General features: G+C 45.6%; 4 protein-coding genes, 1 long non-coding RNA gene and 1 pseudogene across 6 annotated transcripts; 3 read left to right on the top strand and 3 right to left on the bottom strand.

Moving 5' to 3' along the window:
- Positions 1 to 25,621: 25,621 nt before the first annotated feature.
- On the top strand, positions 25,622 to 27,180 carry LOC139829769 (uncharacterized). The gene is made up of 2 exons (XM_051367155.2): positions 25,622 to 26,444; positions 26,557 to 27,180. Exons 1-2 carry the CDS (start codon positions 25,719 to 25,721, stop codon positions 26,641 to 26,643), a joined length of 813 nt encoding a protein of 270 aa, XP_051223115.1. The 5' UTR covers positions 25,622 to 25,718; the 3' UTR covers positions 26,644 to 27,180.
- A 3,743-nt stretch (positions 27,181 to 30,923) lies between these two features.
- On the top strand, positions 30,924 to 32,153 carry LOC127341345 (uncharacterized). Its single transcript, XM_051367157.2, has 2 exons — positions 30,924 to 31,733; positions 31,838 to 32,153. The coding sequence occupies exons 1-2, from the start codon at positions 31,023 to 31,025 to the stop codon at positions 31,922 to 31,924; spliced, it is 798 nt and encodes a 265-aa protein (XP_051223117.2). The 5' UTR covers positions 30,924 to 31,022; the 3' UTR covers positions 31,925 to 32,153.
- Positions 32,154 to 43,041: 10,888 nt separating this feature from the next.
- On the top strand, positions 43,042 to 46,010 carry LOC127341348 (uncharacterized). 2 transcript variants are annotated; one of them, XR_011754872.1, is made up of 3 exons: positions 43,042 to 44,824; positions 45,213 to 45,313; positions 45,475 to 45,599. It is a non-coding gene; the product is annotated as an uncharacterized lncRNA (long non-coding RNA). The 2 variants fall into 2 exon arrangements; XR_007875442.2 differs by lacking the exon at positions 43,042 to 44,824 and adding an exon at positions 45,880 to 46,010 and having other exon boundaries at positions 45,475 to 45,632.
- LOC127341347 (uncharacterized) lies at positions 45,295 to 48,518 on the bottom strand. The gene is made up of 2 exons (XM_051367158.2): positions 45,779 to 48,518; positions 45,295 to 45,659 (listed from the first exon to the last, which is right to left on the bottom strand). Exons 1-2 carry the CDS (start codon positions 48,516 to 48,518, stop codon positions 45,295 to 45,297), a joined length of 3,105 nt encoding a protein of 1,034 aa, XP_051223118.1.
- A 1,805-nt stretch (positions 48,519 to 50,323) lies between these two features.
- LOC127341346 (uncharacterized) lies at positions 50,324 to 53,557 on the bottom strand (annotated as a pseudogene).
- An 857-nt stretch (positions 53,558 to 54,414) lies between these two features.
- On the bottom strand, positions 54,415 to 55,321 carry LOC127339280 (uncharacterized). Its single transcript, XM_051365151.2, has 2 exons — positions 54,680 to 55,321; positions 54,415 to 54,579 (listed from the first exon to the last, which is right to left on the bottom strand). Exons 1-2 carry the CDS (start codon positions 55,319 to 55,321, stop codon positions 54,496 to 54,498), a joined length of 726 nt encoding a protein of 241 aa, XP_051221111.1. The 3' UTR covers positions 54,415 to 54,495.
- Positions 55,322 to 71,489: the final 16,168 nt, after the last annotated feature.

Genomic DNA, 71,489 nt, shown 5'->3' with positions numbered 1-71,489 from the left:
CCTTGGCGGGAACCCTCTTCCTGGGTTTCTGGCCCTCAACATCGTCACCAGGGTCATCGCCTCTGATCTTATAACGCAATGCGGTGCATACCGGGCATTCATTCAAATTCTCGTATTCACCGCGGTAGAGGATGCAGTCGTTGATGCATGCATGTATCTTCAGAACCTCTAAACCTAGAGGGCAGACAACCTTCTTTGCTTCGTACGTACTGGCGGGCAAATCGTTATTCTTTGGAAACATATTCTTCAACATTTTCAGCAAGTTTTCAAATGCCGAGTCAGCTACACCTGCCTGTGCCTTCCATTTCAGCAAATCCAGTGTGTAGCCCAGCTTTTTCAGACCATCATCGCATCCGGGGTACAGCGCCTTTCTGTGATCCTCTAACATGCGATCCAAATTCTCCCTCTCCTTTTCAGTTTCGCAGCGTCTCCGTGCATCAGTAATGGTCCGACCAAGATCATCAACGGGATCATCACGTGCCTCTTCTTCACCTTCCCCTTCACCTTCCCCTTCACCTTCAGCATCCTCCATGAAAGTATCACCGAAATGAGCAAGATAGCTTTCATCGATGAAATCATCCCCTTCTTCATCTTCTTCCATTATAACCCCTCTTTCTCCATGCTTGGTCCAACAATTATAGCTTGGCATGAAACCGTGCCGAAGCAGGTGCATGTGAACATCTCTTGAGGAAGAGTAACCCTTCTGATTCTTACAGTTAACACATGGACAGATAACAAAACCCCCCTGCTTGTTCGCATTAGCCACTACGAGGAAATCTTTCAAACCCGTAGTGAACTCGCCGGAGAGTCGGTTACCGTACATCCATTGCCGATTCATCTGCATTATTATAATATAAAATATATAATTAACCATCATGCATTTGTTAAACTAACTAGCTACAAACAATATACATTAAACAATGAACTACACACATGCATATTTTATCAATGACACATGAAAGGTTCAAGTTGCTAACCGCGATCGAGGAGGAAAAAATAAATAAGGAAGCTCAAGTGTGGCTCCAACAATTCATATCATGTTTGTTTCATGCTCTTGGGGCATTTCATCAAACACCTTGTGTGCATAAGAGGAACCAAAAGCAAACCTACACCCCCTTGTGAAGCTTGTGAAGAGAAGTGGCACCAAATGGCTAAGTGATGTGAGCTGAGGCCCTTTTATAGGGATGGGCCTTTAGTCCCGGTTGGCCTGGCCAACAGCGACTAAAGGCCTTCGGGCACTTTTAGTCGCGGTTGGCCAGGCCAACCGCGACTAAAGACCCCCACGTGCACCAGCTGGCCACCGAGCGCCCTGGGCCCAGGCCTTTGGTCGCGGTTCGCCTCCCGAACCGCGACTAAAGGTCCCATTAGTCGCGGTTCCTATAGCTTCGCGACTTATGGGGCTGGACGGAAGCCTGTTTTTCTACCAGTGATCTGTCAAAATATCCACATGCGTTGTTTGTAAGTAATATTATCTCGATAGTAGAAATGTGTGTCTGGTAAGATCAGTACGCAAAGCTAATTTACATTCATATTCTTGATGAAACTATAGGGATGTAATTGATCATCGTTAATAATTAGGCCATCCTAACGGTTAAAATCGCTACCTTGGTTTGTATTGCTTTCTCACAATTACTTATGGTGTTTCAAAATGACAAACATTATAGACTTTAACATGTCTGCACTATGAAACTTTGACCATTATTTTTGATACCATTATGATACAATAAATTAAGATAAATAAAATCAACACTATTTTAATAATATTATTTCGATTTTCAGTGGATCTATTAACATGTTTATATGTCGGTAGCCATGTTAGAGTGGTACGAATGTAAGCTTTTTACTAAAACTAGAAGGATACCCCGCGTGTTGCAGCGGGAATTTCTCTGATAACTCTATTTTGTAAAAAAACAAAAGGATATAAGTTGATTGGAATAGGATGTTATTTGTAGGAACATGCATGATTCAATTGGCGTAAATAGTCAAGAGGCTAACTTTAAAAAACTGACTTGAAATGGTTATGTAGTTGGCGGCTAAAAGTTGATGTGGATAATTGGATGGCTTAAAAATAGATGATGTGGCTTGCATGTAGAGTATTAATGAATGCTAGTGGGGAATGACATGGACAATTGGATGGCTAATAAAATGGATGATGTGGATAGCTTGCATGTTGAGATAGACAAGTTAAATAACTCTCTAGTTGGGTTTTGCTTTATAAGAGATATAGTATCGTATATTTTCATATAATCCATCCGTCTCTAAAAAGACTTGCTAAATTTTTCTAGATACAAATGTATCTATAACTATAATATGTCTATATATACCTTCGTATCTAGACAAATTTGTGGAATATTTTTAGGGACGGATGGAGTAGCATTTTTCTATCCATGTTTTAATATCGTTGTATGTTATCTTGATTGGTTCTCCCCTACGGTTCTTATGGTAAGAAAACAATTCTTATTTTGATTTCAATTCATGGTTTATACACAACTTTTAATTTTTTGAGTGGCTGGAATGATTTGTGCTCTTATGTTGCCTTCACTACACGTAGAAAATTAAGGCACGGAACATATTCCCAGGATGTATATTCATTCTAGCATGTTTGTAATATTTTAGATATAATTTTGATTTCATCTTTCTTATGATACTTCGCGATATATATTAATTATGATAAGAAGAAGATCCATCATATTGGCAACCGGGTGATTGGAAGTTTCATAGAAATTTCTATTATAGCACTTGTTTTCGGTCTTATGTTGATTGTATTGTACTATAGATCATGTCGATAATTTATAGCCTTTGTATATTAATGTGGTAATATGTAAGCTATTGTTAACGAATGATCAATGTGCTTACTGAGATCTAACTATATGTATGAGATGCTTGAACTAAACAAAATAAACGATAAGGGTATGATATTTGAGCTCGCCATATGATTTGGAAACCGGATTTCGGAATATATGTATCTCCTTTTTACTCAAATAAAAACTATATACGTGTTGTGCTTATTTATGTTCACTTTACCATGCACATGCATCGATCTGTAGGTATTTGCATTGTTCCAAATTAATGGACTCGACATTGTGTAGATACGCATGTATAACAACTAGGGTTCCAGATTCGCTGGAAAGAGAAGGGAGAATAGTATCCTCTCACACTAGGTGACGTTTTGGGAGAGATCAAAAGTCTCCTAATTAATTCCCCACGACAGGAAAACAGAGAGAGCACGAGACTTTTAAGCACCTTAGGGGTTTATGTATAAATCTTGTCGCGATTCAACAAGGACCAATGATGTGGAGGCAACTTGCCGCAAGTCAGATCAGACTTTAAGACCAACTTGATATAGAGACGACTATGATGGTCGGCCTCCATAGACTGAACGCGGGAGATTTTCGCCATGCTTTTAGTAGTGCGAGGAGGATAGAGCTCCCAGCAACGAGTGATTGTTCGTACGAGCAAAGGAGCGATCATGCTTTACCTTTAGAGTGAACTTTACATTCATAGGTCTTGTGGAAACTCCTTCAGTTCAAGTAGCCATAGTCGCTCAAGGCTATAATGGTAGTAGCAAGATCGAAATTGTGAGATTGGGTCGATCACAAACTATCAAAAAGAGAGATCAAGATTCACTTTTGTTGGGGACAAAACTCTCTTTAGGAAATGACCTCGCTCACTGAAGACCAAGAAGCAACCATTCTAGATGAAAGTACATAAGACTAAAACAAGTACATGCGTATCAAAAGGAGTAAGCCTGGTTCACTTGGTTAGGGAAGTGGATGTACAACCCAACCATCTAGGTTGAAGTTCCTAGGGACGCGTATTTGAATTCTTATTATTTTCAAAAAAAAAATCTCCGTTGGGGCTTCCCCTATTGTATTCAAAAAATATAAAAGTTAAGTCAATTAATTTAAAAAGGAGAGATATTGATCATTTATACTTCATTATATTATAAATTGGAATCGTACCAAATCCATAGTGACTATCAAAGAGACAGCATCAGGACAGGTATATCTGAGATCTTAACTTTGCACAGTTACATCACAATAAGTTGTGAAACACATTTAGGGCTCCTTTGATTCATATGATAGGAAAATCATAGAAATAGAAAAGAAATATGATTGCAATGTCATGGCTACTTGAATCCTACGAGAAGTTGAAGTATGTTTGATTGTAGCAAAGGAAATTTTTCATGAGGTATGACCTCATGTTTTTTTCCTATAGGCTTTACACTACAACATTCATATAGGATTTATTCCTATAGGATATGTTCCTATGAATTAAATAACATGTGTAGGAAATTTTCCTATAGAATTCAAATCCTACACAATTCCTATGAATAAAGGAGCCCTTAGAATGTTAGATATTAGATGCTAGCTAGACAATTTCTCCTATAAATGATGCTAGAGTACCCGGCCAACCAGCCCATCCAAAGGGGGCAAATCCATCTGGTCCGTTCGTTTCACCCAACACAGTAATTTTGGTTCCCACTTTTACCTACAGCCGTCCGATTCAGTGAATCTTTTCTCACCCGCCGCTGCTCGTTGAGGGTGTATGACGTCTGGGCCTGGATTCGTGCGGGGCCGGCTGCGAGAGGCATTAGTTACTGCTCACTCACGTCGCCTTCGTTTTCCTGTAGGGTGAAAACCTAGATCGGTGAATCCACATCCTCTCCCATCCTCCAATCATTCGTCTCCTTCCTCCTTCCAAATATCTCCCGTTCTTGCTGCTCCGAGTCGAGTGCATCCCGGTGAATGGTGGCGGTGCAGAGGGTGAGCGGCGGGCGAGAGGAGGCGCTGAGGAGGAATAGGCCGGCGGCGCGGGCGGCGAAGGGAACGACGTGACGGTGGAGTTGGCGGCGCCGATGGGGCATGCCGCGTCAAGGACCCCGAGCAACTGCGGCAGCGGTGGAAGGCAGCGCGCCGAGCGACGAGCGACTGGACGAGGACGCAGGGAGTGTCCACCAGAGCGAGGGCAGGAGCCCATCACGGAGGATCAGGTCTTGGGGCAGCAGCGTCGGGTAAAGAAGAGGAAGAAACTGGGTGGCTCCACGGCCATGGAGGCGAGGATGTGGTTGAGTGGGATCCTTGGGTTGCGGAGATGGAGGAGGTGAGGCCGAGCTGGTCATATGCTGTTTCAGGTACGGGCTGAATTGGTTCAGGTTTGGTTCTCCCTCCTCTCTCTGTATTTTCCTCTCCGTCTCTCTACTCTCACTCTCCTCCCCCCCCCCCTCTTTCTCATGGACGAGGGCGGGGGTGGCAGGGAATGGAGGAGCATAGGGTGCGAGCCGAGGGGAGTGCCCGTAGTAGCTATCACCGTCCTCAGCTCCACACTACCCAGCTCGATGCCGCCTTGATGCCGCTGAACAGAGAAGGGGGTGTGAACCGAGGAGGCTGTCAGTATATTTTTTGACAACGTGACTGTCAGTATATAGTTGTTGTATCTGCTTGATTCTTGGCATACCCCTACATTCACCTAACTAAACGATTCCTACTACATATGCATTCTGTGTTGGTGAATAATATTTAATTCAATAAACAGTAGTTGTGGAAATAGTATCAAGTGCCATTATTAGTCACAAAGTGGTGGGAGCTTATCCTCTAATTTTGTTTTTCCAAGTGAGAATAATCTAAAAAGGAACCATAGCTGATTGATGTCTTTTTGATGGCGTTCTCTACAGGTTGCTTGAGTTACTACTTCATAAATTGTTGCCAGGTAGTCTTGTTTTCACAATTTATCCTTTGAATTCCACTTCCATATGTATTTTCTTTGCAAATAATCATATTTGAGATTACTATACATTACACCCTTGATTTTGAAGCCTGAATGAGTTTTTTCAGCAAATCTGACAATTCTTTACTAATATATGAGGTTTTAAGCTTTTTACTCGGGTTGCTTTTCCTGTGAGCTAAATGGCCAATGCGGCATAGATATGTATGGGCAAATTCTAAAGATAAAATGTTCTTGTGCAGCGCCTATATATCAGTCAGGGTTATCTACGCAGTTATCTTTCCATTGACATAATTAAGCTATATGTGCACTAGATTAAATAACCTATGTACCAATATTCTTCTGTGGAGAAGCTAGGCTCCAGAATTTTAGCATTGTTCAGTTTCATGCATGATCAGCTTTGGTTCTTGTATACAATGATTTAGGATTTAGGCTTTCAACATTGTTCAGTTCCATGCATAAATTCAGGTTTGGGGATTTTTTATATAGCAAGCCCGTGTATTCATTTGTCATTTCAGCCTCAACTTTTAGAGTATCAGATATGTACTAAATACCAAGTAAATCACATGATCTTGCCTGCCAATTTAGATGTTAAAATTAATTGCTGGTCGTGCTTCTCTGCTCGAGACATTATATGATTCAGTTATAGGGTTTTCTTGACAAGGTTTACACCCTTCTCGTGCTCCAGATTAATCATCTGGCATTCCTGCTATATATAATGTTCTTCATATTGCGTAAGGGTTTACTTTCTTTAATAGTGTTTTTCTTACAGATCCGTAATTAACCTATATGTTGTGTCATCTTGTGTTTTGATTGCAGCTTCCTTTCTGATTTCCCCTTGGGGTGCAGAGAGAGCTTCCAGGCCGAGCCCCGCGGTCTGGTAGGTAGAAGGTGAGCCATTTCAATCCTATTTCTTTGCCTCTTGCATCCTCCATCACACACTATGTAGCCAAGTACAACAACTTGGGTGCTGGTAAACATTTACTAACTGTCACTAAGAGCTTTGTCCTTATAATTTTGTCTTGCATTACCAAATTGCATGAAGTGATCTCTAACTTGTTATCTACTTCACCTACCTATCTTTCGTTTGCTGAAGCTTTGCTATTCTCCTATTCTCTTGCAGGCAAAGCAATATCTCGTCTATCTTTGTTTACCTTGGCACTGGGTTGACATATGGTAAGGTTTGCTCTCCAAATGGCTTCTGTTTCTATACACATGGAAACAAATAAGTGGTATGAATCATGTCTGACCAAGAATAGTAGATGATATGAAATGACGAGCTAGGCCTTGCTTGGTTCTCTTTGGCCAGGGTTTGTTGGCGAAAGTAGACAAATAGCAATCTTGATGAAACACTACATTTTTCAGTACCGATCATTATACATACAAAGTATAAATGAACTACTGAGGTTCATCACTTGTATAGTTTAAGCGTGCAATCCTCAGCTTTTTTTAGGTAACTATGTAGATGTATCCAAATGAGTGCTCAGATGATAGAAACCACACCGAAGTGAATCCTGAAAACTTCGTGTTTTGTTAGGTTTGATGGTCTTTAAGTATACATGTTTATGTGAAAATCATGAAGGTACAGAGAGTTATTGTTTTTGAACTAATTTAACACCAAGGATGAAATTTGAAAGATCAAAATCAAATTCTCCTTTGTAATATGAGAAATATGGCGCCATCATAATTTTCGTTCCCTATGGGCAAAATATTTGGATGTATGTAACTCATAGCAAATTACAGTTGTTATTTTATCTGCAGGTGGTTATTGTTTTCCTTGCACTTGAGTTCAGACCAGCTGGAATTATTCTTACTTGCAAAGTTTAGGACATGGCTCTCCATTTACTCCATTTCAATGTAGCAGTCTCTTTATCATATCTATTTTCGTTTGATGCAGTGTGGTTTCAGCTTAAAGCCAATACAATACAAGTGAGATAGCTAACCGTACCAATCAGTTGTGCGGACACGTGAAATGTCTTATGTTATTGGTGGATCTCCCATGGGTTGGATTTTTTGTGTGGCCTGAAGGAAAAGAAGAATAGCTGTCACTTCAAGCTGCAAAGTCAAATATCACTCACTCAGCCACTCAGGTGACTCCCCGAGATTCTTAGCTCTATAAGCATTATTGCTCCTCATGATTGTTTGCAGTATATATTATACCAATGTTATTTTCTCCCTTTTTAGCTGAATGATCACTGACTGTTTGGACAGAATAATGGTCCATGTGAGAGAAATAACATGTTGATATCATCCTGAAATAATATAAGCGGGAGGGGACGAGGTTGGTAGCCATAAGTCATTGGCTCGTAATTTGCCTATATTTATTATACTAGCTCTAAAGTGTGAGATGTCTCCTACTCTATACAGTTAATTTGTGGGCATATCATTGCTACTGTCTCCTAATTGGGTGATGAGCATATGGTGTAGATTTTTGTGAGCACATGTTTGTGATCAGACTACCATGGTATCTAGCTTCATTTCTATCATGATACTGAATTTCTTGGTGCTTCAATGTTATCTGGTGATTTGTCTGGCCAGGGATAAATATGTAATGGAGGGTATATTATTGTTTTAGTAACCACTTTTTCTTGTGCTACTAGGCACAAATTTCTCACATTAGCAGATCTGTTTGTGTGCATCTTTTCTTTTTATACACACACCGTTCTTTTTTTATTGATATAATTTATAAACAAGTTCTAAATATGTCCTCACTTTCTTAGCTTTGTGGGGTGTGTTTCCTTTTGCTGTGAGGTGTGCTTGCTGTCCTGCTTTGCACATCTTGGTTCATATCACAGAGAGTAATTTGTATGTTTGCTCCGCTCTTGTAATTCTGCAGGTGTTTAACGGTCTTCTCAGCAGAAGTGGTAAAACATAAGCTTTATCATTTCCAGAATTATCCCTAAATCTGACAACCCACTTATTTAGACGTTTGGGTGTTAAATAACATGTTTCAGCATCATTATTAATTGTTAAGGTAAGCTAAATTTATGACAATATTTTCTTACATGTTTACAAGAGTCTCGGCAGTATTACTATTATATTCTCACATTTGCCTTACCCCAAATTAGGCTATCACTTTTAAACTTTTCTCACCAGAACTATCCCTTGGTAATAGGATGGCTTTACAGCACTAGACGTATTGGCTGTTGAGTGGCTCCAATCAGGGCTAATACACTCTGGCCAGTAGGAAGTTTACATGTCGGTGTGATGTACCTCAGCCAGTTCATTGAGCAAAGTGGTTGGAAGCTCCCAAAATGTATGAGCCTAAATCTTGTTCTTGAATTATTGCTTCTCTTATGTTTAACTAATGAATATTCTCTTGCACATTAATTACTTTGTGAAGTGGAATATTCTAAACTAGACCTTTTGCTGCATAATAATCCTAGAGATAATCAACATGTACTAATTGATCAGATTCCTATGGCGCGTTCTTTGCGGTCCATTGCTAAATTTACATTGAAAATATATATGATATTAAGAGTTCTTAACATATTGTCATATTAGGATGCGAGGCACGCTTCGGGAGAGCACACGGAGAAGGCGACGGCGCGTCTCCTCGGGAAGGTTGTTCACAACCGGCTCCGGCGGCAGCGGGCGAGCCGGGCATCCGGTCGAGAAGGGGAGGAGTACCGCTGCGCCGGCGTGTGGCAAGATCGAGGAGGAGCTTGAGGAGGACGTCCATAGAGGGTCCGTCGCGGCGGGGCGAGCACGAGTTCGAGGAGGCGCGGTTGGCGGAATCCCTTGCGCATCTGGCGGAACCGGCCGGAGAAGGAGTGGCCAGCCCGAGCGATGGAGGTGCCTGCAGCAGTCACCACGTCTTGGGCGGCCGATTCGAGTGGTGGCGGCGGGTGGAGGTGAGGCGGGCGCGACCGGAGACGGGCTGGCGCGGGGCGAATCCGCGGCGGCGGCGACTGGAGGCGCTGGGCGCGGCCGGAGATTAGCCGGCGCGGGGCGGATCCACGGCGGCAATGACGGGCGCGGCCAGAGACGGGCCGGCCGCCTCAAGTGACGGACAGGTGTGGTCGACCTCTTCCTCCTCCTACCTGCTCGACAGGTGAAGCATGAACAGCTGGTACAGGATGTCCACCCAGGTGCACGCACTCTTCTCCCCTTCCTGATTTTTGCCTCCTTCCGTTGCCCTGCTCCTACATCTTCTCATTTTTGTTTATGCAGATCTTGTTTCTCTAGGCCTACAAGGTGTTCGATAAAATTCCAAGGATGTTTGGGGAGGATTGATCTCTGTAAGCTATGTGATTTAGTCTTGAAAAATATTAGTTCTAGTCAATCATGTTAAGAATCCAATATATTTTAGATTTATTTGTGCAATTTCATTTGTGCTACTTTTAACACAATCTGTAATGGTATCAACCTCGCTGCCTGTTGTACGAATCCCTTCTGGCCGGATCCTCTCCTATCACCCAGTTCTTACATAGCATTATTTGTAGAGTAGTTTGATTCACTATTGGTTCTCACTTTTCAGCTGCATTGGAGGGAATGGTGGTGGAGTTGGTGTGAGTCAAGGAAGGGCTAGGAGGGGTGAGAGTGTCCCAGTGACCGCCACACAGCGCGCCGGTGTCCAGCACCTCGAGCCAGGTACGGTTCCTGTTCGTTCTTGACTTCTACATTTACTTCGCCTCCACCAGATGGCTATCAAACGGATTGGAGTCAGCTCTCGCTCATCTGTTCTAGACCCTGTATGTTATTCAGCTCATTAAAATTGTTGGTGTTGATGATAATTTCGTGCTCTTTTTGCAGCTTTGACATGCATTGGAGCAAAGAGAAGAGTCACAGGAAGGTGATTTGGAGGAAAGAGGTGACCACCATCTCAACAAAATAATTTCTTACTCCAGGGAGCATTTCTTACTAAATCTCAAAATCCTCTCAATTCTTGTTTTTCCCAGTTCATAGCCCGTCAGACAAATATGCATGCCCAGACATGCACTATATTCAGTTTAGTACCTTCACGAGTAGAGGACAGATTAGGGTAGCGACTTTTAGGTTGCAGTTTGGTGGCCTGATAGGGTAGATGGCTTGATGTTCTTTTAAGTTCTTGCAGTTAATCATTAACAGTGTGATTCTACAGTTTGACCCGAGATGGATGCCTTTGTTCTGCAGTTTGGTGGCCTGATAGGGTACATGGCCACAAGGACAACTGAATCAATTTCTTACTTAAAGTCTGTGAGATTAACTCGTGCATGTGTTTATGAACAGGGGATGTAATTAAGCTCCTATTCCTGATAGCCTACAACTGATTTGATCGGCTTGTGTATGTTGCTTACAGGCTTGACTGAATATAATTTACAGTAAAAAGCTTATTTGGTTGAACCATATTTTACTTTGGGAGAAGAGAGAAGGCTGTATTTTCTTGCCAGCAGTAGCTAACTGTACTATAGTAGATCATATGCAGAGCTGGAAGGTGTAGTTGTTCCAAATCTGGTATTGTGCTGATGCTACCATGAGAAAATGATCCTCATTAGTTCGAGATGATTTTGAGATTTAGTATTGCTTGTACGAGTGATTCCTTTCTCAGTGTCACTTTCAATATGTTTCCTTTTTTTCATCCCTGTAGCGTAGAATGGCAAGTGACATACTCGCTGTAGTTGTAATTGCATTTTTGTAAGGGATGTCGGCATGTTAACATACTTCGCTGGAGTGCGTTAATTTGACCTTTTGGGACATCTCTATAATTTTGTTACTTTGACCGTTTTCGTTGCTTAGGCTGCAGGACATCATGGTGGTGGTGGACCTCGTGGTGATCAGAGGAGTGCAGGAGGAGATGTGTGTATGTGCTCATACGATATGAACCCTTATTTCTAAATCTTGTGCTTCTCGCATATTTGTTGTGGTTTTTTGGTGTTGCATGAATTGTAGGCCTGCACAGGAACGTGATCTTTATTTTAGCTGTATTTATTATACCATTGGCCCTTTTAATTGGATTACATACTACTTTCTCCGTTTCAAAAATAGGGATCACTGCTGAGGAAGAAATTAGATGGAGGAGCTCACTCTGAGAGGTATGACCTGAAGGGAGGATGAAGGATATGTTGATGTGCTTCGATGGTGGAGGCAGGTGTCACGGCCATGGTTCTTCCTTTCTGCTGCTGGTGGCACCGGATGGCATCGACGGCATGCAGGCAAACCTTGACCAGCAGCAACGAGGTAACCTGCATGTCATTTCTCATGTTCTTTGCCCATTTGTGTCAGATTTGAGTTCCTTTTATTTTCCAAATAATTCTGAGTTGTAGTGTAATATGATGATGGTTGTTTGTGTCTATAGCAAGGATGACAGATTAAGCTTGAAATTAATCCATTAGACTATTGTTTGTGTTTCCTGTTTCTTTCTTTAGGTAGCATCCTGGAACTGTAATGTGGTATGCAATGTGTCAAACATTTGTTATGTAAAAGAAATGTTGGCATTTTGAGCTTGAAGAATGCACTGTTATTTTGCCTCCACATTCTCTTGGATTTGTGTCAAAATTGTACTACTATTTTCCAGTTGCTCCTTATTTTGGTAGGACCTGGAGTTTTCGTATGCCAAGTGCATGCATGTGTTGAGTTCTTAATTGTTGAATTTATTGGTCCTTTTTCACTGCTTTAGCTCTTTGTTCCATTGCAGGAGATATCAACTCACTTTTCATGTATTTTGGTTACAGGAAAATTTATTGAGACTCAAGAATCAAGACAAAGGCAACAAAATTCCGAAGGTGGTATTTTTTTGTTCCCATATGTGAATGAGTGAATACTAATTGCTGCAAATCTGCACTAGGCATCAGATACTTTGCAGATTTCCTATATTAAAGCATGGTTAGTGTGTAGTTCTGAGTTTCTGGTCCATTCTTGAGTGCTTTAGCCATCATTGTTTGAAACATCTTAAATCCTAATGTTACAATGATATGATGGCCCAGAGGGAGTACTTAGCGGGAGCAAGCTAGGTGGAGGTGTGAATTGAGGGAAGGCTGGTGTCGCGGAAGCGAGCGTGGGTCACGACGCAGTTGAGCGGTCACCAGCATCTCTTTGCCGGCCATAGGGGAGGTGAAGATGTTTGGACAAGCAGGCAAGGGCGGACCAGGGAAGGCGCTGCAGCAATGAGGCCATGGGGAAAGGGAAAAAGGCCAGTGGGAGGCTTTCTGAGCCATGCCGCCCCCTCTGGGACGCAAACCATGTCCATCTCCTCCTGACGGCTCTGCAACCGACATGGCAGGTCCGCTGCGGCTCCGACAATTGTCCTCTGAGATGACCCTGCTTCCTCGTCACGCTGATGGCGACAACGATGGCCATCTTCGATCGACCCAGTTGCCTAGCGGCCGCCGGCATAGGTACGAGCCTAGGGAACATCTCCTCCCCGGAGACTAAACCTTCCTCTGCCTCAGATCCATCTGTCACGATGGGCTTTCTGAATCTAGGGAACCAAAGAGACCCTGTGACAATCTACAAATCTTGGCGCATAACTTTTCTCCTAGCTAATAAATACATATGCATCTTTTTCAGCATTGGGTTGCACACGCAATTCATCCATAATAGATGCTCCAAGCAGCACAATGCATTACATTATTTCAAGTCAGGGACTTCTAAAAGTCAGAAACGCTTCCGATATTACGAAGATGATAAAAAGTTCAATAATAATCGGTTGAGGCCATCAAGGTATAATATATTTCCCCATTATATCTTTGTTTGTTTTATCCGAAAAACGTTATATATGCGCATACTGAAGTTATCTTCTTGAATGTAGAGCTGTAAACCATGCACCAAATGATTGAAGCCTGGCTTGGTCTTCTGGAGAAGGGTTCGCTAGAAGTTCATTGGAGCATGGGTTTCCCTGCAATAGACATACCTGTAATAGCATCCAAGATCCCAAAGCCACATCTTTATGAGAAACCTGCAAAAGATGTCGACAATTTGCTTTTCTTTGTGTACGCTACCATATTTTGAAGTCATTCAGTTATCCTAGGCTTGTCTCCTTCATATGGGCTCATGATTCACATCATAACATGCCACATGTAAGTTTTTTTGTTTTTAATTATATTGGTTGATTTTAAGGGTTAGGTAATCTTTGACCTTCATTTTCATTCAACTAGAGCCCATGTCGTTGCTCAGATTTGCATTGTGCAATAGCAGTCACTATTTCCTAAATGTGAGTTGGGTTATCACGTCTGTAGTGCTCAACATGTGTTTTGAATGCAAAAGAGCACTTATGATGTAGAATTGAAAGTATGGGTTCTACTGTTTAGTTCTTATTTTTGCACTAGGCACTCAGCAATATCTAACTTATTTCCCCCGTAATTGTTGTATTGAGTTATTCTACTGTTGTTCTATGCTTGGTAAGCACGGTAAATCTAATTCCAAATTTTACATGTCGGCTTCTCATAGAGATGTAGAACTCTTTTAGCTACGATATATGTTACTTTTAAATGGTAATATGACCGCACATTTTTTTATTTTGGCTCAGGTATAGTGCTCCAGATCTCATTTCCGTTCTTTTTCTGCTGCCCACCTTGAAAATTATGTAGATAGACTTGCTGACAATATGTATTATGTGATATTGATCTTGAGAAGTAGTTGTGGTAGATGAAAGGCTAAATTATAAGCTTTTAGGGTTATCTTCCTTCCTATTATGAACTGACAAGATTGACGTGTACTGAAGCACAAAATAGCCAGGGGACAACACTTAGGATAAGGTTATCAAGGTTGAGGAAGCTGCAAGATTTAGACTCGAATCTGTAACAAGTAACTCCAATCTTTATGTTTCTGCTATTGCATGGTTTCCGTTCATATTTGGTTGTTTCTCTAGAAGACTTTTTTTTGGTAATTTTGGTAGTCTCATATACTCATTGTATAAACATAAAGTTATTTGTCATTAGCACTTTAGCAGTCATATGACCGATATCTTACGACAACAACCTGCACTGCCTCTTACGTCTCAAGAAAAGGAGACAAATGCAAGGAATTTCCATAGTTAGTTATTTACTTGTCACAAGTTGAATAAATGCATGATGGAGTATTCAAGTGGATATTTAATTTAGGTTTACGAGAAGTGAAATTACATTTTTCTGATGCTAACATCCTGAAGTTACCTACCTTAATCTGCAAAGTGTAAATTTTGTTTTCTAACGGTATTGATGGCTTTCTAGCAGGTTGTATTATTGTTAATCTGTTTTGTCCTATCAAGTGCTAGGTAAATCTTGAGGCTGGCAGCGGATGGCTGATGGCATGGATCGGTTATGGGACACAAAATCTCGAACCAAACTATTTTTTGTCTTGCTACTCACAATAAGTAGAAGCATTATTCTTGGAATTTGTAATTATGCTATTATGCTTCTTTCATGATGCTACTTATTTTGGTACAATAGCCATAATTTGGTGGAGAGCTTATACAAAAGCATAAAAAGTGAAGAAAAATAGTGTGAAATCATACTAAATTGTTATATCTTATGCAACACCTCGATGAAATAGAGTATCTGCAAGATACTAAAGCAGTTAAATTCCGGGTTAATTTCTAATACTAAATTAAGCCAACACTTATGATTCAAATTCTAACATAATTTTGCCATTTGCGCGATAGCGCAACGGGTCATCTAGTAGATAAAAAAGAAGCCAATTTTGCAATGACAGGGTGCTTCATAGTTGCATTATTGTGGAAATTAGTCCTTAATATTACCTTACAACTTCATCGACACGTCCTCAGACGAAGAGTCCGAGGACGATTTTCTCACGGAGGCTATGTTGCTCATCCACGAGCACAATGTCGCGCAGATCCCCGTGTACCGGGGTCCTTGCCTGGGCGCGTGGAGTCCCTGGACAGCAAAAGAGAACGCGGCCACGACATGCTCTTCCACGACTACTTCCACCACAGTAAGGCATTGTTCACGCCGGTGACGTGGGCATAACTCTTCGGGTACTCGACATTGCCATACCCGGTGCAAACTATATGAAGCCGGACTAGCACAAGGACTCGACGAGCTAGACATGCACGCGCCTCAACTTGGACTACAAGGAAAGAAGACTCCAAAACGAATCCTACTAGGACTCTTGTAAACCCTAGCTTGGCTGATATATAAAGCCAGGCAGGGGCACCCCATAGGGACACACGCATATTCAGAAACATAATTATAGAGGCGACACGCCTAGAAACCGCAATCCGCGGATTAGAACTAGACTAGATCCAACAACTCCGCCTATGGCGTCCCCCTGTACACATGTATTCATATACTGGATTGCTAGCAGGACATAGCGATCCTCCACCGCGGGGACGTGAACCTGGGTACGTCGTGTACCGCCTCGCTCCCCGAACTTCCATCGTCGCCTTCTTCTAAAACCCAAGCCCCTCATGGTGGGCATTGCCGAGGAACCACCTCGTCAATTGGCGCCGTATGTGGAAATTGTGACGCTGGATTTCGTCATCCGGGCCGGATCCCAAAAGTTCGCCTCATCAACATCTTCTAGAAAAGCTATTTCCGTCGGGTACTTTGCCGATGAACAAGACCAAATCAATCAAGTCAAAGCAAGATGATGGATAGCTTCCAGTATTACCACGTACACGCTCGTGTATCCGGGAAACAATATTGAGCAGCGGTTAGAGCAAGACTGGATGCATACGACGGCTGCAGCGCACGAATCGCCGGTACAGCTAATCAGAATTCGAGATCAGATCAGTTACAAGCCAAGGCGATGGCGTGCACTTGCAGGCGACAGGGATCTGTACAGAGAGAGAAGAGTAGGTCGTTCATGGATTGAATCAGGTTCCGGCCAATCACGCATCAAGTAAAGGAACTAGGAACTGATCCACGCCATCGCCAACTAATCTTTGGAGAAAATCAGTTTCGCGGAAAAAGCCAAGGCTGGGAAGAAGAAACAATTCCACGTTTGGAAAATTAAAAGGAATAATCGGAAATAGCAACAACGGATTCAATTACCCAAACGATGTGTATATGGTTGGCACGTTATGTGCATATGATGAATCCATCGCGTCATATCGGCTTCCTCACCAAGAAGACCCTCGGCACGGATTCGCCAACACGAACGTCTGCCGAGAATTCAACAGCCGAGCATCTGACACGTTGAAGGACCCGCGTATTTGCGCCGCTTATCAGATACAAGGACCACCGGATTGAAACAAAGCTTCGACTGCTCTGCTCGGTCGACCGCGCCCGTCATGGCGCACTCATCTTACTCGAGAGTTCGCCGGCCATGGACCCGACATCGCGGACTCGATATATTCGGGTGCTCGTCCCGTCAACTGCTCTGCTCGGCTGACCGCGCCCACCGTCACGCACTCGTTATACTGAGGCTCGCCTGCCGCGGACCCGACATTACGGACCCAATATATTCGGATGCTCACCCGTCGCGGATTGGCCACATCAACTGCGTCCTTTTCATCGGCCACGTCAGCCAAGGCGCCTCACCGACTATTTTGGATGGCGCAATTACTTCAGATGTGCCCGCCGCACCGACTATTTTGGATGGCGTAATTACTTCAGATGCACCCGCCGCACCGACTATCTTGGATGGTGCAATTACGTCGGCTGCGCCGCAGCGCCGGTTCGCCGGAATTGCTTGGGGACTCCTGGAATATCTTCATACTATTGTGGTTACTCTCATCGGGGGCGCAGGTTTGTTGAATTCAAGAAGATATGAAGACTATTACTCCCATCGGGAGCGCCGGTTCGCTGGAACCCAAGAAGATATGAAGACTATTACTTCCATCGGGAGCGCCGGTTCGCTGGAACCCGAGAAGATATAAAGACTATTACTCCCATCGGGAGCGCCGGTTCGCTGGAATTCAAGAAGATATGAAGACTCAAGTTTTGAAGAATTGCAGTAATTCGGGACACCCAAACTACATCGCCAGGAACCTTGTTCATATATTACAACGAACCTCGGGGCTCACAGTCCCTTGAAGATTCGACTGTGCTCACGGTCCCTTGAAGATTCGACTGTGCTCACGGTCCCTTGAAGATTCGACTGTGCTCACGGTCCCTTGAAAATTCGACTGGGCTCACAGTCCCTTGAAGATTCGACTGTGCTCACGGTCCCTTGAAGATTCGACTGTGCTCACGGTCCCTTGAAGATTCGACTGTGCTCACGGTCCCTTGAAGATTCGACTGTGCTCACGGTCCCTTGAAGATTCGACTGGGCTCACGGTCCCTTGAAGATTCGACTGGGCTCACGGTCTCTTGAAGATTCAACTGTGCTCACAGTCCCTTGAAGATTTGACTGTGCTCACGGTCCCTTGAAGATTTGACTATGCTCACGGTCTCCTGAAGATTATTTCGGGGACCTTGCTCTTTTCCTTTGCTATAGATGCCTCAAAGAGTGCCGGAGATAGCAAGGATCATGAAACAACGGGGACCTTGCTCTTTTCCTTCGCTATAGATGCCTCAAAGAGTGCCGCAAATAGCAAGGATCATGAAGCAACGGGGACCTTGCTCTTTTCCTTTGCTATAGATGCCTCAAAGAGTGCCGCAAATAGCAAGGATCATGAAGCAACGGGGACCTTGCTCTTTTCCTTTGCTATAGATGCCTCAAAGAGTGCCGCAAATAGCAAGGATCATGAAGCAGCGGGACCTTGCTCTTTTCCTTTGCTATAGATGCCTCAAAGAGTGCCGCAGATAGCAAGGATCATGAAACACGTACGAAAACGACCCACGGTCAAGACATGCATCGGTTGAAAGCAAAGTTGCACATACAACGGGTTTAGCAAGACCTGCAACACGAGCTGATCACTCAAATAATTTGCTGCCGATAAACTTACAAACAATGGCATCAACGATGCTCAAGGTGCATTAAGAATTACCCCTTGAAATAAACAAACAATGTGTCAACGGCACCTGAAGAAAACTATAAACATCGGGTTGCTCGACTTGACTCTACTCACGGTTGCAAGCATCAGTGCCCAGACTCGGGGGCTACTTCCATCGGGAGCGCTGGACGCGCACCCGATAAAAATCATCGGCTCCTCCTGGATATCATCCGAATCATCTGCTCCTCCAGGGTATCATCTGAATTATCGGCTCCTCCTGGATATCGCCCAAATCATCGGCTCCTCCTGGGTATCATCCAAATCATCGTCTCCTCTGGGCCATCATCCAAATCATCTCCTCCTCTGGGCCATCATCCAAATCATCGGCTCCTCTGGGCCATCATCCCAATCATCGACTCATCTGGGCCATCATCCAAATCATCGGCTCCTATGGGCCATCATCCAAATCATCGACTCATCTGAGACATCTACGGTATTTGACTTAGCATTTTTAACACCCTATACATAAGTATTTCATATTTATCTACAGGCTCGGGGGCTACTCCCATCGGGAGCGCTAGTCGCGCACCCGATAAAAAAATGGAAGCCTCGTCGGCATCAACATCAAGACCTTCGAGTAGTACAACTTGAGTCTATGCGTGGCTGCAAGCACCCGCCCATAGACTCGGGGGCTACTCCCATTGGGAGCGCTTCGCGCACCCGACAGAAAGCAACTTCAACTCTACATCAAGCACAAGATTCAACAGATGATCAAGACATTCGGCGAAGACAACTTTAGTCCCTGCCCGAAGCTTCACTTCGGCCAGACACTCGGGGGCTACTGACGTGGGCATAACCCTTCGGGTACTCGACATTGCTATACCCGGTGCAAACTATGAAGCCGGACTAGCACAAGGACTCGACGAGCTGGACATGCACGCGCCTCAACTTGGACTACAAGGAAAGAAGACTCCAAAACGAATCCTACTAGGACTCTTGTAAACCCTAGCTTGGCTGATATATAAAGCCAGGTAGGGGCACCCCATAGGGACACACGCATATTCAGAAACATAATTATAGAGGCGACACGCCTAGAAACCGCAACCCGCGGATTAGAACTAGACTAGATCCAACAACTCCGCCTATGGCGGCCCCCTGTACACATGTATTCATATACTGGATTGCTAGCAGGACGTAGCGATCCTCCACCGCGGGGACGTGAACCTAGGTACGTCGTGTACCGCCTCGCTCCCGGAACTTCCGTCGTCGCCTTTCTCTAAAACCCAAGCCCCTCATGGTTGGCATTGCCGAGGAACCGCCTCGTCAGCCGGCGTTGTTTCGCCGCCGGTTTTGGATGCCTAGACCGTTGTTCAGCCGGATAATGGATGGCGTCAAGGTCTACGATGACTACTTCATCACCAAAGAGGATGCAATTGACAAGGTAGGGATGTCTTCGTATCAGAAATGCTGATTAGGATGCTCACATATGGTGTTGTGATGATTACCTAGATGAGTACATCCCAATGAGTGAGTCCAGCTGCTTGGAACGATGTACAAGTTTTGCAGAGCAGTGATTGTTGTGTTCGGTGAACAATATATGCACCAACCTACTGCAGAGGACACAACCCGTCTGTTGTCAATCAACGCTTCCAGGGGGTTTCCTGGGATGCTTGGCAGCATAGGCTGCATGCACTGGGAGTGGAAGAACTTCCCTTTTGGTTGGCGGGGGGGGGGGGGGGGGGCGGCGTACAAGGGCCATTCTGAGGGATTCACACTGATTCTTGAATCTATTGCTTCACATGAAGCATCGATTAGGAACTCATTCTTTGGAATGGCCGGCTCGCACAATGACATCAATATGCTATAGCGCTCTTTGGTGTTTGATAGGCTAGCGAACGGTCAGTCCCCTGATGTGGATTTTGAGATCAATGGCTGATACGTCTCTAACGTATCTATAATTTCTGATGTTCCATGCTTGTTTTATGACAATACCTACATGTTTTGTTCACACTTTATATCGTTTTGATGCATTTTCCGTAACTAACCTATTAACAAGATGCCGAAGTGTCAGTTCCTGTTTTCTGCTGTTTTTGGTTTCAGAAATCCTAGTAAGGAAATATTCTCGGAATTGGACGAAATCAATGCCCAGTATCTTATATTTCAAGGAAGCTTCCAGAGCACCGAAGAGGGGCCAGAGGAGAGGCCCAGGGCCACCACACAAGGTGGCGGCGCGGCCCAGGGGAGGCGTGCCCCCCTGTTGTGTGGCTGCCCCGTAGCCCCTCCGACTCCGACTCTCCGCCTATAAAAGCCTTCCTGACCTAAAAACTTCGGGGGAATAAGCCACGGTACAAGAAACCTTCCAGAGCCGCCGCCATCGCGAAGCCAAGATCTGGGGGACAGAAGTCTCTGTTCCGGCACGCCGGGAAGGGGAATTTCCCCCGGAAGGCATCTCCATCGACACCACCGCCATCTTCATCACCGTTGTTGTCTCCCATGAGGAGGGAGTAGTTTTCCATCGAGGCTAAGGGCTGTACCGGTAGCTATGTGGTTAATCTCTCTCCCATGTACTTCAATACAATGATCTCATGAGCTGCTTTACATGATTGAGATTCATATGATGATCTTTGTAATCTAGATGTCGTTATGCTATTCAAGTGGATTTTACTTATGTGATCTCCGGAGACTCCTTGTCCCACGTGTGTAAAGGTGACAGTGTGTGCACCGTGTGGGTCTCTTAGGCTATATTTCACAGAATACTTGTTCACAGAGTTATGATTTGGGTTGGATGTCTCTATGAAATTGTGGTGTGTTAGTACCTCCTATGAATGCTCACAGTGACAGCGTGGGGTGTTTATTAGTACTTGGGAATACATCTTTAAGGTTTGCATACATGATGAATTAGAGTTCGTTATCTTGCCAGAGAGTAATTCAGAATAGCATAGTGAAGTGCTTATTTATATTCCTTTATGATTGCAATGTTGAGAGTGTCCACTAGTGAAAGTATGATCCCTAGGCCTTATTTCTAAGCATCGAAACACCGTTTCCAACAAGTTCTGCTACATGTTTACTTGCTGCCATCTTTATTTCAGATTGCTATTACCACTCATATACATCCATATTACTTGTATTTCACTATCTCTTCGCCGAACTAGTGCACCTATACATCTGACAAGTGTATTGGGTGTGTTGGGGACACAAGAGACTTCTTGTATCGTAATTGCAGGGTTGCTTGAGAGGGATATCTTTGACCTCTTCCTCCCTGAGTTCGATAAACCTTGGGTGATCCACTTAAGGGAAAACTTGTTGCTGTTCTACAAACCTCTGCTCTTGGAGGCCCAACACTGTCTACAGGAAAAGAAGCGTGAGTAGACATCAAGCTATTTTCTGGCGGCGTTGCCGGGGAACGAAGAAAAGCTACACCACAGAGATTTCTACCTCCCACATCAACCACGCGCCAGTTGTGGACAGCAAGCAATGGCCAACACTATAACAAGTGGTACTACCGTTACGATGGTATCTATCCACCTTGGGCTACACTCGTGAAGACAATCCATCGTCCCAATTCAGAGAAGGAGGCAAGGTTTGACAAAGAGCAAGAGGCAGCCTGGAAAGATGTCGATCGGGAGTTTGGAATCCTCCAAGCTCGTTGGGCTATCGCCAGACACCCTGCTAGAGCATGGAGTGTGCAAACTCTGTGGAAGGTGGTGACCGCTTGTGTAATCATGCATAAGGTGATTGTTGACTTAGAGCGGGATGATTCACTGTTTGATAATGATTGGGATGGGCATGAAGAGTTGGTTTCTCCTCAAGGTGGTCCGGCTTCATTCCAGGACATCCTCCATGTGCATCATGAAATTCGGGATCAAACAGTTCACAACCAGCTCCGGGCTGATTTGGTTGAGCACATGTGGACGTATGTTGGCAACAATATTGCAAACAATAACAATGAGGAAAATCCCGAAGAAAACAATGCCTAGACCATTTGTATCATTTTATATTTTTTTAATAAGTACTTTGTCATTTCATAAGTGGACAATAATTTTATGTAATAAATCTTGAGCATTTACACTTATTTATATTTGTTTTACAATTTTATATAACTTATACTCCCTCCGTTTCTTTCTGTAGTGCCTATAGATTTCTGGTATTTGTTTCACAATATAAGGCTGTAGTTTGGTTTTTTTTAATTACCCCCTCCACCGGTCAACTCCCACACGACATGCATAAAAAAAATCCATACAAAATAGCAAACAGTTAATTGAGATTCCTAATGCATGTCCCCAAGGATTGCTTAGATTTAGGAAGTAATGTTTTTCTTTCCTTAATTAAACCTGACTGCATATATATGGAGAGTCAACCAGACAGATTTGTGGGATTTGTTACGGTAAGTTAGGAAGTTATCGATTTCCCTAATTTTAGTCTGATCTCAAATCATTTTGCCAGGGGGTCTTCTATAAAAAATAATCTTGCGCTAATTTCCGTGCCAAAAATCTATAGGCACTATAAAAAGGAACGGAGGGAGTATTGAATATAAAAGACAAATGCTAAATTCTATGGCCGCATCACATATCTGGCTCCATTCGGCTCAAATGCTGGATGGACGCTGACCGCACGCCTACCCAAACGAACACAAATAGACGGCGCCGACGTGCCCATTTAAGTCGCAGCATTTTTTTTGAACATGGGAAGGACCTCGAAGGGTCCAGCTGCTTTCATTTACTCGGTGGGATAACCTTTTACATGGATGACCTCAAGAGAAAAGGAAAATACAATCAGGCCATCTAGTTTTACATAAAGGACCTCAAAAAGAAACTGGAAAAAGCAATCAAGTCCCACTCCACCGCAGATGAAGATGCACTCAACGCCATGGCCGCCGGCACCGTCGTCGGGGACAGAACCACTTGACTTCGGAGCGACGATGAACGCCTTGACTGAGTCGCAGAAGGGCCTCCAGATAGGCTCGCCGGCCAGGAGGTTGAGAAGACTGCGGCGTTCGCAGCACCGCAGTACGGAGTGGCCCCGATGACCATAAGTAACAGCGACGCAAATTTGCCGCCAATGATGAACTCCGTCAGTTGCAGCTAGAGCTTCACGTGGAGCAGCGAAACCCATCAACCCATCCACCCTTCCGCCACCACGGCGATGAGGATGAACAGAGCAAGAGCAGCACCCCACCAAACAAGAAAGCTGAGTCCCTCCAATCTCCACCTTCCCCGCCGCCATGGCCAAGAATTGACAGGAACAAAGAGAGCAGCAGCCAACCAGCTTCAATTTATTCCAGCAAGAAAAAGATAGAGACATGGGAGCAAGGAGTGTCGAAACGAATCCTCGCCATGGAACCAGCAGAGAGGTGCCAGCATAAGAAACACAAGCCCCCTTTCTTCTACCTTCCACCTTGTTGCTGCGTTGTTGAGGAAGAAAGGCTTGAGAGAGAGAAGCAGTGAATCTGGATCTGGCCGCCTGTTTATTCGCTGGGAGAGAGCTACCAAAGGAAACACCTACAACTAGAAGAAGCCAGGCCCCTCTCCCACCCGTCGCCGGCCACCATGGCCGCTGGCGGCGAGGGAGAGAGAGGCCGGCAGAGGGATCTGGAAGAGGAAGCAAGGAAGGGGCAGCACGGGGCTGAAGGCTCCACTCGGGTATTCTCTAGTAAGGGCTATTTGATAAAATGCCCCGTTTTACTTTGTCATTTGCTCCAAAGGGCACATTTACTTTGGCGTTGATGAAATGCCCTACTTTACCTTGCCCATTTGCTAAAATGCCTCATAAAGATGATTTACTCCAAGTTGAAATAATCTCCTCGTAATCTAATCTTAACCTTCAAGTGGATTGATCCAAAGCTGGCTAAGCCGATCTCTCTTTCACAGTCGCTCGTGTCTCTCCAGTACGAGCAGAGGCAGGCTACGCCGGCCATGGCAAGTAAGCGACTGCGACGAAGAGTGCCACGACCAAGCCTAGCGCCGCCCTCTCTCTCTTCGCCGACACGTCCCTCTCCGCCGACGCGCCCCTCTCTCTGCAGTTGCTGCAGGCAACGAGCGAACGACCAGCATGTCCATTGTCGTCCATGAGCGGCAGGCTCAAGGCAGGCAAGGCCGACTCGGTGTCGTCCCCTTCGCCACTACAGTCAGCTGTTATTACACGGACCGCGAGTCGCCGGGATGCGCCGCCATCCATCGTCCCCGGCGAGCTCGCCCGAGCACAAGGTCGCAGAGGGAGGGGGGAGAGGGACGCGGCAAGGAAAAGAGACCGCGGTGCTGGGGCTTGGACGCGGCGGGCGGGCGGTGTCGTCGCCGGCGTCACCTGCGTATCGTACGGGAGAGAGATGCAGTTGTACGGGTGCCAAGCTTTGGATTAATCCACTCAAGGGCAAAGGGGTAACTGCATGTTAGCGATAAGAGTGAGATTAAGAGAAGATTATTCGAACCAGTACCAAAAATTCATCCAAACGGGGCATTTTAGCAAATGGGCAAGGTAAACTAGGGCATTTCATCAATGCCAAAGTAAATGTGCCCTTTGGAGCAAATGGCAAAGTAAAGTGGGGCATTTTATCAAATAGCCCCTCTAGTAATCACCATAAGTCGCAGCATTGAAGATGGCCTTAGAAGCCTCTGCACTAGTCGAGACATCCCAGCCTACCTGACTAGCTAGCCTACCTGACTAAATTCGAACGGACATCCCAGCCAACAAAGCAGTTATTTTTGGTCACCCAAATGGATCGAACGGCTCGAGATGACCTAAAACCCTGCTAATACAAAAATGTTAAGGTACAACATCTCCTGGTTGGTACACGCGGACGTCACAAACAGGTGCACTCGGCGCGGCGCGAGCACCGACACCCGCAAAGGCGCGCGCGTGCCGGTCGACGCCTCGTCTCCGTGTCCATCGGCTGAGGTGCGCACTCCTGTCAAATCCTGCGCGCCATTTGGATCCATGTGATGTCATGGACGGTGCCCGGGTGCCAGTTATTACGGCTCGAATCCGCGCCATGCCGCTGACGTTCGCGCCGAAGCTCTGTCCCCTTGATCTCGGCACACGTCTGCCCATGCCCCGTTCACTCTCTCCCTCTGAGCTCGTTCCGTCCGGTCACCTCAATCCCATCTGGTAGTCACTCAATTCGTCCGGCCAGCTCTTCTTCTCCTTTTAAATACACGGCGGACCGCTCGCGGGGTCAAGCTCGCAAGCCCTTCTCTCTTGTTGCCACAGCCCACAGGCCACAGAACTCAAGCAATAGCCAGACACCGCGCCACCGAGCTCCAAAATGGCAACCACCACCACCGCAAATAACACCGCACTGAGCATGAAGCTGCTGGTGGACACCAAGGCGCAGCGCGTGCTGTTCGCGGAGGCCAGCAAGGACGTGGTCGACTTCCTCTTCTCCCTCCTCTCCCTGCCGGTTGGCACGGCCGTCAAGCTGCTAGGGACAGACTCCATGGTGGGCTGCGTCGGCCGCCTCTACGCCAGCGTGGAGAAGCTCGACGGCACCTACGTCCAGCTTGGCGCAACCAAGGACGCGCTTCTCCACCCCACCGTCTTCTCGGCGGCGGTCAGCAACAAAAGCTCCCTGTTGGGCTTGCCGCCGCCGCCGTTACCTCAGCCCAAGAACTTCTACATATGCTTCAAGCAGTGTAGCTGTTACGACAGCGGATACAACTGCTGCCAAGGTTATTCCCGTTGCCGGAACAGTGAGAGCAATTGCCGTGCCTACATCACAAACGCTTACGGCACCAGCTGTCCGGCATGCAAGAACCATATGACAACGAAGTTGACGCTCGAGCCGCCGGCCGAGTCCGAAGGCCAGGTAGCGCAGGCGGCGTCTGGCGTGGCTGGCAAAGGGTTCGTGCAGGGCATCGTGACGTACACGGTGATGGACGACCTCGCCGTGACGCCCATGTCGTCCATCTCCAGCATCACGCTGCTCAACACTTTCGCCGTCAAGGACCTCGGCGCGCTCCAGGAGAAGACCGTGCGGATCGGCTACAAAGAGGTACATTGCATACGCTTCACTTCCTCTGTCACACTATACGCTTCTCTGTTCCTTCGCTTTGAATCACTGTAAACTGTGAGCATCCGTATAACATTGCACACATATTTTGCAGGGTTTGGAGATTCTGAAGGCGTCCCTGCAGTCCAAGACCGTTCTCACCGACGTCTTCCTTGGGAAGAAGCCCACCAGCAAAGCTTGAACGCCCGGTTCTGCATCTGACATATGATCTTGGGAAAGTAGGAGCTCGATCCATGTAGGGTTAATTAGATTGGTTCTTTTGGATGAATGTGTTTGCAACGGGTCGTAGCTCGATCCATGTAGGTTCAAAGTATTGGTTTGGTCCTTCCGTGTGGACAAGTGTAAGGGTTAGTAGCTCCATCCATCTAGCTCAAAGCCCAGCTTGCGGCAGCATCTTTTGATAATATCTAGTATCTGGTATCGTTTACTAGAAAGCACTGGCCTTATTGTTATGTCTAGTATCAGCTGCCGTTCATTAGAGGTTGTTGTAGTTGTACTTTCTGCTGATGCTTGTTGTATGGATTACAATCGCCGCTAGTATTATCTTCAGTTCTTGTGGAGATGTCGCGAGTAGTCTTGTAGAGTGTGTGTGCTGCTGCCTTTCGAGGGTAGTGTGGTGTTGCACTCTCTGGCGGTTGTGCCAGAAGTGTGTTGTACAATGGCATTCTGGCCGTTCTTCTATGAAACTCCATGATGTATCCTTGAAAAAAGTTCTTCACCGGTTCGCTTAGAGCATCTCCAGTCGCGTCCCCCAAACCGTCCCCCAAACCGCGCCGGATCGAGCGTTTGGGGGACGTGTTTCGTTCGTGCCGCGTTTGGGGGACGTCGCTCCCCAGCCGCGTCCCCCAAACGCCGCCCCCAAACATTTAAAATAATTTTTCTGGCATTTTTATTTCAATTTCCACAAACTAATACATAATTGGGAACGTGGTTTACACGAAGACATAGTTTGGAACATGGTTTTCCACAAACTAATACATAGTTTGAACCATGGTGGACACAAATATAAAATATTGCAAAGAAACTAAACCTAACTAGGCCGTGCATCGAAGGTTTCGTGTGTTCGCTCCTAAGAAAGAACACTCGAGGGCACACCCAGTCACCTAAACTGGAAAATCCAGCGGGAGGATGGTGCCCTTGTTGGTTCTACCGATGAGGCGAACAGGCAGAAACCTCCGTGCACGTATTCGCTGCGAAGAAACAACACTCATTCAGTCGTCCTCCTCGTCGGTGCTGTCGTCGTGGGAGTCCCTGTCGACGTGGTAGTCCCGGAGGCAGCGCCTCTCGTCGAAGACCTTGACGCTCATGTCCCTGTTGCCGAAGTAGGAGAACACGAGGATGAAGCCGGCTTCGAGTCTGTGGTGGCGCGCGAACTTCTCCCAGCCGATGTTGAGGTACATCTTGCCGCGCGCGTCGTAGATCGCCTTGACGATCCACCGGCAGTAGCCGCATGAATGCTCCCGCAGATGCATCGTGCGCGGGCGTACGCCGCCGACGTACTCGGCGAAGGAGTCCGGCAGCCTCTGGATGCCGTGCGGGTCGCCCTTGAGGACGTGGACGAACTCGAACAGGACGTCCGGCTCCACGTCCATCTCCGACGATGAAGACGACGGCGTGGGAGGCGACGGCGAGCGTTCAGCTATGCCGCGGCCACGACCACGACCACGGCCGCGGCCGCGAGGTCGGCCTCCGCCTCTACCAGACATAGCGTCGAGTCTTGTTGAGAGATGGTGGCGGCTAGGGTTTGGGAGAGAGGCGCTAGGGTTTGTGTGTGAGAGGGACGATGAGAGGCGCCCCTTTTTATAGGCCGGAGGGAGGCGGAGAAGCGGTGGCGCTCATTAACGCCGGCACGCAGAGCTAGGCGCGACGGGACGCGTCGCTGCGCCCTCTGCGGGAACTGCACCGTCGCTGCGCGCCAATAACTTCCGTCGCGAGGTAGGCGACGGTTAGGTTTAAATTAATTGTGCCGCTGACGGGTCGGTCCCGCCACTCCCCGCCTCGCTTTTCGTTGTGTCCGGCGTCCCCGGAGCGTCCCCTGTGGGACGGGGACGGGCTCGGGGCGCCGGACACCGTATAGGGGCGCGCCGGACAAAAAAGGGCTTTGGGGGACGCGGCTGGAACGCATTTTCTGTCCGGCGCGCCCCAAATCCCTTTGGGGGACGGTTTGGGGGACGCGACTGGAGATGCTCTTACAGATCATATTATTTGTTACGTCATAGGTGTATGCATAAAATCTATGTGACAATATGTGTACACTCAGAACTTGGTATGCTTCTCCATTTATATGTATGTCAAATGTGTGTATCAGCAGACTAGTGTTTGTAGACCGTGAGATACTGACACGAGGAAGCCTATTAAGGAAGACTAGCAGGATACTGACACGAGGAAGCCTATTAAGGAAGACTAGCAGCTTTCTGCTGATGCTTGATGTATCCATGTGTGTAGTACACCCTCTGCCATAAATAACATCAAGGAGTATATCTGTATGTGCAGGATGGCACATCTGCACCTCAGATTGGACATTTCAATTGAATTTCTATTGAGAATTTGGTTGGTGCCAAAATTTTCCCTACCAATTTTTTTGGCAGCCTACAATATTTTGGTCTTTGCTTGGTTGATTGCCAAAATTAGTTGCCAATGAAATCTTGCCAACTTTTCTTACACTGCCTTCACAAATCTTGCCAACTTTTTGGCTAATATGGGGTACGTTTGGATTCTGCCCACATGCGCCCTGCCAAATCGTGGGCGTGCCAATTATTTGGCGAATAAATTCGCCGCCGTGGTTTGGCCAAACCAGGGGCGAAAAAAGTGAAGGAGTAACCAAATAATTGGAAGGGCAACGGGAATTTCGCTTCCATCCAAACGATTACCCTGATTCTGAGTCAACGCCAAAAATTTGGTTTGGCAGTAGCTGGCTGCAATCCAAACGGACCCATGGGGTCAGAAATCTCTAGCCAATATTTTGGCTAGCCAATGGTTGCCAATATTTTGGTAAGGAAAGCTATGGCCCGAACACTGCTATCACCACCATGCAGAATCGGTAGAAACAATCAAGGGTGGTGGACTCCGCCATCCGAAGATAGTCATCGGCAGAATCACCAGGAGCTCCATATGCCAGCATCCGCATAGCCACTGTGCACTTTTGGAGGGCGGAAAACCCTGTCATGCCGGTGCAATCCAACTTGCATCTGAAATAGGAGTCGTACTCTCGAAGGGCGTACACAATTCTCAGCAAGAGCTTCCGGCTCATCCTGAAACGACGTCTAAAAACAGCCTCACCGTGCAATGGATTATTGGCGAAGTAGTCGGCGTAGAGCATGCAATAGCCCTCCATTCGCTGCCTCGGCTTGCACTTCCGGCGACCTGGTGCCGACCCACCACGATGACCAATGACCTTCTCGATGTACAAGACGGACAAGCAAGTTAGGATCAACATGTGCTCCTCGTCTTGGGCGGCGGCTGCCATCTCTTCTTCAAAAAGCTCGACGTCGGAGTCCATGTCCGGCCAGACAATTGGACGAACATCTACCGGGCGTGTCGACGAGGCGCGACGCGAGGGAGTTTCCCGACGGCGGAAAATAGGCAGACGGCACCACAGACAGGGGAATATAGGCTGCTGGTGGAGGGACGACGAAGTTCAGGCAGACCGACGGATTGACGAGGGGTGGTGCCGGTGGCGACATAGCAATGAGAGGGGAGGGGGATTTGCAATGTGAAAGTGGTGGGGTTCGTGTGTTCTCTCGCCGACAGAGCGGGCTCGTCCCCGCTTTTCTCTCGTCCGGAGACCCAAAATACAACCTATTTTTTTCTAAAAAAATTTAAACCTGAGGAAATACAAAGTAATATTACTTAATATTACCTCTCCATTTCAAACAGAACTTCACATGAGTATTTCGAACATGTGTATGTCAGGTAAAAAAAACATGTGTATGTCTACACCGAATAAATTTTATGAGTTTCTGAAACATATAAGTAAAATTTTCAAGTATTTCGAAAACTAGGAGCACTGGTACCACCAAATAAACCTGCTCTCCTAAACTTCAGAGGTACTATACAGTTGCATACATTTTCTATACATGCGTGATTTATATTGTTATATCTTTTGAAACTTAGAAATATATTTTTTACTCTCTCAAAACAGTTGGCTCAGATGTTCCCCGTTCTAAATATTCCTCCACAGCGGGCATCGTGCACTCGTGCTTATCCACTGCCTTGCGCGTTCCCGTCAATTGGTCATCACTCCATCACGAATTGTTTCCCTCCCGGCACATGCTGCCTATGCATGCATGTCCTCTCCAATCACCTCAATCAAATCGTAGGGTTCTGTCACTTTGTGTGTCTCTGTAGACGGAGTAATGCTACATCTACGGGCACTTTGTCTACGGAATGGGCTTACAGGATGACGGCACCTGTGAGCCTGTGACTGGCCAAAGGCGTAGGCGACGGGGTTAAATATAACAACAGGCCGGCGCCACCTCCCACGGGCCGGAGTGCAGCATATTCCTTTCTACCCACCACAGCAACTTTGGCTGACCTAGACACCGCTGAGCTCCGATCGAAATGGCGACCATCAGCACCACGAGCACCGCTCTGAGCATGAAGCTCCTGGTGGACACCAGGGCGCAGCGGGTGCTGTTCGCGGAGGCAAGCAAGGACGTGGTGGACTTCCTCTTCTCCCTCCTCGCCCTCCCGGTCGGCACCGCCGTGAAGCTGCTCGGGAAGGAGTCCATGGTCGGCTGTCTCGGCAGCCTCTACGGCAGCGTGGAGAAGCTCGACTGCACCTACGTCCAGCCCGGCGCCGCCAAGGACGCGCTCCTCCACCCGACCGTCCTTTCCCCGGCCTTCAGCAACAAAAGCTCCCTCCTCGGCTTGCCGGCGGCGGCGCTGTCCCCCGGGGCGACAAAGCCAAAGATGTTCTACAGATGCAACAAGGGATGCGGCCCGGTTGGCGGGTTCGGCGCTATTAGTACTTGCGGCAGCTGCCGTGGCTACATCACGGACGCTTACGCCACCGAGTGTCCCTCGTGCCGCAGCCAGATGACCACGAAGTTGACGCTCGTACCGGCCGAGTCGGAAGACCAGGTGGTGGCTCAGGCGGCGGCCGTCGTCAGCGGGAAGGGGTTCGTGCAGGGCATCGTGACGTACACGGTGATGGACGACCTCGCCGTGGCGCCCATGTCGTCTATCTCCAGCATCACGTTGCTCAACACCTTCGCCGTCAAGGACATCGGCGCGCTCCAGGAGAAGACGGTGCATCTCGGCTACAAGGAGGTGATCCATCATCACTTATCTCTTTCATCCACCTTTCTCTTTTCCATTTCTGTTGTCAAGCATCTGCAACAGCTTTCTCAGGCTGCAAATAACAACGTTTGCAGGGTTTGGAGATTCTGAAGGCGTCGCTGCAGTCCCAGACCGTCCTCACCGATGTCTTCCTTGGGAAGAAGATCAACAGTGGGGCTTGAAGTATAGGAGCTCGATCCATGAACATGTAGGCTTGATTAGGGTCCTTTTGGACGCAAAGGGGTGGGCTCGATTCATGTAGGCTAAGTAAGTTGCTCCTTTTGTGTGGGAAAGGGGTGCTATATCTCGATCCATCTACTAGCTTATTCAGGTTGGTCTTCTGTGCGCGTGTGCTCGTGCCGGGGTACGTGTAAGCATCACGATCAGAACTATCTCTTGCAGACCTTGTTACGTTTCTTCGTGTACTTTCTCCGTTTCCAAAAAAAAAAAAAACTGCTCAAATTTATCTAAATATAATTATATTTAGACATACTTCTAGTGTGTAGATATATCCATATCTTTTTTTTAGAGGGATATGTCCATATCTTAAAAAAGCTGAGCAGCTTTTTAAAAAAAAATGGGAGTAAGTATTGTATACGTACTCCCTTTGTTCAGTAACAAATGTGGCAATTTTTTCTAGATTGTGTTTTAGTGTTGAGATAAACTTAAGATTTTAATTTGTCAATGTGTGCACTAGGAGAATACTGTTTGAATACCTTGAATACTCACCTGTGTTCTTTGTGGAGTTGTGTCCTAACTTTGTGTGAAGGTTGGCCGCCTCAATCAGTCTTACTTAGTGGAGAAGGTGGGTATGTCTTTGTGGTGTGCTCAGAATAAGTAACGTCTTTGTGCCGGTTGGCATTTTTATGGTGTCACACCTCCTACACTTAGACGTACTTCCTCTTGTGAAAGAAACTACAGGAAACATATCACGACTTGTCTCTGCTTGCTCCCGGTTGTACTGCTTCCCTTTTCTCACACTTTTTTATTTTGTTTCCTTTTCCTTGTTTGCATCGCATATAGGTTCATCAATTACTTCAAGCTATCACTTTTACATTCCTGCTTCCGTTATAAAAATTGAAAAGGTAACAATTTGTGTAGCTCCTATTCAACCGCCCTTTTAGTCGATAGACTCACCCTTTCAGTATGGATCACGGCTCACATCTAGGTTATAACTCTTGCCGCTCTATCACAGAGGGTCGCGAGTTCGATTTCATTTCCCAACCAAGTATTGTTTGGCAAGTTTACTCTCTCTGCATGTGAAATTTTTGCTAAAAGTCGAAAAAACGGATGTCTGCGAGCGGAGTTCCAGCCCTTATTGGTCGTGGTTCCCAATCAGGTCGGCCGTTACCGTACGCCGCACACCCCCCACGCTCGGTATGAGCCTGCCTGGTCGGCCTAATTTGTGTTTTTCTTGTTTTTTTGTTTCGTTTTTTCTTTCCTTTTCGTTTTTCTTTATGTTTCTGTTTTTTTGTTTCTTTTTTACTTTCTCTCGATTTGGTAAATATTAAGATTACAAAATGTTGAGATTTTGAAAATGTTTGAATTGTTTAAAAATGTTCAATTTTAAAAGATGTTTAAATCTCAAAAAATGTTCAATCTCAAAAAGTGTTCATCTTTAAAAAATGTTCAAATCTCATAAATGTTCAGATTTTAAAATGTTTAGATTTTGAAAATGTTCAATTTTTAAAAAAATATTTAAATTTTAAAATATTCATATTTTATAAAATTTCACTTCATGATTTTTCTAAATAATCAGATTTTAAAAATTAATAATAAAATAATAAATAAAATAAAAATAGGGAATTAAAAAAACTACCCTATCGTGTTGGGCTGCGGCCCAACAGACCGCCACTGAGGCACCTCTGGGTGTGCGGTAGCACACAACTGCCACACGGGTCGGCGCATAGGAGCTCCCCTTGTTGGGTGTGAGCGTAAACCTCTAGCTACTGTGATGTGCAAGTGTTACATCATACTAGGATACTAGCAGGTGGCTGACTAATTTTTTTTGACTTGGCAGGTGGCTGACTAATCACTGGCGTGTATGTGTAATCTGGTGGTATTGCAGATGCTGCCGTTTGTAGTTGCCGGGATAATGCTAGCTAGCTTCTGCGCGCGCGTGCGTAATTTGGTCACTAGATTACTTTTGCGTTTTGCGAATCAGAAGAATACTTGGTTCGATGTGCCCAGTGGCCGCGATTGGATAATCCATCACCGTCTTTGATTCTCTACATACTGATGTTAATACATACGATGTTTCCGTTCCAGTGATCGATTAATAAAAAACAGGGTTGCTGCTCCCAACTGGATATGCAGAAATTCACAATAACAATTTAGTAAGTGCTCCATGTGCTAAATTAAGGTTCCATCACTTCTGAGATTCTCTTTAAAGGGGACTATTATTAGTACTTACTATTGTGTAATATTGTGGAACGATCATTGATATTTTCACAAAATGTTGTAAAATACTCATGCCATTATTCATTGAGAAAGGAAGTCCATGCTATAAATGACCGGCATGTCTGTTGTAAAATAGATATTCGCATCATTTTTCGCGAAAACGCAAAAACTTTGCGTTCGATTCATTGATAGAAAAAAGAGTTTACATTATAAGCCTAAGAGCATCTCTAGCAGATCCCCTGTTGTGGGTATACTTCATGAGTGTACCATCGACAGTGCCTAGACCCGGCAAACCCGGCCCATAGATGGTGATGGTGGCATATAGCCCATCGGACGGCCCAGTTGCTGTTGATCAAGATGGAGGAAGTCCAGCCCAGGAACATGGAGGCGGATCCCACCGACTTAACCTGGAAGTCGGATCCGGCCTGGCCCATCAGGGGTAGCCGAATCCAGTATGGCGTATAAGGGAAGTCGGATCCTTAACGTGCACGGCAGTGTAATATTCTGTAGTTAGGCAAGATTGTATTCCGGTTAGGACTCACCGTGGAAACCCTAGATCCTGGCGTCTTTATAAGCCGGATCCTGGGAGCCCTAGAGGCGAACAACCACAACTCATTGTAACAACGCGAAATCGCCCAGATCCGCATAATAACCGCCGATTTCCGGTTTGGATGGTAAAAAAGGACTGTTCAGATCCCGCATCAGACCCCCATTTACAAAAAAATCCGGGCTGCCCTGATTCGCGCCGCACGACCCCCAAGTTCCCGGGTCGGAGAGGCTGTGCGAGGGCGGCCTCCATCCATTTCCCCATCTTGGCGCGAAGGAAGTTTTAACTCGTCCCTTTCCCGCTTCCGCTTCACCCGCCGCTCCTGATTCCACCGCCCCCACCCATCTCCGGCCACCGGAGCCCCCGCGTCCGCCCAGACATGGACGCAATCGCCCCTCTGCTGCTCCCGAGCCAGGCCGCACCGTGCTCCCACTGGCCCCTGCGCTCCTGATGCAGTTGACCCTGCCGTCCCGACAAAGCAGGTGAAGTGGCCGAGCAGCAAGGTGGCGGCCGCGGCGCCGAAGAAGGCGGCCCCAGAGAAGGTTGCGAAGAAGCCACCGGTGGCAAAGATGGCTTCGCTGACTGCCTTGACAGCGGCGTTGGTGCCTAGACCGACGGAGCGCGCAAGGTGGTCGATGAAAGTCCCGCGGTTGATGACGCGCCGGAGTCGTACGTTGACATGCTCAACGATGCTGCCATGTACATTGACTCGTCGCCTCTTGCGGACTACGGTGACCGCAACGACGGATTGGAGGAGGGGTTTGAAGGCGAAGAGTTCGACGAAGAAGAAGACGCCGGCGGCGAGGGACAAGACGAATGGGAAGAGATCGAGGAGGGGGCGTTCGATGGGGCGTTGGCCAAGGCGAAGGGGAGAGCGATCCGTACCGGCAACTACTCCTAATTCGAAGACATGATCTTGATCCGTGCTTGGTAGGCGGTTTCGATGGATGCCGTGACCGGCACCGACCAAACCGGCAAGAGGTATTGGCAATCCAATTGATGCCGCCTCTCTCTACTACTCCGATCCGCTCCTACCGCTCGCTCCAAGGACGATGGGACACCATCAAGTTGAGGGACACCCTTCTTGAGCACAATCCGAAATGGAAGTTGAGGGAACAAGAGGAGTCACCGCCAAAGCACAAGCTTATCGAGTTTGGAGGATGCGGAGGATGATAGAAGTGGACAGGATGGAGAAGTTCGTGGACCAATTGCTGTTCTTGCGTGATAAGACTGCTTCCTTGGATGAGGCCCGGATCTTCATCAGCCATAGTGACAAAGGCAAGTCTTTCGCATGGATTCATCATGCCTTGAAGCAGAATGCTCGCATGCTTCATGTTTATGATGCCCATAGCCCTGTCAGGTTGGATAGCATACTATGTGTCCTGCTCAGCATCTTAAAAGAGTAAGGCTTGAATCTATCTCTTTGGTCGATGGGATCTTTGGGCCACTGAATTGCAACTTTCCTATGCTCGAACATTTAGAGATGGAGCTTTGCATTGTGTGGACAACAGTCTTTGGTCGATGGGATCTTTGGGCCACTGAATTGCAACTTTCCTATGCTCGAACATTTAGAGATGGAGCTTTGCATTGTGTGGACAACAGCTGAGATCATATCGAGGTCACTAAAGACTCTGTTAAAGAGATCGGTCTGTACACGTATCTGTATAGTAATCCTACGTGAATACAACTTGTTGTAATCTGTTGTGCTGCTATATAAAGAGAGATACGGGTGGTCTGTATACCACACCGAAAACCCTAAACACGTTTCTCAACTTGGTATCAGAGCGATCGAGCGCCGTCGCGAGCTTTCTCCGCGCCGCCGCCGCACGATCCGATCTTCTCCGCGCGAAGTCCTCCACCGCGCAGAGCCATCTCGCCCGTAACGTCGCCGTAGTCCCCTGCCGTCGCCGCGTTCCCTCGCCGCGCTGCCGCGATGACGTCCGGAGCGATTCAGACCTCGCAGACATCGGGAGCGCTCGTCTCCTCCCCGATCTCGTCTGTCCCTGCTGGGGTCGTGCCCACCGTCCCGGTCCGCCTCGACTCCACCAACTTCATGCTGTGGAAAGGACTGGCTCTTCCCAACCTCTCCGGTGCTGGTCTCCGTGGTCACCTCGATGGAACCGAGGTCGAGCCCCCGATGACGATCAAGCAAGGCACCGGTGATGAGTAGATCGATGTGCCTAACCCTGACTATACTCGCTGGTGGATCGTTGATCAGCGGGTGGTTGGCGCACTCCTCGGCTCCATGGAGCCTGATATCGCATGCCAGCTGATTGGCTGCAAAAACACCGCTGCTGTTTGGGTGGCGGTTCACACCATGTTCGGCGCCCAAAGCCGCGCCAGTGTTCGCCACATCCGTCGCCAGTTGCAGACGCTGCGCAAGGACGATCTGTCCGCGTCGCAGTACATGCACAAGATGAAGGCATTGGCCGATACCATGGCTGTGGCGGGCGCCCCTATTTCCAATGACGAGCTCGTGGACTACATCATCACCGGCCTTGGGAAGGCGTATAATTCCATTGCCGGGAACCTCACCATGAACAACCGATCCGTGCCCTACTCAGAGTTTTACTCCTCGGTGCTCTCTTTTGAGTCCCTTCAAGCGGCACAGGCACAGGAGGATGTTGACTTCATCTCCTCCGCTAATGCGGCTGCGCGCCCCAGCTCCTACAACAACCCTAGCCGGCCGCGTTCGTCGGATTTTGCTCCTGTTCAATACAGCGGGGGCTCCTCGGGTGGTTCCAATGCCTACTCGCAGCAAGGCCAAGGTCGTTCGTACAACGGCGGCAACCACCAAGGCGGCAATGACCGCCAGCAATCTCAATCTAGCGGGTATGGTGGTGGCAATGAGCGCCAACACAATGGCGGCAATGGTGGTGGTGGTCGCAACAAGAGGCAGCGCCCTCGCTGCCAAATCTGCAACTACTGGGGGCACCAGGCGTATCAATGCAAGAACCGCTTCAACCCCGACTTCCGCGCCGACAACAACTCCAACCAGCGTTCAGGCAATGGCGTCACCACCTCCCACAACCCTCCTCATTGGTTGATGGACTCTGGCGCGTCGGACCACTTCACCAACGACCTCGAGCGCCTCCACATTCATGAGCCCTACAATGGGAAGGACAATGTTCAAGTTGCCAATGGGACAGGTTTGTCTATTTCGCATATTGGTCATTCGACTTTAGCCGGTTCATCTCTTCACTTGAAAAACATTCTCCATGTTCCTGATATTAGTCAGCATCTTTTGTCCGTCTATCGCCTTGTCTGTGATAATTACGTGTTTGTTGAATTTCACCGTGATTTTTTCTGTGTTAAGGACAAGGCAACCCGGAGAATTCTTCTTCTCGGTAGGAGTCAAGATGGCCTTTATCCGATCCCATACACTCGAGCATCTCCCTCTTCACGTCGCCATGCTAGTTCCAGTGTCAAGGTGTCGTCGTCACGGTGGCATCAGCGTCTTGGTCATCCCTCAAATAAAGTAGTGCAGAGTCTTGTTCAGCACCATAGTTTGCCTTGTTTACCTTCAGACAATTTAGTTTGTGATGCTTGTCAACGTGCTAAAAGTCATCATTTATCTTATAATGCTTCTGAACGTGTTTCCACTATGCCTCTTGAATTGATCCACTCAGATGTTTGGGCTCCGGCTATCTCTTCGTCGGGTGGTTATAAATATTATGTTAGCTTCATTGATGACTATTCGCGTTTTTGTTGGATCTATCTTCTCAAACATAAATCTGATGTTGAACAAGTTTTCTACAACTTTCAGGCCCATGTTGAGCGCCTCTTAGACACAAAAATAAAGCTGTTCAGTCCGATTGGGGTGGTGAGTATCATCGGTTGCATCGCTATTTTCAGCGCATCGGTATCTCTCATCGGATGTCGTGTCCTCACACCTCCCAGCAGAACGGCATTGCTGAACGCAAGCATCGCCATCTTGTCAAAACAGGCCTGGCTCTTCTGGCCCATTCCTCTGTTCCCCTTCGCTTTTGGGATGAGGCTTTCCTCACTGCGTGTTATCTTATTAATAGGATGCCTACACCAGTGTTAGACCGTGATACTCCTATTCATCGTCTCTTGAAAATCCAGCCGAACTTTGATTTTCTTCGTACGTTTGGTTGTGCATGCTGGCCTAGTCTCCGCAAATATAATGCTCGCAAGCTAGCCTTCCGGTCGACTCAGTGCGTGTTCTTAGGCTATAGTTCCATGCATAAGGGCTACAAGTGTTTGGATCGCTCCACGGGTCGCATCTATGTCTCGCGTGATGCCATCTTTGACGAGTCGGTGTTTCCATGTGCCACTCCCGGTGTTAAAGTTGATCTCCCCACTCTTTCAAAGGCTATCACTTTCCCTTCATCTGAACCGGCTACGAGTACCAATTTGCGTAAATATGACCTGTCTTATTTGTCGGCTGATCCTTTTCCTGTAGCTGGTGATGTTTCTGTGCAGGATACCGCCCCTGTGATCGACGTAGCTGCCTCCACGATCGACGTGCATGGCGCAGTGCCTGATCTGCATGGCTCGGGTGCGGCTCCCGAGGCTCCTGGCGCTGCGTCTGCGGGCGCGTCTGGCGCTGCGGGTGCTCCTTCGGAGGTTTCGGCCCACGGCCCATCTATGCCACCCTCGCCGTGCACGCCTCCTTCATCGACATCGTCGCCCTCGCCATCGCTCGGGATTTCTCCTGCGCAGTCCGTGTCGCCCGCTGCTGAGGCGTCCTCCGCCGCGACACCTTCGACTGATGCTCCTCCTGGTCACCAGATGGTTACTCGTCAGCGTGATCACACCCGTCGAGATAAGGTCTATACTGGTGGAACGGTGCGCTATAATCCTGCCCGGCGTGCGTTTTTTGCTGAACCCGTGTTGCACCGTGAAGCTCTCCATGAACCGGCCTGGCGGGCTGCTATGGCCGATGAATTTTCCGCTCTTTGCAAGACACAGACCTGGGTTCTTGTTCCATGTCCGCCTGGTGTTAATGTTGTGAGCTGCAAATGGGTGTTCAAGACCAAACATAAGCCTGATGGTTCAGTGGACAAGCATAAGGCTCGCCTGGTTGCCCGGGGTTTCACACAGCAGTATGGTATCGATTATGGAGACACTTTTAGTCCGGTTGTCAAACCTGCGACTGTGCGACTGGTTCTTTCTCTGGCTATGTCTCGAGGCTGGGCCCTACGGCAGATTGATGTCAGCAATGCATTTCTTCATGGATTTCTGACTGAGGAGGTTTATATGCAACAGCCCCCCTGGGTTTGAAGATGCTCGTTATCCCTCTCATGTTTGTCGCCTGCAACGTGCTATCTATGGGCTCAAGCAGTCTCCTCGCGCTTGGTACGCGCGGCTTAGTGCTCTCTTATATCAGCTTGGCTTTGTTTCCTCTCGGGCGGATACGTCTTTGTTCATTTTCTCTCAAGCTGGCGTTCATATATACATGCTTGTTTACGTTGATGATATTGTCATTGCTGGCTCTAGTTCCCTGGCAGTTGATCGGCTGGTCAAGTCTCTCTCTCACACCTTTCCCATCAAAGATTTCGGTGTGTTGTCATATTTTCTTGGACTTGAAGCAACTTACAATTCCGGGGGCATGCAGCTGACACAACGCAAGTATGCACTTGATTTGCTTCATCGTGTCAGTATGGAGAATTGCAAGTCTACTTCTACTCCCCTTGTAGTTACAGAGAGGCTTGCCCGGGATACTGGTTCACCACTTGGTCCTTCAAATTCTTCCCGGTACCGCAGCATAGTTGGTGGTCTTCAGTATTTGACTCTTACTCGCCCGGATATCTCCTTTGCTATTAATAAAGTGTGTCAGTTTCTGTCTCAGCCCACTGAAGCTCATTGGGAAGCTGTTAAGCGTATTTTGCGCTATGTCAAGGGAACCTTGCATACAGGGTTGAAGTTCCATAAGTCGACATCTATGGGAATCAGCATATTTACAGATCGTCGCTCCACTGGAGGTTTTGCAATCTTTGTTGGACCAAACCTTGTGTCTTGGAGTTCTAAGAAGCAGCCTACAGTCTCTAGATCCAGTACAGAGGCTGAATATAAGGCGTTGGCTAATGGCGCTGCTGAAGCTATATGGGTTGAATCTTTACTCAAGGAACTAGGAGTTCCTCGGCGGCGAGTCCCAGTTTTATGGTGTGATAATTTGGGGGCCACCTATCTAACAGCAAATCCGGTGTTTCATGCTTGTACTAAGCACATAGAGATTGATTTTCATTTTGTGCGTGAGAGAGTTGCTGCTGGAGCGTTGGAGGTGAGATTTATCTCTTCAGGTGATCAACTGGCTGATGTTTTTACTAAACCAGCCACACGACAAATGTTGGACCGATTTTGTACCAATCTAAACCTTGTATGTAACCGTAGTTTAGATTGAGGGGGCGTGTTAAAGAGATCGGTCTGTACACGTATCTGTATAGTAATCCTACGTGTATACAACTTGTTGTAATCTGTTGTGCTGCTATATAAAGAGAGATACGGGTGGTCTGTATACCACACCAAAAACCCTAAACACGCTTCTCAACTGACTCTACATATCACCCGCTGCCGTTTTCTCAGGATCTCCTGATATGTGCCACAAACCTTACCCATCTCTCTATCCTTGATCCATTATGTTGTGGTGCTGTAGTAACCAGAGATCTGCCTTCTCTAATATCAGCTTCGATTACTCTATCTAATATCTTTCATGGCTATGGAGACAGAATAGTGGATCATCGCATACATGGCCTTTCACATGCCACAAAACTGGAGTTGCACGCACCATTACCCGAGGTACGGTGGGTTCTTCTTTCACATCCTTACAAGTTTATGTGAATACTCGTTGCTTCTTGCTTGTTTAGTTAGTTGCTTCTCTGTTTTAAATCAAGACGCTATCTACTTCTTGAACTGATTGTTTTCTCTCCTACATGTTTTTTTACTCGCCTAGTTAGTTGTTTTTCACATGCCTCCCTTACGATGTTATTTTGCTCTCTCCTATATGTTGGCAAGCTAGTATGGAAACATTATATCATGAACTAGCTTGGTCTCTTGAAACTACTTAACATGACCGTTGTTGCCTCATTTCTGTTGAATATGAAGCTTGTGTTTGAGAGAAGTCTGCAAACATGCTCGATGTTCAGCAACCTGACTAGGTTGCGCTGGGTGATTGGTGCATGTCTGCTGGCTTTTACCCGTTGTTCCGCATTCTCCACCACTCGCCCAAGCTAAAGGAGCTAAGAGTTAAGCTCGAGATGGTAAGTATACTTACGCCTGGCCCCCTCCCAGATGTGTATGTCTAATTGGCAATGGTCTGCTGCAACAGCTGCAAAACCATCGATAGTTTGACACCCTGCAATGCAGGAACACTGTCAAACATGCAATGAGGCCGAGTCCTCTGCACTTATGTTGGTGCAGGCGTTACTACCGATCTTCATCCCAGATGGGAAAATCAGTATCGAGAGTTATTGATACTGGCTATGACATGTGGAAAACCATTAATATTGAGCTATTTGGTTCAAATAGACTTTTGATATGTGCCTCTCTTGCTGGCTATGTAATTATTGTTCACCAAGTCAAGGCATGTAGACCTTTCTTGTTATTTATGATACTACAATCTACAGAACCTAGTGAAATTGAAGGAATGTTCAGGGCCACCTGGAAATTTCCAAGCAACAGCCTTGTTCGTGTAGATTCCTGGAAACCAATTGAAAGTTTGGTTTGCAATCCATTAGTATACTGTCCTCATTAGTGTTAAATAAACACAGGATCTGGTCTCAGGTTTTCACAAAGGGACCTTGCGTCAAGTGACCTAGGAAGTCCAAATCCTGTGACGACCTCACTTGAAGGCAGAGAAGAGGCTGCCGGCAGGCAAGACCGCCTCCAAAGAGGGTGACGAGGGGAAGAAGAAGGCGCGTGGAGACCTATGAGATCTACATCTTCAAGGTGCTGACGCAAGTTCGTTGCGACGTCGGCATCTCCTCTAAGGCCATGTCCATCATGAACTCCTTCATCAATGACATCTTTGAGAAGCTCGCCGGCGAGTCTGCAAAGCTGGCCCGGTAGACCAAGAAGCCCACCATCACCTCCCGAGAGATCCAGACTTGTGTTCGTCTCGTGCTACCAGGGAAGCTTGCCAAGCACGCACGCCGTCTCCCAGGGCACCAAGGCTCTCACCAAGTTCACATCCTCCTAGACTTGACTGTCAGTTTCAGGTTTCAGTCGTACGCTGTAGTTAGCCGTTGGTGCTTGTTCTGAATTTGGTCAAATGTAAGAAGTGTGCTGGTTGTGGGAACATCACTGTTATTTCAGCCTGAAGAAATAGCACTGTTGCTGCATCGCTCTGAATCATGCTTGTATCTTTTTTTTTTTTTTTGAACAATTCCTGTATCTATCTTGATCTGATCTTTTTGTGTGCGATTGTATCCTGGGTTGAACTGTAATTCTGCCTCCGCCGCCAACTCCTACCTCACCGTGTTCAGTTCGTTCCCCTCTGTATCATCTTACCAGACGCACGTACGAGGCCACCATCCCCACCCAAATCAGCCCAAAGCTGCAGCCTGAGGCGACATCGCTACCTACCCCAGCGCTGCCTGAATCAACAGCGCTGCCCGGCGCCAACTCCTTGTCACAGCGCCACCACACCTCGTCGGCGCCCCAGGATGTGAGTCAGTTCCCTGCCTCCTTCTCAGGTACCACCTCTGACTTGTCCGCGTCAAGCCTCGACACCACTCTTCGGCTTCAGATCATTATCAGTAAGCACGTCCGGGCGACAAGTACCACCTCTTCCTGATGCTCATTTGATCCCCTCAAAATCCCCCAGTACTGCTACTGCTTCTGTCGCCCCACAGATGTTTGGTGGAATGCCAACACCACCATCTGACTATGAGAATTACGGCTATGGGCTTACAAACCCAGTTCAGAGCTCATGTGTGCATGGTGAAAGCACAAATCTTTGTGAGCAACATGTTGATGAAGTGTCACAGTCTTATGGTTTTAACAGTCTCATTAGCCACAGTGTGTCCTAGCAGATGGTACCGAGCGTAGCAGATACTATGCACTACCAGAAAATTATGCCTTAGAGCGAGTTGTTCATGAGCCAATGTTCCCTGTCTTTCATAATGAGGTAGAGGGTTGTTCACATGAGTTCATTCAGGTGTTCGCTAGCCATCCTGAGCACCCATATAAAGAGCAACAAGAAAGTGGACAGTTTCTCGGAGGCAACAGGAACTGAACAATCGAGTGCTTATCTGAATTACACCTCTGGTGTCCTTGATTATACTCTTGAGCAGCAACAAAAATATGATGAGAAGACACTAGTGAATCTACCCGCACTCGTGAGCCCCACCATTGCATATATTGGCAATTCATGAGAGAAGACAAGTCTGGAATCCAGGAGCTACAAAATTCCCTATTATGTTCATGACTGCTCTTGGTGCTACAAAATTGCAGCGTGTAGATGGCTACAAGTCTGCAATGGTACAGATACTAGATGTGCAGTTTGGTGCAAGAAGGACACCCATTTCTGAATCCGGTATCCTGTATTCATATGTTTTTTTGTCTGGGATGGACACAAGTAAATGTACAGCAGCTAAGAGACCCACCGTTGAAGGTGTTGATAATTAATGAGAGAAGAAAAGAATGGGACCCAGGAGCTACACAATTACCTATCATGTACATGGCTGTTGCTGGTGCTACAAAATTGCAGCACGCAGATGCTTAACAGTCTGCAATGGTACAGATACTACCTCTACCTGTGTAGTGCGGTGCAAAAAGAGCACCCAATTTTGCTTCTGCTCTCATGTGTTACTGTGATTTTGATTTGCGATGGACAGAAGCTGCTCTTAATCTGGCTGTTCCATGTTCTAAAGTCACAAAAGTGCAAGTGACAGAACAAATGCATTGGCGGACCCAGAATTTTACCACGGGGTATGCCGCATAAAAAAATTGACGAGCGGTTCGGTAAATTCAGAAGCGATGGTAGAATGGGCTTCATGGAAAATTACAATGCACCTTGCATGCGGATTTCGCAGGGTGGCATCGATTGTTCAGGCTTCGTGGTTGTGAGCTGCCGGTGGCCGGTGAAGGGCGAAGTAGCAATCAACCTCGCGATGTTACGGCACACCGGCGCAAGTCAGTCGTCCCGACGTGCATCATCACTAGCGTCCAGGTGCCCTGATCAGCCAATCTTCTTCTCCTCCTAACCTGGTTGGGTGTGGCGGCGTGGTCCCTGGTAGTTTTTTTTTTTCTCGGCCGAGATGTTGGAATCTGGCCGAAATTAATGTTGCCTGTGTATCAGTCTGAGAATGCGAAAGACTTGTGCCATTTAATTTCTCAAATATCTAAAACTTGCTATAGGGCTATTGCAGAACACCACGCTTTTTTTAGATCAATAGTACTCCAAAAAGGAGAACCCCAGTTCCATTACTCCAATGAAACCCAGGCAGGCTGATATATGATTCAGTACAGGTTCCGGAAAAGTAAAGACTGAGAAAAATAAGCCACCATGGTTTTTGCCTTTTGCATTTGTTTGATACATATAAATTTTATTGTTGCAGGATCATATCTTGCGCCAGCATGTTTATTCAATGCTGCTCCGAATGGCTTGAGTCCAGGCTTCTCTTCCTGCTCTGCATTTCACTATGAGTTAGCAACAAAGGTAATGTATGCATCTCTGATTGCATGCATCTCTGCCGCTGCATCTCTTGTCAATGTTCTGTCTCGGGGCTGTTGCTTTGAACAGGATATGCCAAGCCTGAAGACAGAAACCAAACACTCATGGATTCTAGTAGTAACGTTATCACATTGTTCTCCGTGCAGCCATATTGATGGGTCAGCTATCTCCAACGTTCTATCTTGAAGAGCATCCTCGCAAAACTTGTGCAGACCCAATGAATCTCTAAATGTGTCCTCAGTTGGGCTTCTTCCGGTGAACATCTCAAGCAGCAATATGCCAAGACTGTAAATATCACCAGGAGGTGAGACCGCAGAGCCTTCTCCATACTCTACAATTATGCAACATTTTTTTATTAGCAAGCCAAATTGGTTTGAATTTAAAAAAAATCACACATATATGGAGAAGAAAACGAAAATAAAAGGATGAAACTAGAAGAATTTCAGTCACCTGGAGCAACATAGCCTATGGAACCTCTAATTCCCATTGAGCTATACGAGTTTTGCATCATCTCACTTGTATTTTCTTGAATGATCCTTGATATGCCAAAGTCTCCAACTCGGGCGCTCATGTCGTCAGCAAGAAGAATGTTGCTTGGCTTCAGATCACAATGGATTACCAATGGTTGACAGTAGTTGTGGAGATATTCTACTGCGTCCACAATATTGACAGCAATCTCAAGCCTCTGGACAAAGCTGACTGTGTTATTTGCACTTGGCTCTTGAGATTTTGGGTGAAGCCAACCATCCAAATTGCCATTGGGCATGAACTCAAAAACTAATGCCTTGAACTCTTGACCTTGGTGGTTGATGCTTGAACAAGAAGTAATGATCTTTAGGAGATAATGGTGACGTATCCTTCTCACGGCCTCGCATTCAGCCTCAAAGCTCTTGGAATACCTGGATTGACCAAGGTCAAACACCTTGACAGCCAGGGTTCTTCCCTCATTGTCCAAGACACATTTATAAACTGTACCATAACTTCCTTTGCCAAGGAAATTATCATCTGAAAAACCGTTAGTTCCTCGCAATAGTGCATGATAGGAGATTCTCTCGTAATGGTCCTCACCGATTGAATATTGCACTATCGTCTTATGGCCTTGTTTGAGCTTCTTGTGAAATATCCAAACAAGAAGAATAACTGAAAGTGACAAGAAGATTGCTCCAATTGCTGCTAGAGAAACTACAAGAGACTTTCGCATCCTTTTTTTGTCCTTGCTTAAGGGGCCTGTGAGGCATGGAGCCAAGTGAAGTTGAGGTACACCACCGCACAGATTAATATTGCCAGCAACTGCTATGTAAGTGATGTTTCTGAAAACGCCTCCATCTGGCACCCCGCCTTGCAAACCATTGAAGGATACATCCAGTTTGGATAACGATGTCAAATTCTGTAGAACTAATGGGATTGATCCTGACAAGTTGTTGTGTGCTAGGTATAATTCCTGAAGGTTTCCAATACTTCCAAGGGCATCAGGAATATTGCCAGAGAACTTATTCATGGTCAGGTTAAGTTTACCGAGCCCCTTTATATTCTTCAGTGACTGAGGTATGCTTCCGTCAAAGGAGTTATTGTCTAACAAAAGCCATTCCAACACAACGCAGTTCTGAATACTGTCGGGTATCTTGCCAGACAACTGGTTTCCTGATAGAATCAGTTGGTTAAGGTTTGCCAAGCTACCAACTTCATGAGAAAGGGGTCCAGTTAAGGAATTGTATGACAAGTCCAAGTACCAAGAAAGTCCAGGTAATCTCAAAATCTCACTAGGTATTGAACCATTAAGTCTGTAATTTGTTGACAAATCAAGTACATAGAGTTTTTTCAACTCCCCCAAGCTTGCCGGAATGGGTCCTTCCAAGTTGTCACAGAATGCTAGAAGCTTGTTTAACTGTGAAAGGTTCCCTAGTGATGACGGTATGTGGCCAGACAAGCTACTGTTATACAAGGCTAGCTCAATCAAGTTTTCTAGTTTACCAATACTCTCTGGAATCACTCCGGATATGGAAGTATTTGCTATGGCAAGCATGTTGAGACCAACCAAATTGCCAATGTCTGCAGGAATTCCCCCAGAGACCCTACTATCTATTATGTATAACTTCTGGAGAGTTGTTGAGAGGTTCACAATTGAACCCGGTAGTTGTCCTCCAAAAGAGGAGCCACCAAGTACCAAGTACCTCAGCTGGCTGCAGTTTGCCAAAGAAGTAATGAATTCCCACCCTTTGTTGTCATTCACTTCAAGCCTATTGTATGCCAAGTCCAGAATTTGAAGGGTTCCAAGCATCCCCAAAGTGGGAGGCACATACCCACTAAATTCATTGGTCCCGAGTAGAAGTTCTCTTATATAAGATAGATTGGATACTGAGGATGGGACAGCTCCCGTGAAGTAGTTAGCATTCAAGTTAAGAATTTGCATCTTTGGAAACTTGTTGCTGATATCAGCAGGAATTGTTCCAAACAACATATTTCCCCGCAATTGAAGCTTTTCCAGCGACGACAAGTTGTAGAGAGAAGGTGGAAGCATACCAGATAGGTCATTCATGTAAAGTATGATCCGCTTCATGCTCTGGATGCTGCCGATCCCTTGTGGGATTGAGCCCATGAGCTGGTTATTGGAAAGATCAAGGTTTTGCAGATGGGACAAATTGGTCAGGGATGCAGGGATGGGCCCTGTGAGGCTGTTGTTACTCAGCGAGATCTCTTTCAGTGACGTGAGCCTTTCGCCAAGCTCAGCCGGAATGCCCCCATCAAGATTGTTGCTGTCTAGTGCCATGATGGTCATTCCGACGCAAGAGCTCAGGTTCAGAGGAAGCATACCAGAGAAGGAGTTGTAACCCAGGTCGAGCGTCTGCAAGTGTTGGAGCCGGCCGAGGCTCGCTGGAATCTCCCCACGGAGCCAGTTGAAGCTCAGGTTGAGTGTCCTCAGGAACGTGAGGTTCCCAAGGGCTGTGGAGAGTGCTCCAGCGAGGGCCCTGCTGTGCAAGATCAGCGCCACCACCCGCGCGGGCCTTCGATGACTGCATGTCACTCCTTCCCAGCTGCAGAAGTCGGCACTGCTGTTCCAAGAGACCAGCGAGCCACTGTCACTGACCTGTTCTTTGAAAGCAAGCAGTGTGGCCTCGTCCTGAGCCCTCGCCATGGCGATCATCAGGACGGCTACAAGTGACCCCTGCAAGATCATGACCCCCATTGCCATGTTTCTCTAGGTTTGGTTGGCAAGTAGTAGCGTCTGATTCCCTTGTGGCTCCAAGAAGCAATTTATACCCTATCCTCTTTTAACAGCTTTACACTGTTTCAGCAGCCCTACTAAGTTTGCAGCGACTACAACGCTGGGTCTATGGAAGACTGGGGTCCATGCTTCTTGTTCGTTTTGAGGTGACAATGACATTGTAACCCACTGGAAGAACCTTTAGACATGTTTATAATGGGGTATCACTTGAGTGGATCTTCTTTTCTCTTAGTTGGTGATGCGTCACAACGCACCCGTGGTGACACTGTATCTTCGTTGTGATTGCGAAAACAAGAAAATTCCCAATTGCTATAAAGCGTCCATGCGCTCTCTGTCGCCAGCGCACTCGCCAAGTGTCTGTAGCTAGCAAGTTTCACTGGTTGCATATTATGTGCACATTGCCAACTGAATATTTCGTAATTTCCCAGAAATCAATAAATCTATCCAAAATTTGAAATTATAATTGCTTATATTTTTTGAACCGAGCTTCAAATTTTTGGTCTGTTATGAACCGTTTTCCTTTGAAAGAACGTTTCAAACCGGGCTAATATTGGCTTTATTCATCTCAAAAAATATTGGCTATATTCTACTTCATTTTGATGATGCATGTTCTGAAACATTTAAATCCATAAAATAGTATTGATGTTTTGGGAGACGTTTTCTTTTTCGAGTGTATTTCTTGTGTTCAGCTTGTCTGATAGTAATAATGATGCAAGCACGTTATGCTTCATCATTGCTTGAATTTCCAAATCAGCCCGAGGAAAAATATGAACTTGTGACCCCAAATATTGGTCCATATATCTTTTTTTTCAAAAGGGAGGATACCGCCCGAGCCTCTAAATCATTGATGCACAGAACCACACATTATCCGAGAACCAACCTGAGGTTGGGTGGTTAGGAGGGTGGTTGTACCCCCAGCCCACCAGAGTTCAAATCCCAGATTTGACATCTGTGTGTCTCATAAAGGCGGAATATTCATTCAGTGGGAGGCGACGTTCCCGTCGACAGCGAGGCGCCTGTGGTGACTTCGTCAATTTCAAGATTCAATCCGCCGGCTCAGTCTTCCGAAGGTGCTCATAGGGGTAGGGTGTGCGTGTGTGCGTTCATAGGGGTGAGTGTATGCGCGTGTATGTGAGCGTCTGCGTTTGTACTGTGTTTCTCAAAAAAAAAAAAAAAAAAGAACCACACATTATCCATTATTTAAAAGCTAGAAGAGGTGGAAAGTATAGAGTAAATTGGGACACGGTTTGTCGACCAAAAAGGCTTGGTGGCCTTAGGGTTCTTTATATGGACAAATTCGCGGCGCTTCGTTTCTGGTGGCCATGGCTAGAGTGGAAAGAACCCGACAAAATTTAAATGTGTTTGGCAAACCCTTGCACTGAGACTGGAAATGTCAAAATAACTCAGGAAATTTCTGTTGGTACATGGAGAATGCTTCATGTGCAATCTGAACTTCTATCTTCTGATTTACTTTAAGCAATGAAATTATGTTGCCAGTATGTGTACCGTTTCGAGAACTTGAAATACTTGTACCACTTGATCTATGAATTCTCTAGAACTTGCTATAGTGCTATTTCAGAATACCAGTATTCGGCACTTAAATTTATTTGATACACTTGTAAAGAAACATAACTCTGAAAAGTGAGTACAACTACTAACTGAAATGATACATACAAATTTATTATTTCAGGATCCTGTCTTGTACCAGCTTGTCTGTTCAATGCCATTCTGAATGGCTTGAGTCGAGGCTTCTCTTTCTGCTCCACGTTCCACTACAAGCTAGCAACAAACGCGATGTATGCATCTCTGATTGCATGCATCTCTGCCGCTGCATCTCTTGCCAATGTTCGGTCTCGGGGCTGTTGCTTTGAGCAGGATATCCCAAGCCTGAAGACAGAAACCAAACACTCCTGGATTCTACTAGTAACATTATCATGTGCTTCTCCGTGCAGCCAGATTGTTGGGTCAACTATCTCCAAGGTTCTATCTGGAAGAGCATCCGCGGCAAACTTGTGCAGACCCAATAAATCTCTAAACGTGTCGTCTGTTGGGCTCTTACCGGTAAACATCTCAAGCAGCAATATGCCAAGACTGTAAATATCACCAGGGGGTGAGACCCAGAGCTTTCTCCATACTCTACAATTATGCAACATTTTTTGGTTATTATATCATATTTGTGTGGAAATTGAAAATGTGAATGTGGTAGAATTTTAGTCACCTGGAGCAACATATCCTATGGAACCTCTAATTCCCATTGAGCTATATGAGTTATGCATCCCCCCGCTTGTATTTTCTTGAATGATCCTTGATATGCCAAAGTCTCCAACTCGGGCGCTCATGTCATCAGCAAGAAGGATGTTGCTTGGCTTAAGATCACAATGGATTACCAATGGTTGACAGTAGTTGTGGAGATATTCTACTGCGTCCAAAATATTGACAGCAATCTCAAGCCTCTGGACAAGGCTGAGCGTGTTGTTTGCACTTGACTCTTGATATTTTGAGTGAATCCAACCATCCAAATTGCCATTGGGCATGAACTCAAAAACCATTGCCTTGAACTCTTGACCTTGGTGGTTGACACTTGAACAAGAAGTAATGATCTTTATGAGATAACGGTGTCGTATCCTCCTCATGGCCTCACATTCAGCCTCAAAACTGTTGGAATATCTGGATTGACCAAGGTTAAACACCTTGACAGCCAATGTTCTTTCCTCATTGGCCAAAATACACTTGAAAACTGCACCATAACTTCCTCTCCCGAGCAAGTTCTCATCTGAAAATCCGTTAGTTCCTCTCAACAATGCATGATATGGGATTCTCTCGTAATGGTCCTCAGCGACTGAATCTTCGACTATTGTTTTCTTGCTTTGTTTGAGCTTCTTGCGAAGTATCCAAACAAGAAGAATAACTGAAAATGATGATAGGGTTGCTCCTGTTGTTGCTAGAGAAACTACAAGAGGCTTTGACATCTTTCTCTTTTTCTTGTTCCAGGAGCTTGTGGAGCACAAAGCCAAGTGAAGTTTAGGTGTACCACCACACAGATTGATATTCCCAGCAACTGATGTATAAGTGATGTTTCTGAAAACACCTCCATCTGGCACCTCGCCTTGCAAATTATTGAAGGATACATCCAATTTGGACAATGATGTCAAATTCTTCAGAACTGCTGGGATTGATCCGGACAATTTGTTGTGTGCTAAGTATAGCTCCTGCAGGTTTTTAATGCTACCAAGGGACTCGGGAATATTACCAGAGAACTTATTCATGGTCAAGTTCAGTTTATTGAGCCCCTTTAGATTCTTAAATGATTGGGGTATGCTTCCCTCAAACGAATTATTGTCTAACAATAACCATTCCAACACTACACATTTCTGAATGCTGTCAGGTATCTTGCCAGACAACTGGTTTCCTGATAGAATCAGCTGGTTAAGATTTGCCAAAGTACCAACTTCATCAGGAAGGGGTCCAGAAAACGAATTGTATGACAAGTCCAAGTACCAAGAGAGGTCAGGCAATTTCAAAATCTCTCTGGGTATTGAACCGTTAAGTTTATAATTTGTTGACAAATCGAGTACAAAAAGGTTTTTCAAATCCCCTAGGCTTGCTGGAATTGGTCCCTCCAAGTTGCCATAGTATGCATAAAGCCTGTTCAACTGCGTAAGGTTTCCTAGTGATGCCGGTATCAGGCCAGACAAGCTATTGTTGTACAAGCCTAGCTCGATCATGTTCGATAGCTTACCAATGCTCTCCGGAATCTCTCCGGATATGAAAGTATTTGTTATCTGAAGCCTGTTGAGACCAACCAAATTACCGATGTCTGTAGGAATACTCCCAGAGACCCTATTGTCGGCTATGGTTAATTGCTGGAGAGTTGTTGAGAGGTTTGTAATGGAAGCAGGTAACTGTCCTCCAAAAGAGTAGCCACCGAGTGCCAAGTTCTTCAGCTGGCTGCAGTTTGCCAAAGAAGTGATGAATTCCCAACCCTTTTTGTCATTCACTTCAAGCTTGTTGTCACTCAGGCTCAGAGACTGGAGAGCTCCCAGCCTCCCCAAAGTGGTAGGCACATACCCACTAAATTTATTTCCGCTGAGGCCAAGTACTGTGAGAGAAGATAGATTGGATATTGAGGAAGGAATGGTTCCGGTGAATTGATTACCACCCAAGCCAAAACCATACATCTTGGGGAACTTGTTGCCGATATCATCTGGAATGCTTCCGTACAACATATTTTTTCCTACGTCAAATGATTCAATCGATGACCAGTTGTAGAGAGAAGGTGGAATCGTGCCACAGAGATTGTTGTTGAAGACACTGAATCGCCGCATTCTCCGTATGCTGCCAAGCCCTGCTGGGATTGAGCCCACAAGCTGGTTATTGTTGAGTTGAAGGTCTTGCAGATAGGACAGGTTACCTAGTGATTGCGGGATTAGCCCTGTGAAGCTGTTGTTACTCAGCCAGAGTGCTGCCAGGGACACGAGCTTTTCACCGAGCTCAGCTGGGATGGGCCCACCAAGCTTGTTGTCATGCAATCCCATGGTGGTCATGCTGATGCAGGAGCTCAGGTTCACGGGTAACGTGCCAGAGAAGGAGTTGTCATACAAGTCGAGTCTCTGCAGGCGGTGGAGGTGACCAAGGCTCGCAGGAATCTCCCCGTGGAGCCAGTTGTAGCTGAGGTCGAGCTTCCGCAGGAACGTGAGATTCCCAAGGGCCGGGGAGAGTGCTCCTGCGAGGCCGCTGCCATTCAAGCTCAGCGCGACCACTCGTGTGGGCCTCGAGTGGCTGCATGTCACACCTTCCCAGCTGCAGAAGTTGGTACTGCTGTTCCAGGAGGCCAGCGAGCCGCCATTACTGAGCTGCACTTTGAAAGCAAGCAACACAGCCTCGTCGCTGGCACTCACCACGGTGATCATCAGGATGGCGTGAAGTGAGCATAGAAAGCTCATGGCTATGACCCCCATTGTGGTGCCCCTCTTGGTTTGATGGCCGAGTAGTATTTTGTTGGCTATGCGTGCTTGCCTTGTGGCGTCTAAGACATGCCTTATACTTTCCCTTTTGGGCAACTTGGCATGATCATCGGTTGGATGTCAAAGCTGCATAATGTTGAATGAGAGGTATCAGACTATCCGTCAGCAATAGCTGCTGAGTGTAGGGATATGGATCGGCAAAACGGCAAATATGGTAGCAAGTCGTAAGTGTAGTTCTATTTCTCTGACTTTGGCTTCTCCGTCTGATGGATAGACTGGTACCTGGCGCCTCACCATGTTGTTCCTTACTCCGGGGATATATGGCATGCGTTTACACTGGGTTTTCAGCTGCTGCTACAGCCTACAGCGGGTGCATGAATGCTACTACGTTTACAACGGAATAGGGAGTTTTGTTGACGATGCTATCTGCAGGATTTGCCGAGCCCATGACTAAAACTTTGAGCATATATACTACTGTCAGTAATGGAGCATTGTACTGGTCTTGCTTTCTTAGGTACTCGAGTTTCGAACTAGTTTCTATTTTCGATAGGCGTCCAAGTTTGTTCATCGGTAATTTAGCGAGATTCATGGATTCGTCTGATCGTCTCTGCAGTTTTCCAATTATTTCACTATGCAAAGCCCATTTCAAAGGTGTAAAACTGCCACTGGGTCAAGTGGCGCCCGACGTGCCTCCAGGGAGCCAAATTAGCGTCCGGCAAGTCCGGCTTGCAAGATGTATGGTGTTTGTTGTTTTGTGCACACGAGTGCGAGACGTTGCAAAGGTTGTGTTCGAGTATCATCATCATATATATCCAACATTGCATAGGAGAACACGAAGCACAACCTGAAGGCCGCTAACTAATTGACCTAATTTAGTTTAGATAGATGGAGCTAGATGGATCTGGAGGCGAGTAAAACATGGTGAGAATGGTCTGGGCTTGAGTGACGCCTTCAGAATCGCCAAACCCTGCAGCCATGGATCAATATGCTTTGCGCTTCTTCCCAAGGAAGACATCGGTGAGAACGGTCTTGGACTGCAGCGACGCCTTCAGAATCGCCAAACCCTGCACAACGATCAATATGCCTTCACTCATTCATTCATGAATTATTTGAGCAAAAAAAAAAATCAGGAGGATGATGGATGTCGCGCGACTGAATGCTCACCGCGGTGGAGCCGAGCCGCACAGTCTTCTCCTGGAGCGCGCTGAAGTCCATGACGCCGTGGGAGATGAGCAGGGTCATGCTGGAGATGGAGGACATGGGTGTCACTTTGAGGTTGTCCGTCACCGTGTACGTCACGATGCCCTGCACGAACCCTCTCGTGCCCACACTGGCGGCCTCCCGGGATCCGCCGGAATCAGGACGCACGCACCGCATTTCAACCATCATCGGCGTGCGACATTCCAGGCACTTGGTACCCCTCTCGTCCGTCATGTATCTGGGACTCTCACAATTGTCACACCTGAAGAATCCCTTTGGCGATGGATCTGGCAGGCGGAGGAGGGAGGTGTTGGAGGCCGCCGCATGGGAGGAGACGGTCGGGTTAAGGAGCCCGTCAAGGTCGTCTTCGCTCAGAACGTAGGCGCCGTCGATCTTGACGACGCTGGAGTAGAGGTTGCCAACGCTGCCGACCATGGAACCTGACCCGAGCAGCCTGACGGCCGTGGCGACGGGCAGGGCGAGTAGGGAGAAGAGGAAGTCGACCACGTCCTTGTTCACCTCTGCGAAAACCACGCGCTGGGCCTTGGTGTCGATGAGGAGCTTCATGCTCAGCGCGGGTCTCGTGGTGGCGGCGGTGAACGACATCTTGGAAATCTCTCAGACGGAACGAGTAGGTTTGGAAAACTACACACCTTTGAGTCCATCATCTCCCATCAGCATTATATAGAGTACAAGCCTTCTTAAGCAAGGAGGATCCTAACAAGATAGATCCGCAAAAAAAAGATCCTAACAAGATAAGAACTGAATCAATTTGCAAATTTCGGTTGTTATATTTCTATACATGAAATATGTTATATAAGGTAGGAGTATAATTTAGGGAGTCGCTAGATATCATTATACTTCTATGCATGAAATATGTTATATAAGGTAGGAGTATGATTTAGGGAGTCGGTAGATATCAACCGACTGAGAAAGTTTAAGTATCAGATCATCCTAGTCACTCTTTCCAACGGCCGTTTATGGACGCTGGTGCGGGTTGACGCTTTTGTGGGACGTCTCGGTCCAGCGGCGTCCCTAAACTAGGTTTTAAAAAATCTTAAACTTAACTAAAATTCACCGAAAATAGCTGATTTCATTTTAAAAAATTGTTAAATTTACAAGTTCGAAATAAATACGTTAAAATTTGAACACCTAAATTAATCGCGACTGGGCTAACGCTAGAACAACTCCACGTCGATGGGCTCCTACTCCTCCTCCTCCTTGACGGCTAGGTTGCGCCCATGCGCCATCACTGCTCCTACTCCCACCGCGCCGGCCGCGCTAGTTCCTTCGCTAGCCGTAAGTCGACGAGTGGCAGATGTGCTCTCAAGTAGGATTTTGAGAGGTTGCGAGTGGAGTGAGCCGTCCTAGTGATGCTGAGACCTATTTGTCATCGGGAAGGAGGCGGAGGAGGGAGATGTTGGAGGCCGCCGCCTGCGAGGAGACAATCGGGTGGAGGAGCGCGTACAGGTCGTCTTCGCTGAGAACGTAGGCGCCATCGATCTTGACGGTTGCCAACGCTGCCGACCATGAAGCTTGACCCGAGCAGCCTGACGGCCTTGGTGACGAGCAGGATGAGGAGGGAGAAGAGGAAGTCGACCACATCCTTGTTCACCTCTACGAAAAGAACGCTTTGGCCCTTGGTGTCGATGAGGAGCTTCATGCTCAGCGTGGGCCTCGTGGTGGCGGTGGTCGTCGACATCTTGGAAATCTCTCGCACGGAACGAATAGGTTTGGAAAACTACACACCTTTGAGGCCATCATCTCCTATTAGCATTAGTAGCACAAAACACGTGCGTTGCAACGGAAAATAAATTGAAAAAATATTGTCCGAAAAAAGTTAATGGTGAGCACATAATCGTTCATACAAGCACATATTTTGAAGCTTCTCTTTTTAGTTATAGCAAGCTATCTTCAAACTTTGTAGGTGAACGGTCCAATAGGTTATTGGCTTGAAAAAATAGCGTGATTTTTTGTATTTTAGTAAAAAGTTATTTTATTCTGAAAATATTGTTTTCTATGGTAAATATTGAAAACTATTTGCACACATTTTAGAGGAGAGAAGGGTACATGAATGTTTAAAGTAGATGATTGTTTCCTTGGTTCAACATATTTTTCCAACTACACCCCTCTAGAGGTTAACCTTTTTTTGATAAAGGATGCTTTATTACTTTAATAAGCAATTACATCCAGCCTCTGCATAACCAGGATGCACACAGCCGTTTTGTTGTCTCAAGTCCAAAAGGATAAATAATAAAAACTAGGTGAGATACATATCAGAACGATGAATCATATAACGCCTAAAGTGTAGGTGGGGCATCTATCCGTAGACTATGCTGCCACCTATGTAGGGAAAAAGTATCCCTCGCCGTAGCCTCCAACCGTGTACAGACCTCCGTACATAGCTGTCGGTTCTCCACTCGTTGTAGAGGTAACCATGAGCGGAGAATACCTGTACATCTGTAGATGACCTGCAACAAAGAACAATTTTTGTCATTAAAGATCTTGTCATTTCTACATAGCCAAAGCGCCCAGATAACTGCTAGCGCCCCCACCCTAAGAAGCAACTTAAACCTTGAATCTATACCATGAAGCCAATTGCCAAAGATTGGCGACACTAGTCGGAGGATACAAGATAGACGCTACTTGGATGACAGACCATATAGATCTCGCGAACTGGCACTGGAAGAATAAGTGTTTGATTGTTTCGTCCTGATGACAAAAAACACACCGTGTACTTTCATGCCAATTTCGCTTAACAAGATTGTCTTTGCTGAGAATAACCCCACGACGAAGATACCATCCAAAAATTTTAATTTTTAATGGTATCTTCATCTTCCAAATCTTCTTATTGTTGTCAACTGGTAAGTCAGACAGAAGGATCGCATTATAGAAAGATTTTACGGAAAAGGTACCATCTACATGAAGGTTCCATCTAAATTCGTCTGGTTCAGGTGATAAATGAATATCTCCGAGCCGTTGAATTAGGATATTCCATGCCACAAGTCTTTGTCCAAGTAAAACTCGTCTGAACATCACATTCGGATGTGAGGTAGCCATTACAGTAGCAATGGTATCACCTTGGCGACGAGCAATCCTATACAGAGCAGGATACTGTTCACTTAAGGGTGCATTGTCTAGCCAAGCATCTTCCCAGAACCGTATCTGTGCTCCATTCCTGATTGAGAAAGTACCATGGTGAAAGAATACATTTTTTGTCGCCATAAGACCAGCCCAGAAGTGAGAATGCCCAGGTTTCCAAACCACTTGGGATAATGTCTTCGAACCGATATACTTTCTCCGAAGAATAGTTTGCCAAGTCCCATCCTCAGTAAGTAGCTTAAACAACCATTTACCCAGAAGAGCTGAATTCTTGACCTCCAGGTCATGAACTCCAAGCCCTCCTTGATCTTTGGGACTACAAACTATACTCCACTTAACCAGTCGATATTTCTTTTTCTCATTGTCCCCTTGCCAAAAGAATCTGGATCGATAGTAATCGAGTTTATGCAGAATTCCTTTCGGTAGGATGAAGAATGATAACATATACAGTACCATATTTGTGAGTACCGAATTAATGAGTACCAATCTTCCTCCCAGGGACAACAATTTACCTTTCCAACTACTAAGGCGTTTTTGTAATCTTTCTTCCACTAATTTCCATTCCGCGATTGTAAGTCTCCGATAATGAATCGGAATACCCAAATAACGAATAGGAAATTGGCCTTGCCCGCAACCAAACAACTCTGTATACAGAGCCGTATCGTTTTGGGCATCACCGAAACAGAACAATTTGCTTTTATGGAAATTGATTTTTAATCCTGACAACTGCTCAAAAGCCGCCAAAATTAATTTCAGATTTTGAGCTTTTTCAAGATCATGATCCATAAACAGAATTGTATCGTCGGCATATTGAAGTATAGATAAACCACCATCAACCAGATGTGGAATCACTCCTTCAATCTGGCCATCAGCCTTGGCCCGCTCTATGAGTATAGCCAGCATATCCGCTACAATGTTAAACAACATCGGTGATAACGGATCCCCTTGGCGTAACCCTTTTCGTGTTTGGAAATAGTGGCCGGTGTCATTATTAACCCGGATTGCAACACTACTCCATACACAAAATCATTTATTAGAGCGCGCCACTCTGGAGAAAAACCTTTCATCCTGAGTGTCTGCTGTAGGAAAGACCACTTAACTTTATCATACGCCTTTTCAAAATATAGTTTTAGAATAACCCCATGTAATTTCCTAGAATGCATCTCATGTACCGTCACATGCAAGACCGCCACTCCATCAAGGATGTTCCTTCCTTGCATAAAGGCTGTCTGTGATGGTTGGACAACATGATCCGCAACCGTATTAAGTCTAATGGTGGCCACTTTCGTGAAAATCTTGAAACTTACATTTAAGAGGCAAATAGGTCTATATTGTTGAATCCTTTCTGCCTCATTAACTTTCGGTAACAAGATTACTTCACCAAAATTTAGACGAAATAATTCTAGTTGTCCAATATGTAGGTCACTGAACAAATCTAGAAGGTCCGATTTAATCGTATCCTAGAAAGTTTGATAAAACTCCGCTGGAAAACCATCAGGACCCGGTGCTTTGTTGCATTCCATTTGGAAAATTGCCTTCTGAACCTCTTCCTCAGTATAAGGTGCGGTTAGTAGACCATTTTCTTCCATAGAAACTTGGGGTATATCGTCTGTTAAGTCCTCATTAAGAGAGAAGGTGCTTTCCTCCGGAGGACCAAACAGACCTTTATAATAATTAGTAATGCAAGATTTGAGTTGCTCATGGCCTTCAATCAACCCTTCATCTTGAATAAGAGAATGAATACGTTTTTTCCGATGTCTCCCATTGGCTAAGCCATGGAAATATCGTGTATTTGAATCTCCTTCCAATATGAATTGAGCTTTGGAACGTTGATACCATTTGAGTTCCTCCTCGCGAAGAAGACTCGTCATCTGCGCATTTAATTGATTTTTAAGTTCAATCTCTTGCGTGGACAACGGTCTAACCTCCGCAACAACCTCAAGCTCATCAATTACATTTGATAAACGAGCCTTCTCTTTTTTAAGGATACCGGCCGTATGGGCAGCCCAACCAGAGAGATGTTTGCGCATTGACCGCATCTTATTATTCCATCTCAAAATTGGAGTGCTGCCCCTGACCGGTCTCTCCCAAACCTTCTTAACCATATCATGAAATTCCTCTCGATGTAGCCAGCCAAGTTCAAATTTGAACGGCCGTTTACAAACAGGACGGGGATTCCTAGTGGTTAGGAGGATGGGAGCATGATCAGACAGTTTTTCAATACGTTCTAGTGCACGGACTGATACCATAGGGTATTTATTTTCCCATTCGGTATCCATCAACACGCGATCTAGTTTCTCGTATGTGGGTTCAGGCAAGCTGTTGGCCCAAGTAAACTGTCGACCGGACATAAACACCTCTCTTAAGTCAAGGCTATCAATGACAGCATTGAACAAGAAAGGCCAATGTCCATCGAAACGGCCTTTACTTTTCTCGTGAGGAAATCTCAACAAATTAAAATCGTCTCCGATTAAAATCGGATAAGGATTATCTTTTGTAAGATTTACCAATTCACGTAAAAAGTCAGCCTTAAAAGCATCCTGGGCGGCACCATACACAGCAACCAGACTCCACGTGAAACCGTCTGCTTTATTCTGAATGCCGAGCTTAATGTGATACTCTCCATCAGAACTAGCTAAGACAGTCATGGTGTCTATACAGACGCCAAGTAAAATGCCACCGGACCTACCACGAGGCGGGCGAGAAAACCACTGAAAGTGGTTAAGGTAGAAAATATTACATTAGTTTTGTCTTTCTTTTGTTTTTTGCTTTTGTTTTTAGTTTGTGTTTTCTTGTTTTTTGCTTGCTTATTAAAAGTTGAAAACCTCATAAAGTGAAGAATGGGAAATACCATAAAAATTGGTATTCGCAACCAGACTTTTCAGATAGAAGGTCTCAGTTCGTGCGGATCCAGACGGTGAAGAAAGACCCGAGTTGTCCATCTATGGAGGAGCGCGTACAGGTCGTCTCAGTTCGCAACCAGACTTTCCTAGCTACCACGTGCACCTCTGCAGTTCATTCTATTTCCTGCAAACTTCCATAAAAACAGTGTCTAGCGGCGGGCCAAAAAGAATAGAGCATAGGCGCCAAGAACGGCGATGGGGCAGGGATGCCAATAAAGCTAGACGTACGGAGTGTTTTGCTTACGGGAGTTTTATGGACAAACGTGGGTGGAATCGGTTGGATGATTTGCTCCCACCTTCCATGATTTCCGGGCTGCAGAACCCTGCCTTCCCTCCACGTCAGCGCGTAAGCTCAATTCCGTAGGAAATCCTCCGTATGTGTAGCGTTACTCGAGGGATGCGGACCGCTGGGTGCCCGTACTCCTGGGAGGCACACAATTTTTGCAATTCCAGAGGGTGGACTGTGGAGAACGGGTAGATAGTTAGATACTGCCACCATTAGTTGTATTTATCCACTCATCGTCGTTCTTCTCTTGAATTGGCGACGCACTCTCGTCCTCCTCGATGGACTCGTCGTCGGGGGTGGTGGTCAGTGCGGAGACGCACACGGTGGGGCGGGCAACAACATCTGGTGGAATTGGAGCTAGATACGTGGGTATCGAGGTAATCCCAGGTGAAGGGGAGCTGTGTCGGCGAGTAGGCGACAGAAGTACTCCCAGAGGTGCTGATTCTTGCCCGGAAGTTGTGCGATGGAAGGCTCTAGCTCCGTCATCGTCATCGTCATCAACGGGGGCTGGTAAGCTCGCGACATCATCATAGAGGGAGGCAAGGAGGTGCACCATGGAGGGGCAAGGGAGCATGCGGTAGCGGCGGCGATCGATTCGGTTCCTCGTTCCCAACTGTAAGCTACGAAACGTGTGGCTTTTATTGGCCAGGCGTGGTGTAAGCATTCGATTTCGTGTTGTTGTCGTAGTCTGATCGGATCTTGGTTTTTTCTAGTCATGCCCTTGGGGGCTTGGCCATGGTGGAGCTCGGGCTGCTCCCGGTGGCCGGTGGGGGTGTGGTGGCTGAGTGCGGTGCTCCGGTGGTGGGAGGAGGCGATCGGCGGCGGCGCTACCACGACCCCCCCCCCCCCCCCAAATAAATCTCATCTGCCTATCTCTCCATCTAGACGGAGCTGGGCTGGATCTTCCTCTTCCTGGCCACCATGGTGGTGGAAAAGAGGAGAAGATCCTCGTCGGCGACGTGGTTGACCGATCGACGGACGGGAACCCTGGAGCAAGTTTTCTTCCCTGAGCGCAACACGCGGCGACCAAGCTTGTCACCGTGATCTTCGGTCAACAAGGTGACCCATTGATGTCTACTTCCCCCTCCTTTTCCTGTAGACAGTGTTGGGCCTCCAAGAGCAGAGGTTTGTAGAACAGCAGCAAGTTTTCCCTTAAGTGGATCACCCAAGGTTTATCGAACTCAGGGAGGAAGAGGTCAAAGATATCCCTCTCATGCAACCCTGCAACCACAAAGCAAGAAGTCTCTTGTGTCCCCAACACACCTAATAGGTGCACTAGTTCGGCGAAGAGATAGTGAAATACAGGTGGTATGAATATATATGAGCAGTAGCAACGATGCCAGAAAATAGCTTGCTGGCGTGTAGTTGATGGTGGTGGTATTGCAGCGATAGTAACGTTAAGAAACAAGAAACAAGCAGCGATAGCGATATTTAGGAACAAGGCCTAGGGATTACACTTTCACTAGTGGACACTCTCAACATTGATCACATAACAGAATAGATAAATGCATACTCTACACTTTTGTTGGATGATGAACACATTGCGTAGGATTACACGAACCCTCAATGCCGGAGTTAACAAGCTCCACAATTATGTTCATATTTTAGTAACCTTATAGTGTAAGATAGATCAAAAGACTAAACCAAGTACTAGCATAGCATGCACACTGTCACCTTCATGCATATGTAGGAGGAATAGATCACATCAATATTATCATAGCAATAGTTAACTTCGCAATCTACAAGAGATCATGATCATAGCATAAACCAAGTACTAACACGGTGCACACACTGTCACCTTTACACACGTGCAGGAGGAATAGAACTACTTTAATAACTTTGCTAGAGTAGCACATAGATAGTAGTGATACAAAACTCATATGAATCTCAATCATGTAAAGCAGCTCATGAGATTATTGTATTGAGGTACATGGGAGAGAGATGAACCACATAGCTACAGCGGAGCCCTCAGCCTCGGGGGTGGATTACTCCCTCCTCATCATGGAGGCAGCGATGGCGGTGAAGATGGCGGTGAAGACGGCGGTGGAGATGGCTCCGGGGCAATTCCCCGTCCGGCAGGTGCCGAAACAGAGTTCGTCCCCGAATTGGAGTTTCGCGATGGCGGCGGCGCCCCTGGAGTCTTTCTGGAGTTTCGTCAATTGGTACTGCGTTTTTAGGTCGAAAGGGCTTTTATAGGCGAAGAGGCGGCGCAGGGGGGCACCTGGAGGCGCCACACCCTAGGCCGGCGCGGCCTAGGCCTGGCCCGCGCCGCCATGTGGTGTGGTGGCCCCCGGCCCCTCTCCGACTCTTCTTCGGTGTTCGGACGCTTCCGGGAAAAATAGGAGGTTTGGCGTTGATTTCGTCCAATTCCGAGAATATTGCCCGAACAGCCTTTCTGGAACCAAAACAGCAGAAACAGAACTGCACTGTGGCATCTTTTTAATAGGTTAGTTCCGGAAAATGCATGAAAATGATATAAAGTGTGAACAAAACATGTTGGTATTGTCATAAAACAAGCATGGAACATCGGAAATTATAAATACGTTGGAGACGTATCAGCATCCCCAAGCTTAGTTCCTACTCGTCCTCGAGTAGGTAAACGATAAAAGATAATTTCTGAGGTGACATGCTACCAACATAATCTTAATCATACCATTGTAAAGCATATGAGATGAATGCAGCGATTCGAAACAATGTAAATGCAATGAGTAAACAAGTGAATCATATAGCAAAGACTTTTCATGAATAGTACTTTCGAGACAAGCATCAATAAGTCTTGCATAAGAGTTACTCATAAAGCAATAAATTCATAGCAGAGACATTGAAGCAACACAATGGAAGATTAAGTTTCAGCGGTTGCTTTCAACTTGTAACAAGTATATCTCATGGATAGTTGTCAATGCAAAGCAATATAACAAATGCAATAAGCAAGTATATAAGAATCAATGCACAGTTCACACAAATGTTTGCTTCTTGAGGTGGAGAAAGATAGGTGAACTGACTCAACAATAAAAGTAAAGGAATGGTCCTTCAAAGAGGAAAGCATCGATTGCTATATTTGTGCTAGAGCTTTTATTTTGAAAACATGAAACAATTTTGTCAACGGTAGTAATAAAGCATATGTATCATGTAAATTATATCTTACAAGTTGCAAGCCTCATGCATAGTATACTAATAGTGCCCGCACCTTGTCCTAATTAGCTTGGACTACCGGATCATCACAATGCACATGTTTTAACCAAGTGTCACAAAGGTACCTCTATGCCGCCTGTACAAAGGTCTAAGGAGAAAGCTCGCATTGGATTTCTCGCTATTGATTATTCTCAACTTAGACATCCATACCGGGACAACATAGACAACAGATAATGGACTCCTCTTTTATGCATAAGCATGTAACAACAATTAATAATTTTCTCATATGAGATTGAGGATATATGTCCAAAACTGAAACTTCCACCATAGATCATGGCTTTAGTTAGCGGTCCAATGTTCTTCTCTAACAATATGCATGCTTAACCATAGGGTGGTAGATCTCTCTTACTTCAGACAAGACGGACATGCATAGCAACTCACATGAAATTCAACAATGAATAGTTGATGGCGTCCCCAGTGAACATGGTTATCGCACAACAAGCAACTTAATAAGAGATAAAGTGCATAATTACATATTCAATACCACAATAGTTTTTAAGCTATTTGTCCCATGAGCTATATATTGCAAAGGTGAATGATGGAATTTTAAAGGTAGCACTCAAGCAATTTACTTTGGAATGGCGGAAAATACCATGTAGTAGGTAGGTATGGTGGACACAAATGGCATAGTGTTGTTTGGCTCAAGGATTTGGATGCATGAGAAGTATTCCCTCTCGATACAAGGTTTAGGCTAGCAAGGTTGTTTGAAGCAAACACAAGCATGAACTAGTACAGCAAAACTCACATAGAAGACATATTACAAGCATTATAAAACTATACATCGTCTTCCTTGTTGTTCAAACATCTTACTAGAAAATATCTAGACTCTAGAGAAACCACTCATGCAAACCAAATTTTAACAAGCTCTATGTATTTCTTCACTAATGGGTGCAAAGTATATGATGCAAGAGCTTAAACAAGAGCACAACAATTGCCAAGTATCAAGTTATTCAAGACATCATACCAATTACTACATGTAGCATTTTCCAATTCCAACCATATAATAATTAACGAAGAAGTTTCAACCTTCGCCATGAATATTATGAGCTAAGAACACATGTGTTCATACGAACCAGCGGAGCGTGTCTCTCTCCCACACAAGCATTTATTCAAACAAAAACAAAAACAAGAAACATACAGACGCTCCAAGTAAAGTGCATAAGATGTGACCGAATAAAAATATAGTTTCAAGAGAAGGAACCTGATAATTTGTCGATGAAGAAGGGGATGCCTTGGGCATCCCCAAGCTTAGACGCTTGAGTCTTCTTGAAATATGCAGGGATGAACCACCGGGGCATCCCCAAGCTTAGAGCTTTCACTCTTCTTGATCATAGTATATCATCCTCCTTTCTTGACCCTTGAAAACATCCTCCACACCAAACTCGAAACAACTCATTAGAGGGTTAGTGCATAATAAAAATTAACATATTCAGAGGTGACACAATCATTCTTAACACTTCTGGATATTGCATAATGCTACTGGACATTAGTGGATCAAAGAAATTCATCCAACATAGCAAAAGAGGCAATGCGAAATAAAAGGCAGAATCTGTCAAAACAGAACAGTTCGTATTGACGAATTTTAAAATGGCACCAGACTTGCTCAAATGAAAATGCTCAAATTGAATGAAAGTTGCGTACATATCTGAGGATCATGCACGTAAATTGGCTTAATTTTCTGAGCTACCTACAGGGAGGTGGACCCAGATTCGTGACAGCAGAGAAATCTGGAACTGCGCAGTAATCCAAATCTAGTACTTACTTTTCTATCAACGGCTTTACTTGGCACAACAAAACACAAAACTAAGATAAGGAGAGGTTGCTACAGTAGTAAACAACTTCCAAGACACAAATATAAAACAAAGTACTGTAGCAAAATAACACATGGGTTATCTCCCAAGAAGTTCTTTCTTTATAGCCATTAAGATGGGCTCAGCAGTTTTAATAATCCATTCGCGGGAAATAGTATTTGAAGCAAAAGAGAGCTTCAAGAGGCAAATTCAAAACAAATTTAAGTCTAACATGCTTCCTATGAAGAGGAATCTTGTACACAAATGAATTCATGAAGAACAAAGTGACAAGCATAAGAGGATAAAACACGAGTAACTTCAAGATTCTCAACATAAAGAGGGGAACTTAATATTATTGAGATGCATATAACCATATTTCCCTCTCTCATAATAACTTTCAGTAGCATCATTGATGAAATCCACAATATACCCATCACTTAAAACATTCTTATCATGGTTCATATGCATAGAAGTATCATTAATTTTGGCATAAGAAGAGTTATTCTCATTAATAGTAATTGGAGCAAGATTATTATCAAGAATTTGAACATGGTAAACAAGTTGCATATTAAAAGAATTGTTTTTGGTAATCCAATCATGACTATGACAAGTTTCATAAGGATAATTATAACCTATATCATAGCATTCTTTATAATAATCATCAAAGATCGGAGGCACAGTGTCATCATAAGAAATAGAATAGTTATCTTTCACAGTCGGTTTATCTATGACCATATCATCATTGTTATTAGAAGGAGATGTATCAAACACATAATGATCAGTAGGAAAAGGATTTTCAAACACCTCTTCCCCAATCTTACAGCTTTCTATATTATTATGGGAGGAAGCATGGATAGCACTGACACTATGGCAATTATTATCATCATTTTCAGAATTAGTTTCCCAGAGATTTGCAATATCAAAAGTAGTGTGTTCATTCAAATCATGATTGCTAATTTATGTAAAGGGCATAGGAAGATCATCGTATTCAGATTCATTATCACAATAATCATTAGGAGCAACATACTTACGGTTACCTAGCGTTATCTCATTCACGCGGGGATACGCCGTTACCTCTTTCTTTTTATTCTCCTTCTTGTTCTTCTTCTTCATTCCCTTCTTCTTCTTCTCTTCCTTCTCCTCATTTCCTTCTTTAGGAGGAAGAGGCTTGAAGGGTAGCTTGTCCGCATAACCTGATTTACTTTCAGAAACAATAGAAGAAACTTGGGAGGATCCCTCCTTTTCATTAATTAGTTGAAAACACACAGCGGTCCTATCATATTTTGGCAAGGTGTCATCTTCTAAAATATTTTGTATGTAAGTATTTGTATGGCTATTATCAATGCAATAAGAAAAACACCCATGCAGGACATCATCAATATCAAGATCACTCATATGTAACAAAGAGATTTTTCTCGACAATTCTTCACACCCCAAAAATAAAGTGAGTTCATCATGCTGATTAGGAGTAATTTCATCATCACAATACAAGTTTGCAGCACTCATTGGGTTCAAATTATCATTGGAGGAGCATTGAAAATTAAAATGACCCACTTCATGGCAAACTTCACAAATAAAATGTTAGAGCGCACAAACTTTTTTACCAAGATCATCTAGAGCCCTAAGCCACTTTCTAGTTTTTTCATTAATATGATGGATGCAATATTCATCTTTGACTTGATTAATTCCACAGGGTCTATGCATTCCACAAAAATTAACATGCTTATAAGAAATAGCATTCTTAGGAGTTTGAGCATGCTTATTGCAATAATTAACAACAATTTCATTCTTCATGCAAGCCTCTTTAAAAGGTTCATGATACTTATCAAAATTCTTCTTAGGCAATTCAAAATGAGAAGCAAAGGATTTATAAAGATTTGCAGCAACTTGAGAGTCAAGACCATAAGTAGCACTCATATTTCAAAATTTATCGGTATCCATAAAGGCTTCAATGCATTCATAATAATAATTTATACCTGACTCTTTACCTTTGTCGTTCTCCCATCCTTCAGCGTTGTCCTCAATCCGATCAAGAAGATCCCACCTAGCTTCAATCTCCTTGCTTGTGAAAGATCCCTCCGAACAGGCATCCAGATAGTCCTTGTGTTGTCCTGAAAGTCTCGCATAAAAATTGTTAACAATAACATTACGGGGGAGCTCATGAATGGGACATTTGAGCATTAGTGACTTTAGTCTCCCCCACGCTTGAGAAATACTCTCTCCATCACGAGGATAAAAGTTATAAATATAATTCCTATCAATATGCACTTCATGAGGAGGATAAAATTTAGAATAAAACCGGGGCACAATATCATTCCATTCAAGAGAATCCCCATTATCCAGTAATTTATACCAATGCGCCGCTTTACCAGACAGCGATATAGAGAATAGTTTCTTCCTCACTTCATCCATAGCAATACCTGCACACTTGAATAAACCGCATAATTCATGCAAGAACAATAAATGATCTCCAGGGTGGACAGTTCCATCCCCTGTATAACGGTTATCCATAACGCGTTCAATAATTTGCATAGGTATTTTATACGGAATACTTTCGGCAGGTGGATTTAAAATATCAGAAGCATCATTAGAGTTATCGCATATGGGAGATAAAGCATTATCAGAGCAAAATATTTCTTCCAAAGCTGAGGAGCAAAAAAGATTATTTTTATATAAACTAGCTTCCCCAAGCTTAGACTTATCCATAGTATTAGCAATAATTGCATTCATACTAATAACATCACTACTAGCATGTAAATAAGGTTCCATAGGTTTTTTAATTTTTGCATCAAACAATTCTAAATCAGGAAAAAGACTAAAAAGCTCACCAATTTTTTTGTTGTTTTCCATTATGCCTAACTAGTGTAAACAAGAAACAAAAAGTTGCAATTGCAGGATCTAAAGGAAATAGCTTCGAGTACTTACAATGGCGAAAAATAGCTTAGTAGCCGAGATCCGGAGTGTGAGTACCTTTTACCTTTCCTCCCCGGCAACGGCGCCAGAAAATAGCTTGATGTCTACTTCCCCCTCCTTTTCCTGTAGACAGTGTTGGGCCTCCAAGAGCAGAGGTTTGTAGAACAGCAGCAAGTTTTCCCTTAAGTGGATCACCCAAGGTTTATCGAACTCAGGGAGGAAGAGGTCAAAGATATCCCTCTCATGCAACCCTGCAACCACAAAGCAAGAAGTCTCTTGTGTCCCCAACACACCTAATAGGTGCACTAGTTCGGCGAAGAGATAGTGAAATACAGGTGGTATGAATATATATGAGCAGTAGCAACGATGCCAGAAAATAGCTTGCTGGCGTGTAGTTGATGGTGGTGGTATTGCAGCAGTAACGCAGTAAAACAAGAAACAAGCAAATGATAGCAGTATTTAGGAACAAGGCCTAGGGATTACACTTTCACTAGTGGACACTCTCAACATTGATCACATAACAGAATAGATAAATGCATACTCTACACTTTTGTTGGATGATGAACACATTGCGTAGGATTACACGAACCCTCAATGCCGGAGTTAACAAGCTCCACAATTATGTTCATATTTTAGTAACCTTATAGTGTAAGATAGATCAAAAGACTAAACCAAGTACTAGCATAGCATGCACACTGTCACCTTCATGCATATGTAGGAGGAATAGATCACATCAATATTATCATAGCAATAGTTAACTTCGCAATCTACAAGAGATCATGATCATAGCATAAACCAAGTACTAACACGGTGCACACACTGTCACCTTTACACACGTGCAGGAGGAATAGAACTACTTTAATAACTTTGCTAGAGTAGCACATAGATAGTAGTGATACAAAACTCATATGAATCTCAATCATGTAAAGCAGCTCATGAGATTATTGTATTGAGGTACATGGGAGAGAGATGAACCACATAGCTACAGCGGAGCCCTCAGCCTCGGGGGTGGATTACTCCCTCCTCATCATGGAGGCAGCGATGGCGGTGAAGATGGCGGTGAAGACGGCGGTGGAGATGGCTCCGGGGGCAATTCCCCGTCCCGGCAGGGTGCCGAAACAGAGTTCTGTCCCCCGAATTGGAGTTTCGCGATGGCGGCGGCGCCCCTGGAGTCTTTCTGGAGTTTCGTCAATTGGTACTGCGTTTTTAGGTCGAAAGGGCTTTTATAGGCGAAGAGGCGGCGCAGGGGGGCACCTGGAGGCGCCACACCCTAGGCCGGCGTGGCCTAGGCCTGGCCCGCGCCGCCATGTGGTGTGGTGGCCCCCTGGCCCCTCTCCGACTCTTCTTCGGTGTTCTGGACGCTTCCGGGAAAAATAGGAGGTTTGGCGTTGATTTCGTCCAATTCCGAGAATATTGCCCGAACAGCCTTTCTGGAACCAAAAACAGCAGAAAACAGGAACTGGCACTGTGGCATCTTGTTAATAGGTTAGTTCCGGAAAATGCATGAAAATGATATAAAGTGTGAACAAAACATGTTGGTATTGTCATAAAACAAGCATGGAACATCGGAAATTATAGATACGTTGGAGACGTATCACCCATCCTCAACCTCCGGTTTGGAAGCCCTCCGATCTATCTGCTGGTGCTCGACGCCTTTAGAAGCCCAAGTGGTTCGTCCCCGGGCTCCTGGAGGTTGCCAGCAGCTGGATCTTCTCGCCAGAGTAGGGTTTTCGGGCATACAACTCTCTGAGCTTGGCCGAGACGCCTCGAGTTCGCTGGCGTGCGGTGGCAGAGGCACCAAGGTCCTTGATTGCTTTTCTAGTTTTCTTTCCAGGGTGCTTTGTGTAAATTGTAGGGTCTCTTCTTCAAATAGTTGGTTCTTTAGGGCAAGAGATGACAAGGACCTTACTGTAATTTGTACCTGCCATGTGTGCTTCAATGAAAGATGCTACACTAGGGTCGTTGACCCCATCTTGTGTTCCAAAAAAAATTATCGGTTCGTGTTTTTCTTGGGTACCAACCGGGCGACGGACGACTAAACTCGAAATGACAAATAATTCCGATTTGTTTTCTCGCGAAAGAAAGGCCCAACGACTACTCTTTACCGTTGGCGTGGTGGGTAATTTTATGTTAATTTAAGGGGTAGTTTTCTTGACCTACCAAACCAAACTAAATCACGGAAACACTTTTGATTTTATTATTAGGTGTAGATATAGGATCCTGACAAGCCTTCTTAAGCAAGGAGGATCCTAACAAGATAACAACCGAATCAATTTGCAAATATTTGGTTGCTATACTTCTATACATGAACTGATGAGGACATCCCTACTACACCACTACCTCCATCATTAATAAATGAAGATGAACCTGCTGTGGAGCTCAAGTCCAATGAAGTTCGGATTGGACCAATTACAAGGGCTCGTGCGAAGCTACTTAAACAACAGGTGAACTTGTTTCTAAACGGTACTTTGATTGACGAGAACTTTATACTGCCTAAGTCCTATTACTTATATATCATCAGGTATCAAGAAGAGACGAGCATCGCACGAGGAGAAGAGAAGCAGCTGGACATGAAGACGGACGTCAAG

Source organism: Lolium perenne, chromosome 3 (assembly GCF_019359855.2).
Source record: "Lolium perenne isolate Kyuss_39 chromosome 3, Kyuss_2.0, whole genome shotgun sequence".
NCBI classification, from domain to species: domain Eukaryota; kingdom Viridiplantae; phylum Streptophyta; class Magnoliopsida; order Poales; family Poaceae; genus Lolium; species Lolium perenne.
The sequence above is the reverse complement of the archived record's forward strand: the minus strand, read 5'-3'. Positions and strand labels throughout refer to the sequence as shown.

Excerpts from the sequence above, each read along its gene's own strand:
- LOC139829769 (XM_051367155.2), top strand. The coding sequence starts at position 25,719 with ATGGCAACCACCACCACCGCAAATAACACCGCACTGAGCATGAAGCTG. Across the intron at positions 26,445-26,556 it reads TGCGGATCGGCTACAAAGAG|GGTTTGGAGATTCTGAAGGC; the intron begins GTACATTGCATA and ends CATATTTTGCAG.
- LOC127341345 (XM_051367157.2), top strand. The coding sequence starts at position 31,023 with ATGGCGACCATCAGCACCACGAGCACCGCTCTGAGCATGAAGCTCCTG. Across the intron at positions 31,734-31,837 it reads TGCATCTCGGCTACAAGGAG|GGTTTGGAGATTCTGAAGGC; the intron begins GTGATCCATCAT and ends CAACGTTTGCAG.
- LOC127341347 (XM_051367158.2), bottom strand. The coding sequence starts at position 48,518 with ATGGCAATGGGGGTCATGATCTTGCAGGGGTCACTTGTAGCCGTCCTG. Across the intron at positions 45,660-45,778 it reads CATAGGCTATGTTGCTCCAG|AGTATGGAGAAGGCTCTGCG; the intron begins GTGACTGAAATT and ends GCATAATTGTAG.
- LOC127339280 (XM_051365151.2), bottom strand. The coding sequence starts at position 55,321 with ATGTCGTTCACCGCCGCCACCACGAGACCCGCGCTGAGCATGAAGCTC. Across the intron at positions 54,580-54,679 it reads TGCGGCTCGGCTCCACCGCG|GGTTTGGCGATTCTGAAGGC; the intron begins GTGAGCATTCAG and ends ATCGTTGTGCAG.